Source organism: Cyprinodon tularosa, unplaced genomic scaffold, assembly GCF_016077235.1.
Source record: "Cyprinodon tularosa strain WSP-4 unplaced genomic scaffold, ASM1607723v1 ctg13, whole genome shotgun sequence".
Taxonomy (NCBI): domain Eukaryota; kingdom Metazoa; phylum Chordata; class Actinopteri; order Cyprinodontiformes; family Cyprinodontidae; genus Cyprinodon; species Cyprinodon tularosa.
Genome location: NW_024038114.1, coordinates 2,365,859 through 2,437,947, shown reverse-complemented (window position 1 = coordinate 2,437,947; position 72,089 = coordinate 2,365,859). Strand labels below are relative to the sequence as shown.

The 72,089-nt window shown below is 38.3% G+C and overlaps 4 protein-coding genes across 6 annotated transcripts in view; 1 reads left to right on the top strand and 3 right to left on the bottom strand.

The window, feature by feature from the left end:
- Window positions 1–10,150, top strand: part of LOC119778067 (gastrula zinc finger protein XlCGF57.1-like) — a 19,598-nt gene extending 9,448 nt beyond the window's left edge. The window contains exons 1-2 of one of the 3 annotated variants that reach the window (XM_038277149.1): window positions 4,297–4,528; window positions 8,292–10,150. In XM_038277149.1, coding sequence (XP_038133077.1) covers window positions 4,402–4,528; window positions 8,292–9,505 — 1,341 coding nt within the window. In that variant the 5' untranslated portion in view covers window positions 4,297–4,401 and the 3' untranslated portion in view covers window positions 9,506–10,150. Of the gene's footprint in view, window positions 1,627–4,296; window positions 4,529–8,291 lie in introns of those variants that run through there. The other 2 variants (XM_038277148.1, XM_038277147.1) reach the window with 2 other exon arrangements.
- Window positions 10,151–16,114: 5,964 nt separating this feature from the next.
- Window positions 16,115–32,666, bottom strand: LOC119778065 (gastrula zinc finger protein XlCGF57.1-like). Its single transcript, XM_038277143.1, has 2 exons — window positions 32,427–32,666; window positions 16,115–18,333 (listed from the first exon to the last, which is right to left on the bottom strand). The coding sequence occupies exons 1-2, from the start codon at window positions 32,572–32,574 to the stop codon at window positions 16,535–16,537; spliced, it is 1,947 nt and encodes a 648-aa protein (XP_038133071.1). The 5' UTR covers window positions 32,575–32,666; the 3' UTR covers window positions 16,115–16,534.
- Window positions 32,667–40,652: 7,986 nt separating this feature from the next.
- Window positions 40,653–47,068, bottom strand: LOC119778070 (gastrula zinc finger protein XlCGF57.1-like). The gene is made up of 2 exons (XM_038277153.1): window positions 46,852–47,068; window positions 40,653–42,824 (listed from the first exon to the last, which is right to left on the bottom strand). Exons 1-2 carry the CDS (start codon window positions 46,994–46,996, stop codon window positions 41,581–41,583), a joined length of 1,389 nt encoding a protein of 462 aa, XP_038133081.1. The 5' UTR covers window positions 46,997–47,068; the 3' UTR covers window positions 40,653–41,580.
- Window positions 47,069–63,473: 16,405 nt separating this feature from the next.
- LOC119778071 (oocyte zinc finger protein XlCOF6.1-like) lies at window positions 63,474–69,499 on the bottom strand. Its single transcript, XM_038277155.1, has 2 exons — window positions 69,254–69,499; window positions 63,474–66,366 (listed from the first exon to the last, which is right to left on the bottom strand). Exons 1-2 carry the CDS (start codon window positions 69,396–69,398, stop codon window positions 65,246–65,248), a joined length of 1,266 nt encoding a protein of 421 aa, XP_038133083.1. The 5' UTR covers window positions 69,399–69,499; the 3' UTR covers window positions 63,474–65,245.
- Window positions 69,500–72,089: the final 2,590 nt, after the last annotated feature.

Sequence of the window (72,089 nt, the reverse complement as noted above, 5' to 3'; positions counted from 1 at the left end):
TCTAGAAGCAGTTTCTCTTATCATATTAAAACACACTCAGGTCAGAAGCCTTTCTCATGTGACACCTGTGAAAAAAGGTATACCACTAAAAGCAGTTTAACGTCTCACATGAGAACTCACACGGGCGAAAAACCTTTCTCGTGTGTGACCTGTGGAAAGAGTTATAGTGCAAAAAATGCTTTAACGTATCACATGAGAACTCACACTGAGGACAAACCTTTCCCATGTTCTAAATGTGAGAGAAAGTTTGTCTGTAGAAGCAGTTTAGCTTATCACATGAGAACTCACACAGGTGAAAAACCTTTCTCATGTGAGACCTGTGAAAAAAGGTATACCAGCAGAACCAGTTTAAGATCTCACATGAGAATTCACAGGCGAAAAGTCTTTCTCATGTAAGAACTGTGGAAAAATGTAAGTAGTTGGACTGTTCACATGAGATATCACATATATACAGTGGTGTAATATAAACATCGGTGACTGTGATAAGCAAAGCAACCTGGCTGAGAAGCATGCATGCCACCATTCATTCAGAAGCAACTTATCCTGTAGCTTCTGAATCAGGATGTGATTTCTGCTGTTGTTGACAACTATTGATTACGGCATTGACACTGGTGGCAACAGTGACAAAAACATTGAGAGCGATCATAGTGATGACAGTTGACAATGTATATTCATGCTCTTTAAATTCAGTGTCGTCCTCTTTGAGCTGGAATTTGGGCCGCTAATTTCCCACATAATCTCCCATATGAAATGACACAGGCAAGGATGGTCAGTAGTTAACCCAAACCTAATGCATAAAAAAATAATAATAACTTTAATGTCTTTTCGTCTAGTGACACAAAATGCATGTCAAATGTCAAATCATTTTGCTTGATGGGAGAGATCTTACAGACTTTTTTTTTTATCCAAGTTTTAAAGCATTTCTGTTAGTTTTGAAAGAGTGGTTCAGACATTTATTGATGGTGTGAGTGAACCACTGTGTGCTGAAGGAACAAGAAGTAAAAGAGCAGCTGCCCAGAGTAGAGTTTTTAAGCAAAAACGCAGGATTTAAACAAATGTGGAGTACATTTTCAAAACAATACCTGGGTCTTATTGACAGCATTATAGTGATGCTTCTAGATTGAACCCATTTTGGTTAAATGCATCAACTTGGATGCACATTTGCTTTGAATTCAGATTCAGTACATGGAAGGCATCACTACACTAACTCTCACCCAGGGATTTTTTAAACATTTGTAACCCACCCTGGGAGGGGTAAGGTATATAAGCAAAAGGTCAACTCTGTGGCTGAGACCAGGCTGTTTATTAAGCACCTATACTTGCTTGCTGCTCCACTTATCATTTTTTACTTATCATTTTTGCTCAATTAATGATAATATATTGGCTATTGGATACAAGTTAGAGGTGAATATATTGAGTGGTAGGCTTCTAGTGAATTTTCTGTTTTTCAAGTTGTTTGAAGTTGTATCTAAATGTCACACATATCATTTTTTGACTGTTTTTTGTGATAAAAGTAAATAACAGTGATTATATGATGGCAACAACACAGAAAGAAAGTTTAAAAAGTCATGACAGATAAAACTTTACATGCATTTCTATTTAAATATTTTGATTTACATTTTTGTTTAAGCAACTCCATTTTTTTTAGTTTGTGTTTTACATATGTATTGTTTTTCTCAATGTTTGTTAAAGGTTTAGTGTTCATATTAGAAATGTACTTATGATGCTGATCAAATGTCTGAAGCAAAAGGGACTAATAATAAAACTGTTTTCTTACATCATGTGCTCTGAAGTCTGTCTGCAATAATACTTTCTTTTCTCGAATAGTTTACCAGTTGATTAATAACCCTCTTTTCTTTCAACCTTATTTATATTTCTTCCTGCCAGTTATGTTTTCTATTAATTTATTGTTTTACTCTCATTCGTTTCCTTGGAGATTTCTCTGAGTGATCCAATAAATATTTGGTATTTCTAGGAAAACTTTGTTTTGTTTTATTTGTAATCTTATTTCATGCCATGTAAGGGCACGGTGTGAGATAACCATAACCCCCTGTTTTCTCAGTTATTATCTTCTAACCCCAGGGCAGTACCAACCAAACGCTGCAGCCACATGCACCTGTGCATGCTGATGTATTGTGTCTCTTGGTTGGGTTGTTCTTTTCACAATTATGAATAGAGAAATTCTGATTTTGATATATTTATGCAAGATCAAAAAAGCCCACACATACCTTAGTGTTTTGTGGAAATGGGATCGGGGTACGCCGGATACAATCAATGTGCCTGGATGCATCTCAGCTCGCGGCATAGAAGACATAGACGGTATTTCAACATACAGAGTTGTACAATTTGCTGATAAAGTATTTTCTTTTTTTTTTAATGACAAATCAATTCTTCCAAAAGTAATAAATGTAATTTCTGATTTTTCAGAAGCATTGGGGCTGTATGTTATTTGGAAAAAAAAAAAAAAAATGCAAACTACTTTTTTTGTATTGCTGTAGTGATACAAACTTGGAATAAATTGTTGCCAAGAGTGAAATCTAGTAATTAGGAATCCATCTATATAAGAATATGGATAAAAGACAATCCAAAAATATAGATTTAAAACTGGAAGAAATAAAAAAAGATAAATAAATAAGCCATTGGTTACTAAGAGATTTGACCATTTTGAAGTGTAATCAGAAGATTTTTGAAAATAAGTTTACCCCCTTTGTTTTTTGTATATAAAGCAACAAATCATCAGGAAAGCAAACAGTATGATTTATCAAATCATTTGTTGAAATAAATCACGCTACATTAAAAAATCATAACTTCTGAAGGAATATAATAGGGGACGGTACGATAGATTTTTAAATTATCATTGGAGTTTTAAGAGTTGGTTCTAATGCTAATGATTTTGATTTCTGAAAACCTCTTCAATGACAAATTTATTTTAATGAGGAGAGAAACACATGGTTGTTCATATGTTCTCGTAACATTTCATTGTTTGACTTGGAGAAAAAAAAGTTATTTTCAGAGTTGGATTTAACATAGCCATAGGAATTGCCTTAACTACTGTCAAACTGTTTCTGTGGACAATGTAAATTAAATTTGCTTTTAAAACCTTAGTAAAATATCGCTTTATATACATTAAGTGCACAGTGGCCCAAACCCCCTTTTTCCCATTCCTTATAATATAAGGATTTTTTGTTATGTAGAACTCATCTAACAGATATAAACTCCATTGGATTGTTTTTTTTTAACTTTTTTGGAAAGAACAGATATATTCCACACAATCACATTATGTGGAGTGAAATTATGTTTGTACAGCATTTTTCAATACAGCATGGGCTCTGAGGGGTTATCTGATAACTTAACTGGCAACTTTGAGGGGATCAAGGTCACATCTCAACAGCAGAGGCGTAGTAAGAAAATGTTAATAAGGATGGCCAGGCAATAACTAGTGTACACTAAGGGGTGGCCAAAAGTGGATAGGCGCCAGAACCTTATGGTCAATCTACACTGTTCCAAAAGAAAAATTACCTAGCACAACATCCGTATTTTCTAAATAAAGAAAAACTATTCTTTCCTGCAACCTTTGCTAACAAATGGGGGCATATATTTAAACATCCGCGCTTTCTAGATAAATGGTATAGGGGATAAAATTCTTTCAGGTTTAAGTTCTGGGGCGAACATCTTTTCCTTTGTCATTACTAACCCACCTTTATCAGTAATCATACAATTGATATTTACATGTAGGCTACTAATATCGACATAAATTCATTATTTAATAAGTTTTTTTTCATCAAAATAGTTATTTATCTTTGATTTAACCGAAGACTCCTAGATGACATGCAGAAACACATAATTTTCTCTTTACCACATATACCCAAAATCTAGTTCTGAAAAGAGAATGAATTCTATATTTATCATCATTAATGTTAGTATATTGATGTTGCAGTGTTTTTATTGTCAAGTAATTGTTAATATATGAAAACTTAAAATGTTTCGAACATTCTACTTGAGAGTATTACTGCTGCCATCAGCTGTATTAGAGGGAAAAAATGATAGGGGTGGCCAATGATTGACTAAGGGTGGCCGTGGCCCCCCATCTAAGTCCGCCCCTGCTCAACAGAAATTGAAACCTACCAACTATGAAAAAGCTGGGAAACAATACTAATGATAAAACAGAAAGGATTAAAAAGCATCCGATTTCTCAAAAAGTAAATAATTAAACACCAAATTAATGTCGGTCTTTTATTTAAAGTAAAATCGAGGGGGACCCGGAAGCATTTCTGTCTGCGCGTGCGCAAATAGCTGATTACGCGGATCGTGTTGACGCTACCGGTCCGGGTCGATTAATGAAAACCATATGGAAACGCTCTCTTGTTAGGAGGTCAAACGGTTTAGGTGTTTTTAGGACAAATGTCTTCCGTCCAGCTTCAAGGAGAACCCAGCAACGTGCAATTAGTTCCTGCTAAAGACACAAAATGCAAAGAAGAGAGCAATGATGAGTGCAGCCGGACACACCAGATCATCTCTCACCGCATAGGTACGAAACACCAGCGGTTCCAATCAGACCTGTCAAAAGGAAAATATATGCAGCTTGCTTTTAGTTGTTTGATTTTAGCTACCATAGGAGATATGAGTTATTAAAAGTTAGGGTTGGTGTTGAAATGTTCCCCCAATACCCAAGCAGGACTGTATATATTTACTGCAACATTTTCCCAGATACTTTAACCCAGTGATTCCCAAGCAGGGGTACTAGCACCCCTAGTGGTCTGCCAATGCATGCATTGTAGGGGTATATGAAAACTATTTATCGGTCAATGAGGCATTTTGAAGCGTTTAGACACATTGGCAAACTTCTTGTTAGATTGGCTGATTGCAAACAGCTTTTAGGTGCATGCCGCCACATGAGTGTGTAGATCTGTAGTTCCACCTACTACATTCTATTTTTTATTTTTGTGTTATGTAAAAATTTAAAACAGTGTTTTATTAATAACCAGACTTTCCTCACTATCTCCATCCGTCCCTAAAATCCCTTTAATACTCCATTCTCCCTTTTTCCATAATTACTTTCCTTATCCTCTTTCTTTCAGGTGCATATTTAATGCAATCCATCAAAACATGATCCACATTTTTTTTCTTTTACAACCCTCACATAAATCATTATTTCTCTTCCCTAGTACATAATTCTGTTTTCTTTTTAATTGATATACCTTCCCCTTTCCCAAATGGAATCTGGTGTATATTCCGCTTTCTTAAAGCCTTTTTAGCTATCTTGTCTGCTATTTAATTTCCTCTCACCCCTTTGTGTACTGGAACCCTACAGAACTGAACATTTATTCCATACCTAAATAACCTAAACAAACTCTGATGAATTTCTAATCTAATCCTGAATGAATTCTTTCTATTGCAGCCTTAGGAATCTGTGCAAATCACCACCCTGTCTGGTCTGACCTCCTCCACCCACTGTAAACTAATAATAATTGCTACGATTTCTGCTGTGTATATAGATAAAAGGTCTGTTAATATTTTACATATACATATATTAAACTCTGGAATAAAATCCCTATTCCCACATATACAGTACCTTTGAATTTTTTGAACCATCTGTGTAAATTTTTAAATAACTATAATAAAATTGTCTAATATATAAGCTAGTTTTAACCCCAACTTCATTATGTTTCCATTCTCTTTTCATTTCATGTATTTTTAAGTCAACTTTTGTTTCTGGAAACAACCATGGTGGTATAGCACTGATTGGGTTATTTTTAGAGAATTTCTTATCATCCAACTCATATATTTTTCTTACATTGGTAAACTGTATTGATCCTTCATTGATACTGTCTCACAGAATACTGACACCTGCTGGACCTTTAAAGACACTACAGGCAGCTTATTTGACTGACTAAACTATATTTATTTAATGACCCAGTACAATGATATAATTGAAGTTATTGTAGGTTATTTTGTATTGTTTCATATCTATGTTTAAATTGAAATGCATATTATTAGATGCAGCCAATAAATAATGTGAACATGTATCATAACTTGAAGATTTAGGGGAAACTGTGAATGAGGATGAGTGTGGTCCAGGATTTTAAATCATATTTTTAAAACAATAAGTGCAGTAAAAAAAAAAAAAAAAAAAATAGGAGTCAATTTGAAATTAACTTTAATTCAGATAAGCTGAGTGATAACTGAGAGGAAAAGTATGACACAACAAGAACATTTTAATTAAAACACAACGGCTGAAGCGTTCCTATTCCTTTTAGGCTGCTCCAAAATCTTAATAATTTTAATGATAAACCACAAAAGATGATTTTTTTTAGCGGATGCATCATTGTGACAGATACATTTTTTTAACACAGTTTAGTGTGTCAGCAAATTAGAAACAACTCCTGTATCAGTCACGTGACTTTCTTTAAACAACAGTGTTTTGCTCTATGGCTTCGATGCATGCACCGAAGCATCAGTGTTGGTGGACCCATCATAATGAAAACCTTTGATATTTTACATTCCAGATAAAGAAATGCTGTTAAATGGCGCCGGGATGTGTTTTGCTCTGTAAGGACCAAAGTGTAAAATAGATGAAGATTTTATCAACCAGAAAACAAACAAAAAATGTCCTAATTACATGAAAGTCTAGAGTGAGTATTGTTTATGTGCACCTGAGAGCGGGGAGAGAGGGGCTCAGATAAAGTTCACAAGAGAAGAACCTACCAAAGCAGCTACTGTCAAGGCTAAATGGTAACAAATTCCCATTGCTGTTCCAAAGAAGTTTAAAAAAAGATTTAAAAAACTAAACTTTGGTTTTCCAAGATTAAAGGCGTTTTGCTTCCCATCCAGGAAGCTTTCTCAATTCTAAATCCAATTGCTGGGGATTCAGAAGGTCAGGTGTTTCATTAACACAGTGAATGGTGAAAACAAAGTGAAAATGACAGGGAATCTAAATATTATTTTGTTAATTTTTCTTCCTGATTTGTTAAGTTGAGATGTGTGTATGGGGGACTTATTCAGAAGAACTCAGATTTTTGTAAATAAAAAAGATTTTGTATCTTAATTTTGTATTTATCTCAGGACATGTTAACTATCCAGAATATTTTGTTTTATTATAATTGTAAAGAATGAAATGTGTGACAATTAAATATTCAAATTAAGGAAAGTCAATATTTTTAATTTTATAACTGGCTGTAATTTCTATTTTTGAAAAATAATCAACATGTTTGGTACTCATGACTCAAAAAAGGTTGGGAACCACTTAACCTACAGTTGGAGGACGAAAGGAAGGAATATTGCTTTAAGGAGTTTGAAGGAAAGTTAAAGAAACGGAAAAAGGGAATCCAGTATTTCCAGTCTAAGTTTTGAACAAACTCAATTATTTTTAGAAGCAGTGGGTAGCTATAAACAGCATACAAAATGGTGCTCTGGTCAAGATACAGGAATGATGACATGAGGCTAATGCCTGAAATGATGAATTAATTTGGTTTAATATCCCCTCATTACTCTCTGTTACCAGTAGTCTATAAGGCAGGTTCTGACTCCCAAACTGTCATGAAAAGGAATCTGGCACCAGCATGTGGTTACTAGACTACATGGTGGGCGACACCAGTAAATGCCTTTAAATCCACATCATAATGTACGGTATTTACAATATGAAAATACTCAAAAATGTGGGGAATGTCAGAGAATCTTTTAGAAGTGCCCGGTTTGATCCCCACTGCTGCACTCTGGGTCCCTGAGCAAGACCCTTAGCCCCACCCTGCTCCCTCGGTACAAAGGCAGCGGGCTCGCAAAGCATTCCGGGGTATATCTGCTCGTCTAGTGACCATGGATGATCACAACTTTTCAAGATGCATTGTGGGAAATTTTGAGTCCACTACTTTTTAATCCACTAGATGTTCGGACACTCCTCTAAAATGGCGTAGCCACTATATAGAGCCCTATATAGTGATTGGGACAGACATTCAGACACCTCAGTGTACACATATGTATATAAATGTGAGTACATGTAGCTGTAGTGTAAAGCAATTTAAGCAGTTTATGGGACTTGAGGTAAGCACTTTATAAATTCAGTCCTTTCAACATTTACAGAAAATTTACTTGCTACAGTATTTTTGCTCAAATATTTCCCACATTGTAATATCATATTGTGACTCCACTTTGCCCCTTCTAGTCAGTAGAAGTCTATTTGGGAACTAACTGTTCATTTGTCTTTTTTTCTTCTCATTCAGGGTGTTAAACTGCTCTAAAAGATTGGTATGTGTTTTCACTCTGATTATAAGATTTTGCTGTGTGTTTCTTTACAGATCACCAATATTGTGCATTTAAAGAGGAGGAGGATCTCAATGAGATAAGTTGCCAGGAATGGAAATCCAATGTAATTAAAGAGGAGCCAGAACCTCTTCAGATAAAACAGGAGCATGAAGAAGTAGAACATCAACAGGTCAAAGAGGAAGAGAATCAACACTGTATCAGCCAGGATGAAGAGCATGTTGTAGTGAAAGAGGAGACTGATAACATTTTGATTGTTTCTATCCTGAAAAGTGATTACAATGAAACCGAACCAAACGTAAACCAGCCCATCCTTCAGGAACCCCCTGAAGCTACGAATGAGGATCAGGAAGGAAGCAACTCTGAAGATCAGGCAGAAAAAGACGAGGAGCAGAAACTAGATGGGAAATCTCAGAAAAGCAAACAGAAGAAAGGAACTGCTGACTGTTCAAAGCAAAAAAACAACAACAAGGAAACGCACCTAGATAAAAATAAGTTTTCTTGTCAAACTAATGCAAAGATAATTTTTCAAAGCAGTGACACGTCTCAACACATGGGAACACATGAGAAGCTTTTCACCTGTGCAACCTGTAGAAATAGTTTTTGTTATAAAGATAAACTGAATTTTCACATTGCAAGTCATACTGGTGAGAAACCTTTTATATGCGCTACATGCGGAGAAGGATTTATAACAAAAGCTGATTTATCTGTTCATGAGAGAACTCACAACAAGCCTTTCTTTTGCTTAATTTGTGGAGAAAGTTTTACTGAGAAAGGCACTTTAATTTATCACATGAAAGTTCATACAGGTGAGAAGCCTTTCACATGTGTTTCTTGTGAAAAAGGTTTCAGTTGTAAGAGCCATTTAACCAGACACATCAAAACTCACACAGGAGAGAGGCCTTTCACTTGTATAACCTGTGAAAAAAGTTTCGGTTTCAAAGAGAGTTTAATGAGTCACATGAGAACTCACACGGGAGAGAAGCCTTTCTCATGTGAGATCTGCAAAAACAGTTTTACCACTAAAAGGAGCTTAGCCTCTCACATGAGAACTCACACAGGTGAGAAGCCTTTCTCATGTAAGACCTGTGGAAAAAGTTACGCTGATAGAAGGGGTTTAACTTATCACATAAGAGCTCATACAGGCGAGAAACCTTTCTCATGTACAGCCTGTGGAAAGAGTTATAGGGGAAGATGGGATTTAACTAGTCACATGAGAACTCACACAGGGGAGAAGACACGTATGTGACCTGTGGGGAAACAAATGTTCGAACGCAAAGATAGTTTGACTATTCACATGACTCACAAAGTCAAGGTAAAGTGAAGTTTCAGAAGCACCTTTCCCTCCACAAAAAACATCTTTGCATTTATATTTTTTTAAACAAAGTGCCATGCAAGTGGAAAGCTTTGAGGTGCAGGGATGTTCAGGTGTATTAGCCTAATGATGGATACAGGAAGGGAAAATACCCCCAAACAACCCAACTCAGAACCATGCAGAAGCATGGCCTCCTGTAAGAAGTCATTTGAACGATTCATGGCTCACAGTTTGCCTCTACTACAGCACTACACGTGTTAGGATTTTTTTTTTAATCCATGTATTTTTTTTATTCATGTTATTACCTGCCTGTTAATTGTTAGGTCTAATGTTTTACCAAGCAATTTATCTTTTTAGTACATTTCTTCTGTAAGCATAAAAGGTAATCACTGTATTCTATTGACATGACTGGAGCCAATGATTTCAAATCAAACGTGTTTGATTTAAATAGGTATGTTGGGATGTGACTCTGCAGGTGTATGAAAAGCTTCTTTTAACTGTTATTTGTGACTCTCTGCCTGTTGATAAAAAAAAAGTAACCTGAATAATTAGTCTGGTTTGAATAAAATTACACTTTGTTAAACAGTAATGTTTTCTTGTCATTTTATATGTATATATATATATATATATATATATATATATATATATATATATATATATATATATATATATATATATATATACACACTTTGGAATGTGTTAAAGTATTTTTTCCTCAGTGATCTCTCCTCAGGAAAAAATGGAATGAGAAAGCTTGCTTTTGAATGCTAGTGTGCAGAAAGTTGTGGATCCCCTTTCATCTCCTCCAACCTATATATTGCCACTGGATTTACTCATTTACTTAAAAAGAATTTTTGAATTGGTTTCTAAATATCAAATATTTTCCAGCATTTTGTGTAAGTTTTATAGTTGTTAAAACTACTCTATATTTTTCAACCAATGTATTCTATTTCTTCCATTTGACTTACATTTTGTTCAAGGTGGTTTAGTTTTTATATTAATTGTATTTATGATCATGATCAAATGTGAGATACGAAAGTGACTGACAAAAAAGCTTAATTTACCAGTGGTATGTGTATTATTTTAAAAGGTATATATAAAGACCCCTTTCCAATTATGTTGTCTTTGCAGTAGGTTTTATTTTCACTCTGTTCTTTAAATCCCTGAGTGTCCATTAGTCCTATATCATGGTTCTTTAAGCCTTTAAGTTATCACTAGGCAAAGGTCGGGTTAAATAATGCCTTTAGCACTACAAATTATTCATTAGTAAGGAAATAATAACAACATAGTTGTTTTCTTCCAATCTTGAAGAGAAACACTTGCTTTCAAAGTGAAATCTCCCGTTTGGGTGTCGCCCATTAATTAATTATCGGTACATTGTTGAATCTCACCACTTCTAAAGGCTGAACAATGAGACCTCTCACAACTTAGACATTAGCTGAGAAAGAGAGGTTACTGCTATGTGCAGATTGGTTGCGGAAAAAAAATAAACTTTTACATTTCCTGATTTAAGTTTGGTTTGCAAGGTGTGAAAACATTAAGAAAAAGCCTCTTCATGATAGAGAATCATCCTGCACTGCCTCACATACCCCTCCCTGATTGGAGAAAGTGAGTGCTTGCTTAGTGCTGGCTTGGTGTGGAAGAGTTAAAATATAAACAATAAAGTACTGTAAAGTGTTTTTACAATATAAAACTGCACCCGGAGAATAAATAACCAATATCCAGCTATGGACATTTTTACACTAATGAATATGTCAATATGGCAGCAACATCAGAGATGTGCAAAATGACAGCAGGATGTTATTTAACTGACTAAGGTTTCTATCATTACATTTTCACCCATATTCCACTCTGTATTCTCATGTAGTCTTTGTTCACTTTACAATGAAATAAATAAACACACATTTTCAAACATTTTTGTAAAGTTCTGTATTCATTTTTTTCCTGCTTTTTGTGTCAACTGTCACGGTTGCTAAGTGACAGAGCCTACTGCGGTAAAAGCGACCGAAGGCTAGACCCGTTTGAATTTACAGCCAAACTCTTCCAGCTTCCTTTTCAAGTACCTCAAAGGTTCCAGTCCAGGTAGACCACCTCCTTGGATGACGCAGCCTTAAATTCAAACGCATCCTGTGATTCCAACTGATGGTTTCCAAGAAGCAGCTGCTGACAAATTGAAACCATTGAAGAAACGCGTGGAAAATCTGAAACATAGCTGAAAGATGCTTACAGTTGCCTACTGGTATGACATCTGCGAAGAATAACAGTACAGATAACTGTTCCAATTGACCTTTTCCAGCGAAGTCTAACAAAAATAGGCTGGGAGGACAGCATTCATATGAAGAAAAGAAATACAGTTTAAAAAAAAAGGGGGAAGAGTGGCAGTTATCATGGTAACCACTGTCCAATAGTGCAAGTAGTACAGAGGGAGGTATATAGGAGAAGGAAGCTGCATGCTTCTTATTGATTTCATATAGCATAGGGACCATCCAACATTCCTTTATTGCTCCTCGTTGACTCCCAAACACCATTGCATGTCAGACCCTAAAAACACATCTTGGAATTTAACTAATTTATATTACTGTTTCACATGTACTACGTGTGAAACATGCAACCGTTATGTTTTGGGGTTCAACCTTTCACTACATCTGTGTGATATTTTGTCAGAAAGCTGGAGCCACTATTTGACTACTGACCATGTGCATTTTCACCAGTTAGTGTTATCCACAAGGCAGACATCTCTTCCTATCCACGATAAGTTATTTACAGTTGAGCCCAGGAAAGGTGAAGGAAGAGGAGCTAGGAGGTATAACTTGCAGTATTCAGATTCAGAGAAGGTTTACCAAATTTTAAAGGCCGTTCCTGGAGTGGTCAGCTCTCTAGTTCCTCCAGTTGGTTCTTAGAGACAGGGCTGTTTTGGAAAAAAATATTACTGGTAATGTAATCCCTTAGTTTACACTGCCTAAAGGCCTGTGCAAACTTGCAGATAAAAAAAAAAAAAGGCAGATGATGTCTTTTTATTATCTCTAACAAAAATGTAATATCCTTCTAATACATTTTTTTCCCGATTTCTTCAAATCCAAGGCTATTTTGGAACCTAACATTCTAACATTAACCAACGCTGTCATAATTTGAGACCTGGCATTAACTATTAACCTAACATTCTAACATTAACCAACACAGTCATAATTTGAGACCTAATAAAACAATAAATAAAAACAAGATGAAGATGGGACTATTAACTTGCATTACTGTCAGAGATGGTTCTTGGGTATCCTTGTAGAACAAATGATTGTATAATCTGAACATTTAAATTGTAATGCTTGTGCATGGGATCAGAGTTTTTTTTTTATGACATTATTTATTTGTTTCAAAATTTTTATACATTTTTTTAAATACCAGAATGTGAACATAACCTCACAATAAGTCTTTATTATCTTTTGTTGAATATCAAAACTTATGATTAGTTACCTTTTTTACTAAATATATGTTTTAATATTACTTGAATAATTTGTTGGATAGCTACTTTTTATTCTGAATTAAGTAAAAATATGACGAAGTAGTGTTTTACTTACTTCAGTACAATCACATGATGGGTAGAGAAGGAGAAGGGGATGGAGGTGGACTGAATCGGGGTTATCTGAATTGAAGTCCCACATAGCGCAACCACTGCCTGTGCTTTGGGTATCAGACTGATCTGGATTTGGAGACCTTTTAAGATGAACAATGGATGCTGATTGGCTTTCGTGGAGTCATGGTTCAAAACTGATTGGCCTGTAACGAGGCGTAAGGGTAAATAATCGTGTCTTCAGTTAAACTTCCACCTCCATATTTCACTAACAACAATTGTTAAATGAACAGAAAGAAAAAGTAAACAACAAAAGTCAAACTTCATCTACTTAATCTAGGTGGAGTGGCGGGTACCACTGTAACAGTCTATCAAATAGCACAGCTGGTCAACAGCTCCTCAGGTGAATGAGGAAAAGGCATAACAACTTTGTGTTCCATACATTTTCTTATAGCTTACGGCCCGATGCTCTGATGCGATCTAACTGCTCACCCTATATGTCAAAAAAACACACTTCGGACACAGCGTTAAGAGATGGCGTTAGTCGGACCAATCATTCTGAAAGCCAAACAGATGGCAGAAGAAGAAAATTCCCATGTTTGCACATGCACAGTGCACAAGGTTCGGGTAAATCTGCTCATAGTCGCTCTGCTTTAACAGCAAAATTTGCTCACGAACACCTCACGAGGGCTGACTGAATTTCATACGTTTGATTTTCTATGGAACTTATGATTCCTAATCGGTAGGTGGCCATGAGAGGCTCGCACACCTGGAGAATCCTCCTGTAAAGGGCAGAAACTCATACAGTGTATGCCCACCTTAGGTTAAGCTAGAAGTTCATCCATAGGCGACATAAGTGCTATCTGAATAGTGCTGGCAGTTAGAAAGGATCTAGGACGAGGAAGCAAGATCCTCCCTAGTGCCAGTTCATTTAGCATAGGGACCTCCTGACATTCCTAGCTGCCACTAGCTGTATGGTTGCCCATGATCATTTGGACTACAGACAGCAGAGCCACAGGCCACCTCAGAGTTTAATGACAATGCAATATTTTGTGACATGTACTGTGCGAGATAAAATTAAATGTCCTCATCTTCATATGTTATGGGTTTTATAACGAAGAGCTTTAGCCGTTCCCTACATTTGAATAATTTTTGTTGTTCCTTTAAAGAAGGCTTTAGTCCCAATTTTACTAGCATCATTTATCTGCGTGTCTGCCGTGTAATCACTTCTGAAAGGCTGAAGGATGTCTGGATTCAGCAGAGCAGTGCAGAGCTCCTTTCCTACCCTGGACAGTGATCTTAAAAACCCATTGCATTAGAGCTTGTGTATAGGACAGGAGATAAGATGTAGCTTCCTCTTCAGGAGTATGAGTATGAGGATGAAAGCCAATCAAAGTTATCACCATGGACCTTAATGATGCTCTGTTTTTGGATTTAAAAAACAGGAGTAGAAAGCATCACAGCTGAGCTGCCATTGCCTTTTATTCTGAGCCCAGAAGGAGCCATAAAGACTGCAGATATAGAAACTCACTCTTTTGGCAGATATCAGAGCAAAAAGCAAGGAAAGAGAAATATTTTAATCTCTGCTGAAACTGCTGCCCCTCACTACAGGGTCCGGATGAAGCGGAAGGTGATGAGAAAATATATTCTATATTCATTTCCAGCTTTACAAAAAACAAAAAAAAAACTAATGACACAATCTTTAATCTGAATAAATTTTATTTAACCACATCTTTAATAAGCAATTTATTTTATTGTGGCACTTTTCAACTTCCTTATTACTGGTCAATAATAATTTTCACTAACCTGACATCTTGATTCTGGTTTAATTCTTAAGAAATACAACCATTTGTCATCATTTTATGAGAATTCAGGAGAAATTAAACATGTAGAAAACATTTAAAAAACATTGAAAATTAAGCAAAATGTTTCAACAGCTTTTTTAAGAAATAAAAGAATACAACATCCGTCTACTGCATTTAAAGCAAAAAAGAGAACGTCACAGATTAAAGCTGCAGTGTGTAACTTTTAGCGACATCTAGCGGTCAGACTGCAGACTGCAGCAACATGATCATCTCCCCCCCACCGCTTCTCCCCCCCAACAGTACGGCGAGCATTACGGGACAAAATGTCTTCCACGACGTCCGCATCACCTACCTTCTCAAGTGATGAGGTTTGTTTACATAGATAATTTTACAGATAGTATTTCATTAGTCTGTGTAGGGTATAGATTTCATGTAGACTTAAGATAATAAATATACCCGTTATTTTTTCTACATCGTTGTGACATTTTGGCGATCTCGCAATCACTAGTTTGTTGGCTCTGCGCTGCAGTAGCGCAAAGATGTCTGCCTCCATGGCTGCGAGACCCGCTCCTATGTAATTATAAATAACGAATTCTAAGGCAACGCAAATATTAAGGTTAAGAGGCTGAGCTCGTAGATGATGATAAAATAACATAGTTATGTATAATTTATTACATTTCTGACTGTATATCCCTGTAATTATTACACACTGTAGCTTTAAAGGCAGCAATCTTTTAAAGGACTGCTAGGTTCCTCTAGCCTGACGTAGTCCGACTCAATTCTAGTCAGAATATGAGTCTGATACTGCTCCATAGAGCTGTGATTATGGGGCGTGTTTCGAACGAACCAGGGAAAAAAATGCCTCTGCACTCAATTGGATAGACCTACAACCAATAAGAGCAACGGAGTGCGTGACGTATGTTAAGCGACCAAGGGAGCCAGCTGATAAATTAAACTTTTGCCGAATCCCGTAGGAAGGACGCCAAAAACATCTTTCTTTTCAACAAATGCCTTGATCGTGTTTCTCTGTTCCTCTTTTAAAATTAATTTGCTGTCGATTTCTTCTAGAACAGACCTAATAGCAGAATCTACACACCTTAACTCACCAGCGGCAGCCATTGTTGTTGTCACCCAAGCGCGCTTTGGTGACGTGGTTGATTACGTTACTGTTGATCATCTGTCCATCATCGTATAAAGCCCGCCCTGACAATTTGATTGGCCCGACCAGATATTGGGCGAGCATACTTGCGCTACTATTGAGCAATGCCAGACCGAACTTCCCGACCTCAAACGTTGTGGGCGGGACTAAGTTCGGAATGGCACCCAGGCTAAGGTTCCTCACCCTATTCATTAGAACAATTAATGAACAATAATCAAAAGGGCAAAGTCATGTTAAGTCTATACAAGTAAAAAAACGTATTACATATTTTCAGGATTCAACTTAGATATGAAATACACTGCAGCTTCTAAATGCAGTGCTGTCAAGTGCTTTAACATTTAACCTTGAAAAATTGCATGTGAGGTTTCAAGTGTGTGATTACATTCCCACTTTTAGTGAAATCAAGTTCACAAACCTCCTACTGCTGTTTAATCTCAAGCTTGTGAATCATGCATTTTAATGTGTCTAATATAATTACTTTTAAAATGAAAGGTTTTCTTACAGGTTTTACATGAAAAAAGGCCTACTCCTGTGTGTAGTCTCATGTGAAAATTCAGGCTGCTTTTTAGCCTGAAAGCTTTTTTACACATTTTACACTGATAAGGTTTCTCGTCTGTATGTGCTTTCATGTGAGAAATTAAATGAGGCTTCACATGGAAACTTTTCCCACAGGTTATACACGAAAAAGGCCTCTCATCTGTGTGAGTTCTGATGTGGTTAATCAAGAGTAGTTTTATGGTAAAACCTTTTCCACAGGTCTTACACAAGAAAGGCTTCTCCCCTGTGTGGGTTCTAATGTGATCAGTTAAATGGCTTTTTTGATTGTATCTTTTTCCACATGTCTTACACAAATAAGGCTTCTCACCTGTATGAGTTCGCATATGAAGCATATATGTGTGTCTTTGAATAAAACCCTTTCCGCAAGTCTTACACGAGAAAGGCCTTTCACCAGTATGAATTCTGTTGTGATTTGCCAAATAACTCTTTTGACTGAAGCTTTTTCCACAGGTTGTACAGAGAAAAGGCTTCACACCTGTGTGAATCTTCATGTGTAAATTCAAACTGCTTTTTGATTTGAAGGCTTTTTTACAGTTCTGACATGAAAAAGGCTTTTCACTTGTGTGGGTTCTAAGGTGAGTAACCGCATGATGTTTCTGACTAAAACATTTCCCACAAATCTTACACGAGAAGGGCCTTTCACCTGTGTGAGTCAACATATGATTATCCAACACTCTTTTAATAGTGAATTTTTTTCCACATGTCATGCAAGCAAAAAGGTTCTCTCCTGTGTGAATTCTCATGTGTAAAGTCAGTCGGTTTTGACGCCTATATTCTTTTCCACAGGTTGGACATGAATAAAGCTTCTCCGCCGTGTGAATTTTCATGTGGCTTTTCAATGCTCTTTCCAAAGTGAAACTTTTTCCACATGTCACACACGAGAAAGGCTTCTCACCCGTGTGATTTAGCATGTGTAGCTTGACTTTACTCTGTTCAACAAAAGCCTTCCCACAAATATCACACGAGTAAGGCTTCTCGCCAGTGTGAAGTTTGATGTGATATTTCAGCTGACCTTGCCTGCTGAACTTCTTTTCACAGATCATACATGAGAAAGGCTTCTCTCCTGTGTGCGTTCTCATGTGCTCCTTTAAAGAACATATTTGGATGAATCCTTTATTACAAAGCTCACATGAGTACGGCCTCTCACCTGTGTGAGTTCTCATATGAACAGTCAAGTGGCAATTTTGGGTAAATTTGTTATTACATATCTCACAAGTAAACCGCCTCTTATCATACCCTTTGGTTTTCTGGCTTCTCTTATTTTTTGGCTCTTCAAACATTTTTAAAACAGTGTTTTCTTGATGTTTTCTTTCCTGATTTTTCTTCTCAGTTTTAAGCAAGTCCTGTGAAATGAGCTTGCCTCTATTTGGTGTCGGTTCACTGTAGTCATTACCCTCAAAAGAAGGAGAGACCCTAAAGCCACTGGCTTCTTCCTTTACAGTTTCCTGTTCCTTATTTTGGCTGATGCAGAGGTTAATTTTTTCCTGTTTTATCTGTAGAATCACCGGGTCCTCATGTTCTTCTTTTATCTGTAGATGATCTAATTCATCCTGCTCTTCTTTTATTATAGGAAATTCTGCTTCCTCGAGATCCGAACTTGCATCACTCTTCTGGCTATGCAGCAGCTGTTCAACAGGAATCTTCTCCTCTTTACAGACGTAATGCTGAGGGCAATCTGGATTGAAGACAAAAATAAATCTTATTAAAAAGGCTTCATTGTATCATTGTTGTTATCTATATACAATTTCAAAAGTACAAACACACAGTATACCTTGGAGTGAATTATCTGAATCACCATTAACAACCAAAATGGACTCACACCAATGAATTTTCAGGCTTTGGTAACCTTCAACATTAGACAAAAATGTTGTATGGCTTTTCAAAATCAATCAATAAAGGACCTACTGCTGACCTGAGAACTGTGTAAGTTTCTTGCAAATGCAGATGTTTGCATCACCTGCTCAACACTTCCAGCAGACCTGCCTTTATTCCACACATGGTCTCTTGGCTGAACTGGAAGAAAGATGCGGTCTTCCTTCAGGCTCAGTTCTGTTCTGGCTTGTATGCAAAATTTGGCTAAAACAATGTGTTGAACAGGGGTCCATGATATGATATGAAATTTAAATATATAAAAATATTCCCTTACAGGATAATCCTATCTAGCCAGTTTTTGTTAACCTTCAAATGTAATTTAAGCATTTTCCACCCCCCCCAAATAAGGAAGGTTGCGCTACAGCAGATCTTTATCAGATAATGCAGTAACAAATGTTAAAGAATCTGATAACATTTTCTGATAAATCTTCTCTATATCCCAAAACCAACAATGCATAGGGCAGACATTCCATTAATTCCCTTTCACAATTTCATGATTAGTCAACCGTTTATTCATAGGAAGACAGCTCCAAGGTTTAATTAAGAGCTGCACTTGGAGGCGCCATGCTACATGTTCCCGTTTTAACACATCAATCCAAATAATTTAGAAGTGTAATGTGAGCAAAGTTTCATAATCCTCTGTTAAAGCTGGATTGAAGGAAATTGTTGAAGACAGACTGTATCAGAACTCCTCCCAGACATTTAACTTCACTTCATATGAAATAATTGAGTGTGATTTATGCTGGCACTGTTGCAGACAGTTCATAAAAATAAAAAAAGGTTTATAAGCAGCTTCAGTTTTAAAATTAAGTTAGCATGATATATATAAACATTTCAACAACATCAGTTCCTTCTCCCAGATATCCAACGGGGTGAGCCATACCACAGATCAATGTGTAAACGTAACTGTGCAAATTTAAATATTGTTGAAGAACATATGACAAATGGGGCTTTGACCACTTATAGTAGACGTTTTATTTAACTTCGGTAGAGCTACATTTGCATTTGTTTTTAAATGGTCTCTTTTGGGTTGTGAATTATTAGTTAGTAACTTTAAAAATCTCATTAGGTTTAACTTGTGAGGTCAGCTTCAAATTGTGAGCTTAATGAAAACGGATGAACATTACCTGGTAGAATCAATGTTATAAATTTCCTACTTAGATTGTTATAATTAAGTTAGTCCCTTCCAATATACGTCCCAATGATCCCCCCCACTAACGCAGCTTGCATAAATTAAATCTGGAGTTTAAGAATGGAGGTAGGACCCCCTTATTTTCAGTTATTTCATGCTGCACAATCTAGATTCTTGACAGATGTTCGAGACAGATCCTCCACCTTCTTAAAGAAAGAGTAGATAACAATAAATTTATAGTAAAAAGAGATACAAAAATTAAAAAAGGTAACCAATAATCTTGGAGTTATCCAGTTCATCCAAATTATATAGAACTTGAGTTCATCTCTGCTTAAAGATGAGATAATACACTGATCAACAGAGCTATGATTCAGTGTAAACCTGGACTTAAAGTAAAGTGTGGATTATCCCTGTTTCTGATGAGCAATATGTTTTTTTTCTAGATATTCATTACACAAAGAAGGCAAATTAAGCAGCACCATTTTAAATCCGTAAACCACCATTTTGTCTTTCATTTCCTAGAGGCCTGCTTTAAAGCGCATGACTGTTAACTAAACCAGACAGACAGCCCCCTGTCAATAATTACCTTCTCTTTAGGGGCTACATCGTCTGATACTACATGCACACACTCTGAAATTGTTACACTATCAATGAGACAATCAGTTTGTGAGAGAGAGGAAATTAAATTACTACCCTCAGCCTTGTTACTCAGTGTGAGAGAGAAAATAAAAAATGTAGCTGCTTCTTTCAGGGTCATGCTAACATCACCTGATTGTAATCTGCTGGAATTAGTTTTTTTTCTCAAGGACAGACCGCTCTAAATTCTAAGAGTTTATTAAAAAAAAGGGTCATGGAGCTATTGGATGTCTGTTAATGTTGTTTTTACATACCGTAGTCTATTTCAAATGTTAACACAAGATCAACAGTGAGGAGACAGAATAGTGGGGGAAGGATTAGGCGTAAGAATGATAGGAGCAATCCTTATTATATTTTCCTTGAATGTCCCTTTACCATGACCAATTTTTACATGTGTTTATACTGGTTTTAAGAAATAATTTTTTTGGGATAATTGAATTTCATTGAATCTCGCTCTTTAAAAGATTGTGTTAGTTATTGACTTGATTTGTAATAATGTAACTGAGATCAATTTTCTCTCAATAAAACCAGGTTGAGATTATGTCGGTATAAATGAGTCAGCTAATTTTGAAAAACCAATACTAGGTGAGGAGGAGTAGCAACAATCTTTCAGTCCTGTTTAATAATGAGTCTAAATAATCACTTCTTTTCAATATTTAACCCATGGTTTCCCCTTATTTAAATGCAAAAAAGAAAAACACTTATGTTTGTTATTTTGTACCATCCACAAGGCCTAAATAGTTATTTCTCACAGATTTCTTACCAGTGTGAAATAATAAGTTATTTCCAGTGAAGGATTTTAATGTTTGTGCAAATGGGAAGGTAACGGCCTAAATGCAGCCTTTAATGTCATCTAGACTCAATCAACTTGGTTCAAAATGTGCATAGGCCCAGACATTTTTATCATCATACTTTGGACCCTGTGCTGATTTATGGATTAGACTGTGAGCAAATATTTCTTAACAACCATGTCCTGTCTGAACGTTCAGTTGTCAACTTCAACTGTTTGTTGTTTTGTATTGTAAAATGTGAAAATTGCGAGAACTTTCAAATTCATGTAAATGCGGAAAGTGACACTCTAAATGTACTTGGTAATACAATTTTAGACTCAATAGCCTATGCTCCAAACAAGAGTAGGTCATTTTCTGATGACCTTCAAATTTTCTCATCCCCCAAAACATTTCACTTAAGCAGATCCCTATCAGACAATGAATTAGCAAAGTTTAAAGTATGTGCACCCTTTTTAATTTATCAGTGTAACACAAAAACACAACAGAGGTCATCCATGTAATTTATTTCCCTTCAAAAGTTGATAGTCTAATCACTTTCATTATGTGTCTCATTATCTGTTAAGAAATTCTTGTGCTTTGAGTTATGTAGTTCAGAACTAAACAAAAGCGGCTGCCTTTTTTTTTCCTTTCAAGGGGTTACATTCTTTAATGCAATGAGGAAGTAAACGTTAACTAGAATATCAGTCTTCAAAAGCAAAGAAATTACTGCTGCCCTCTCCAGTGCGATAAGGAAGCAATAAAAATGGAACCTTACTATATCATCTGATAAGGATCTGGTGAAACGAAACCTCCTTATGGGGGAGGATCAGTCAGTTAAATTAAAGGTTGCAAAAAAAAAAAGCTCAGATAGGACAGGGCTGTGGGGAAACAGTGCTTTTAAAACATTGGTGTGTCAGCACATGTTTGCATGTTTGTAGCAAAGGCAATTGTTAGATTTGTATTTAGGCTGTCACTTTCAGCATCAACATGAATGCCTAAATCCCTGACATTAATGACCTTATCTGTATTAAACACTGATAAGAAGTCTTATGCTACATAGAATCAAACATATATTTCAGAGTAAGGGCTTTGTAGGTGATACAAAAGAAACAAAACAAACAAACAAACAAACAAACAAAAAACCCCAAATGGAAGTGGTTTCAGTGCTTAGCAGGTTGGATGAGAAAACCAAAGATTTAATATTCAAGCTATGAGTTGGCCTGGGACTAATCAATAACTGGCTGAAGGATGGCTGCTGCTGTTCCTCCTCCTTCTCACAGTGTGTTCCTGGGAATGTTAAAATTTAAACAGCCAGGAGGACTTGCCTCATTAATGCTAACCATAATCCTCTTGCTGCAGCCAGGCCAATGGAGACTAAATAAATCCATCTAATTACCCCAAAGCAAGTAATTAACAAAAGTCTTTGAAGGGAGCGATCAAAAATTTGATTAAATGTTCCGTTCAGACACGTTCTTATCAAAATTCATGAGATATTTAAGATTGGCTTTCCTGGATGAGGTCATGGCTGAATGAAGATGCCAAGATGCATAATTTCCTATTATGTATTGATCATGTTCAGCAATGTTCCTGAAATTTACCAACAAATCAACTTGCTTTGTCTTACAGAAGCTCAAACTCTTAAAATGTGCAATAAGTTCATAACATAATAATACACAGTGGAAAGAAAATGTTGTTTTTGCCAGGGAATTATATGCATGGCTTGTATGAGGCCTTAACTTTTAACTATTGTTAAAGTGAGAAGGATTTGTCCCCTTCAAAGTAAAGGCTGTAACGCCCCGGGGCCTCCTCACACGGTTCTTTTCCTGGGAGCAAGTTATTTACTACTCTTAACTCAAACTCGGTAAAACCATATGAAAAAGGACTATAAAAACAGGAGTAAAAAAGTAACAGAGTTTATTCCAGATCAGGTCGTTACAAGACAGAGAAAAATGCTTAGAGCTATGCACAGCTGTGGTCTCAAAAATCACGTCCGCAAGCGTCCGGCAAAGTTTGAGCCCCGAACAACGTCATCACCTGCTTCTTATACCTTCTGAGTCTGTGTCACATCACGTGGATGCTTAGCTGTCCGTATCAGAAACTGACACGCCATCCATGTCTTGAACTCCATGCAGGTTGCCTCTCTGTCTCAGGGTTACAGATACAGCCGCTCTCCTATCAGACCGGCTCCAAGATGTGCCCATATCCTTTGTGCTCTTAGAGACACAAAGGCTGTCTTGATTAGATGACCTCCGTACACACCGTGATATCCACAATGTGAAGGAAGGCCTTCTGCTCTGTCTAATCTGACAAATTAACAGTGCACATGATGTATAAATAATAAACCCTAACAACTCCCCCTGATAAGTTACCGTTTTTACAGGTAACTTAAAAAACACAGGAAGCGGCACATCTTCGAAGGACCGGGTGACCCAGAGAGCATCTATAATTAGTCAAGTATCATTAATTAGGAATCAAAAGTAACCACAATCAAAGCTTCACAGACCAAATGTTCTCACCTCAAGACCACAGTTTCAGCATTTAACCTACAATTATGAGAGTGTCATCTAATTAAAGGAAAAACTTTATTTTAGTTGTCCTACGCACACATTATTGTTAAAGTTAACCTTCAGTCAGATAACCTCAAGAATCCATATATCGCAATAAGAGCTAAATTCATCTACTTTCTGCACATCCCACCTGAGGCTCCTAAACGAGACCGCATAGGTCCTCATGAGGATAAACCTTATCTATTCAAACTTTTACCAATCATTTTCGTTCCTCAGGTAGAGGTGACATGAGCACAGGATCAGGGTTTGGGGCCGGTTGCTCAGCACCGGAAAACGGCTACCCTCCTTTCTAAAAGGCAAGTAAAAACCGGGTGAACACCATCTCAGGGAAATCCCCTGCTCTGGACCAATGTTAGTGAAGCAAGAAAAACCTTCCGGTTTTTGAAATCTATATAATTTATACATTACCTTAGTGTTAGAACAGTAAACCTTTTTGAAAGGAAACCTGTATAAGGTCTATCAGGTAGTGCTCTCTACGTCAACGAGAAAAAATGTTGTGCGATAAAAGACTTGAGATCTATGGTGGGGTCTGGTGAGCAAAATCGGTGAATCCGGATGAACTCATCAAAAACAAAATCAAAATAAATCATAACATAAATACATCACAATTTAAGTTTAAATCAAAGAAATATCCAGGTCCTGAGTGTAAAAGACAAATAGGGAAATAACACTGAAGAAGAGATAATATATAACATAGTCATGATGTCCTCCGTATCACACCTCAATTCAAATAAATCAAATCAGAGTCCATCGTAATTGGCCTCCTTGCCTAAACAATTCAATCTTTGGTTCTCCATCAGTACAATTGCAGGATAGAGTGGCTGAATCCTATGGGTGGTGGGTGTCTTCATGGGCAATGTATTATCGCGATACACAGATTCATCAATCCTTTCCGGGATTGCACCTATACTGGAGGGCGTGAGGATCATCACATATATAGGAGGTGGGCAGCACAGAGCTTATATGACACGACACACACAGATCTGCAATGGACTATTCATCTTATTGCACAAATCAAAGCACAAGAGGGGGGGGTGGGCGGGGGGTGGGAGGGGCTGTGCACGCCACACTACACGGCATAGAAGTGCTATATCTTCCAGTAGGGGGTGGGGGGACTGGTGCCATATCTCAAGTGTAACAAAAGTTGGTGGGCGTAGGGCTAAGCGCAGACATTTGATGATCAGATGGCTCTATGGCAGCATATTGACGAAATATGAGGCGCGAACATCGAGATCGATATATTGAGTGTGCATGTTTTCTATGCGTTATATTATCTTTATAATTATGAAATAATGTTTTAATTCTTTCTTAGTAAAAATTTTCTTCAGAGTAAGCCCAAAATCACTGCAACTAATATAATCTAATTCAAGGAACCTGTAAATATTTAGAAAACATTTAACCCTTTTTTACACATTGTAACACTCAATTCATGGATTAAATAAATGAATTTTAAAACCATTTCTACATCATAGCATATTAAGTTTTAGTCTCGTCTAAACTTGTAACTGCATTTTAGTTTACTGCTACACCCTCCCCAGAAAATTATTAGAAGTTCTTTAATCTCTAAGGAAAAAACCCAGCTTGGCGCAGATTCCCCCTATTAAAAACTCCCCCACCAGACCTTGTATCCGTGAATGTTAGTGCATGAAAGAAAACCTCATTCCCATGTGGACCCTTGTGTGTTCTTCCAGTCGTTAACCGTGTGTGGGCGTGTTGTTATGTGACAGTATGTGTGTGTGTCTATGTGAGTGGATCTATACGTGGGAAACTGGTCAGGAGCCATCCCGCTACTGGTTTGGAAGAAAAAGTGTTTCTTGGAGCAGTGATCCTCTCCAACATGCAAAAAAAGTTCGATGTTCGGACAAGTCCATCAGGTTTTCCTCTGTTACCACAGCAGCTTTGAACCATAAGAGTCCTGGGGCCATGTGTCCCCACACCCCCTGAAGGATAAGTCTTTACCTGTGTCATCAGCAGTATCACATAGAGGTAGAAGGAAACAGAGCGTTAAAGATGTTCCTCCCTTCAAGAGGAAATGTCATATTGAATTGTTCATCTGCTCAGAGCACAGGATTGTACTCTGACTCGCTGCTGCGTTCCCAAAACTCAGCAGTACACAGTTCCTGAAGGTGTTGAATTCGACTGCACCCCCTCTATGCAAAGTGTCCAGCTATAGTCCATTTAAAATATTCTCCAAAAAGCAGTGCTCCGATGAGAAAAAACAAACAAAACAAAAACAAAGAACAAAATAAAAACAAACGAAAAAAAATCTGTTCCAACATCCCCAGAACCAGTAAATAGTTGTCATATCTGGACCCCTGACCAGATCCAAAAAATGTGCAGGAAACATAATCTCTTCTTATATGTGTTATCTCAAATAAACTAAACACTAAAGTGTGCATCTCCTCTAAAGTATTAATTGCAGCTCTAGTGAAGTAAAGTCAGGTGTTCTTATTGCTTCATGCATAAAAAGTATGGTTAACCATCCCCCAAATTGTATATAGCCCCTCAAATGCTATTTATAACTCTGCTCGCAGTAAAAAAAACAAAACAAGCAAAAAACATTTAAAATTTATCAAAACAAATAAAAATAAAATAAAAAGATAAAATAAATGGTGAAGTTTTAGTCCCTGGGCCTGATATTGAATCCCCATAAGCTCATTAACTCATTAAGTCTTCATCGTTATTGCTTATTTTGAAAAGAAACCATCATTTGCTTTAAACATTTGCTCCTAAAATGTTATAATTTCCCCTAAATTGCATTCTGTTGATGCAACTTTACCATTCCCAAAAGTTAAAGTTTCAACTTGTTGTCCCTTTAATAATATAATAATAATATTATGCTAATTAACAACTGACCAAACCATTTATCAAAAAACCCAGTCTAATTTATCACATAGTAAAACATCTCTAAATCCTCTTTTTTATTCCTCTATGTAAGAATACCCCACCCCCTGATGATATAAAGAAAAATTTAGCATAGTTTTTCATTGTGAACAAGAAATCTGGTGTGTCAGTTCACTTATCTTTTTTTTTTTTTACATCCGTCTTGTCCGATGATCCCATGACCTTCCATCAACTCATCACTGCCAGTGTTCTTTTCTCGTCCAAAGCAGTGGGCATCCAGTCATTTCCTTAATGTTCCCATCTCAGCAGCTGCAAACCATCCCTCCTTCTGAAGTTTAGGAGCAAAGTTAGTCTCTGTGCCCCTTGTAGGTTAATCCATCCTGCGACTCAAGAAAGAAAGTGTCCAATGTCTCTCCAAACAAAAATCCATTGTTCATTTTGAAACATTCCCATCCGTAGTGTAGTCAAAACTATTCAAAAAATTTAACATGCGTGCCACGTCATTTTTTTTTTTTTTTTTTTTTTCATAAAGGCTAAGATGTTAGTAAACAAACAGAAAACAAACAAACATACAGACACAAACAACGACAAACATGTAAGACAACAAAAACCCCAGTGGTGCCTCCGACTCCTCCAAATAGTTGTTGGTTCATCTTGTCATTCGTTAAATGCCTCTGTCAGCATGACTGCTCTTAATGTTCCACCCCAACAAAAGTCTGTGAGCTTCAAACCACCACATCAATCTGTACCTCATAGCTCATATCAGAACCAGAGAGGAATTAAAACAAACTCAGAGCTCACCAGAATGGCCTTCCGCCGGGAACAAAACATGCAGCCACAATCTCTACACCCTGTCTCTGGCATGCTGCATTCTCACACCACCTCTCTCATGTCCTGATCCATGGTTCCGATCCAGTCCAGTTGCTAACCAAGTCAGTCCAGTCAGTCAGAACCTATTCAAATCCTCCTATCAAAAAGTTTTCAACTATCTGAACCCCCCTCTCTCTCTTGCTCTAGTCACTCTCAGCCAAGTTGTCCATTTCACATGCCAGAACTTCTGCAGCTGTTGGGAAAATAAGGGTTAATGCACATCTTAAACAAAACACAATGAAGGATGAGACTTTTGTCAGCCTGTCCTGGAAGAAAAAATGTTAACATTTAAGGATTGTTACAAACACAGCCTGAAAAAGAAAAATAAAGGAACATGTTTAAGAAAAACGATCTCCTGATCCTCCTTAAATGGGCCTCTGAATAATCCTGCCTGCTCCCTGACAGCCGCACTGTCACTCTCTACAAGCAGGGAAAAAGTAAATTACCCCTCTGGTTTGTTACCAGGAAAAAGCAATCAAAAAGTTCATCAATTAGTCAATAGTTAATCACTTCATTCACAGAAATTTGTAAAGTTAGCGGAATTTAACACGTCATGCAAAGAAAGTAAGGCCCAGATGAACAGTGAAAAGATAAGTGTTAGTAATGATTAGAGATTCAAATTAATCAGTTCGTGCCTAGGCAGTTTCCAAACGGCATTATACACAGATAAAAATAATTATGGAGAAAAACTGAAGGCTGAAAAAACCCAGGGTCAGGTCACACCGAAATTGTTCTTAACTCTCCAGCCTTGTTTGTAAAAGTTGACCCCGCTAATCTGCTGAGCTCCTGCGGGTATCTTGGCCATATGCTGTGTCCAGTTCCAGCTCGAAGTGTGATTTATCCTCTCCCTAATCAATCTCTAATAAAATCCTAATGAGAAAAAAAAATGAAACTAATCAATCTCTAATGCAATTCTAATAATTGAAAATGAAACTACCTTTAAATTAAAATCATGTAATGCCCTCGTCTGAGATTTTAGTTTCCCAAAAAGTAAAAACACCCATTCTGCTTCTTTCTGGATATTTACTTATATATTTAATTATTTTTCTAATCTATAATCTATTAATCTACAGTATCTCAGCTGCACTCCACACCCAAAAATTACCTCACACCTTACAACAGCAACCTGCTCTGGCCTTGTCACGGCCTCTCATAGGTGGGGCCCCTGAGCAACATGTTTGAAACGATTACCCTTCTGTTATGCCCCCAGTGCTCCTTCTCAATCCTGTAAAAATGCAAATCATGTTAATGTCACATCAAAAAATATTCTTAATCATTTCCAACTTCACCACACACATTCTACCTCACATGCATTCCACATTTAGGACAGACAGACAGACATTGGCCACATAAAGTTTGTTTAATCCATCAGTATCAATGTAGATTTATCTTCTTAGAGGATTTTTTCCCAATTTAAACAAAAAGTCATAATCTTTTCACCAGTCCGGTCTTAAGACCTCTGCACCAGTGCTTTTCAGCCTCATTTTAGGATCCTTGTTAAACTATATGTGCACATTTATGGAAACCTAAGATTTATTTGCTCACGTTAGACACCAAAATAAGTTTTCACACCCAATGATTTTTTAATTCTAAGCGTCCCCCAAAAATGACATGTTTGAATTTTCAACTATGAGAACACCTCTAAGGGGTTCTGAAAAAGTGGTATGTTTTGTTTTTCTCCTGAAAATCCCATTACCTGTGTAGTTTTTTGGCAGGGGGCACATAAAGATTCAGGGTGCTGTATCTGGCCCCCGTATCAACGATAAAAGGACAGTTGCTGCCCTCAATCAAAATATCTATCACTGCTGCTGGAAATTTCTCAAAAACTACCTCCATAACTAAACAAATAGTGGGATCCCGGCCTCCCTAGTGTTGCTGCATTGACTTCCTTTCTCTAATTCTTACTGAACCCGCACTTCGATCTTCTTTGCCCATTTCTCTCCTTCTCTATCCAACTCACCCTCCATTTCATCTACTGCTGTCTGCCTCTCTTTTATCCACTGAACTCAACCGTCCTAATTTATCTATTTGATGTAACCCACTCTATTCTGAACAGTTGACTGAGTAAAGATCCATTTAATCCACCTTAGAGTATCCTCAGTGATCAGTGTCTAATTTATATTCACTTTGCTACAGTATGACAAACTTAGCTTGTGTGGTCTAACATTTTCAAATATAAGCTCCTGAATCAGTCACTCTACATGCAGATTACAATACCATTCTAGTGTAGTAATTGGTAGATGTCTTTAAGGTAAAAACTGCTTCTAGACTCCTGGGCCCTGCCTTTGCTGTGACCGGCCCTGTGTGCACTCAGTCTCTCTGTGTCTTCTCTTTTTTTTTTTTTTTTTCTCCTGCCTCTAAGTGAACGGCTGCTCTGTGTGATCCACCTTCTGGAGCTCAATGTTGGGCCGGGGTTGGGGTTTACAGCACTGAAAATTTACTAATTGATCTTCTTACCTTTAAAATGTTAATTTCAAGACATCGTAAATTGTAAATATATCAACCTTTTATATTTTAAGCTTTCCTTTCCAAGGTTCACCTCCAAAAATCACAGAAACATCGACATTTTCATAACAATAGGAACTGAAATGCTGAAATGTTTTATTTACCGCCTCCTCTATTAAATCTTGCATCTGAAACTATTTTCGTACCTCTTGTCCCAATTCTTCCTCTGTAGGCCTTATTTCACAATTTATCTGACCCTCACGCAACTCCATAACAGGCATCTGCACACATGGGTTTGATGGAAACATTGCATCACCAGCCTTACGAAACATTTCTCTGACACCTTGGTGTGGACTGGGGTCCATAATAGGCTCTGTTTCTGCAATATTAGATGTACTCATGAAAGGTTTTTCTTACCCTCTGAAGTGTCGAGTGCCTGCTCACCTCCCTGAGCCCCGTTTTGCTCCTTCTGTTCCTGTTCAGGGTCCTTGTCAGAAAAATAGTTACTAAAATTGAACTTGGTTTGTCTAATCAAATCCAAAAGTTTTGTTTCTTCCTTCTGGTGTTTGTCTCGTCCGAACACACCAGCACCAGCCATTTTTTCACGAGCTTGTGACAATCTAATTTTTAGTGTATCCAAATAAAAACCACGTTGTGAAGTGTTTGGAGGGGGCCCCTCTAATTCCCCAAACATTCCATCTTCTCTCATTTTTTCAACCCATTCATCAAATTTTCTAATGTGGTGTTCTGCATCCTTCAATGGATAACTCGCCATGATCATACTTCTCCCTTTATCCAGACTCGCTTTTAACGAGGTGTTTCTGGATTCAATTTCTAGTCCACATGCATCCATCTTTCACACCTTCCGTTCACACAGTGTATAAAATCAGACCTCGACGTCTTACGTGAGATCCCTCTGGGCTTTAAACCTTTTCCCTACAACCTTCAGTGAGCCGCTCTTCTGCTAAGGAAGCGCGTCCGTCAAAGAAATACGTCCGTCAGTGAAAAGGAAAAAAAAGAAAGGAAAATTTAGAGAAAAAGAAAAGATTTAGATATAGTTCCGCCTAGTTCACTCCACCACTTATGGAATTAGACAAACAAGTTGCCTAATTCGGGCCTCGGCCTAATATGTTTTATGGGGATTATTTTATCGTTTCTCTCTTTCCTTTATAAGAGAAGAGAAGGAAAGAGAAAAAATGCCCCCAACGGTCCGTTTCACCCGGATCCCCCCCACCAGTCTCAGTTTTTCGTAAATGTCCTTATGGGAGGTATACTGGCAAACTCTAGCCGGCTATGTGACTGGGTCTGTGCGTCTGTTTTCAGAAGTGCATCTTTCGTGTCTGCAGGCAGACCGGGAATAAAATCACCGTCCCTTTCTGCATGCAGAAACCGTTGGGCTTCCAACCAACTTTATCCTAGTGAGTAGTATAATTCTTGAAGACGTTTGCGCAGTCGCCTTCAGTCGGACTTTCAACCGCTACCCACAGCAGAACGCACGACTTTTTTCTCTCTCTCTCCTTTTTTTTCTTGTTTTTTTTTTTTTTTATGTGTAGACGTTCGCAATGTAAAAGAAAAAAAAAAAAATCCAACAAATACAACCAAACAAAACCGCAAAAAACAAAAAACTAAAATCACTCTGAGCAATTTCTCTGTCCTCTTTTGCATAAAAAACTTCAGCTCACTTCAGAAAATCACAACACAGCCAAAGTGTTTTAACAGTAAAAACACTGGAGATATTTTGTAATAAGGAATCTCCTCACCTTATCAGTTGTTTCGGCCGCAGGCTGTGGAGCTTTTTCCGTCGGTGGCTCTGTTGTCCTGCTTCCAGGTCACGGGCGGGAACACCAATTTGTTAAAGTGAGAAGGATTTGTCCCCTTCAAAGTAAAGGCTGTAACGCCCCGGGGCCTCCTCACACGGTTCTTTTCCTGGGAGCAAGTTATTTACTACTCTTAACTCAAACTCGGTAAAACCATATGAAAAAGGACTATAAAAACAGGAGTAAAAAAGTAACAGAGTTTATTCCAGATCAGGTCGTTACAAGACAGAGAAAAATGCTTAGAGCTATGCACAGCTGTGGTCTCAAAAATCACGTCCGCAAGCGTCCGGCAAAGTTTGAGCCCCGAACAACGTCATCACCTGCTTCTTATACCTTCTGAGTCTGTGTCACATCACGTGGATGCTTAGCTGTCCGTATCAGAAACTGACACGCCATCCATGTCTTGAACTCCATGCAGGTTGCCTCTCTGTCTCAGGGTTACAGATACAGCCGCTCTCCTATCAGACCGGCTCCAAGATGTGCCCATATCCTTTGTGCTCTTAGAGACACAAAGGCTGTCTTGATTAGATGACCTCCGTACACACCGTGATATCCACAATGTGAAGGAAGGCCTTCTGCTCTGTCTAATCTGACAAATTAACAGTGCACATGATGTATAAATAATAAACCCTAACACTATTTAAAATGTTTTCTAAATGTAGGATGACACAATTAGTGTACAGTAAGGCAGCGATATCTGCTGAGTTTGAATCTGTTGAAATGACAGGTCCTCGCGGGCTAATATTGAGTACAGCCATTCAGTAACCCGACCTGATCCTGTCAATAAACCGTTAGTATCGCTGATTTTTTCGTACCTATCCGGTGTAAGACGATCTGGGGCGTCCGGTTAGAACCCAGGAGCCTGCGCCATCCATCGACCTCCTCCTCGGACTTTACAATGATTTCCAAGCCAGGAGTTAACCCCTCTTTGATTAAGTCTGTCTGAAAATGAGCGGAGGACATCCTTCCGTTAAAAACTCACAGACCATCAGGAAACCTGACAGAGAACCTATCGCTTTTGTTTCTAGTTTCTTCCTCATCGGCTTTGTGTCGCATTATTGGCCATGACCAAACAATGCTTTGGCGCATTACCGCCACCAAGTGGTAACTAGTCTGAACCACATCACAATGACTAAAGAGAGACAGGGCGTTCTGTTTATTAAAAAATATGCCCTATCAACTATCAGTTATACTTATGTTATTTTTCTTTAATCAAAATACTACCAGTCTTACAGGCATTTACGTCCTTCAGCCATTTGTGTACCTTTTTATAACAAAAAACTCCTCCCTGCATCCTATTGCCATGGTTTGTTGTGTGTTTCTGCTGAAGTTATTTTATTTTTGTTTTCCTGTAGTTTCATCGACAGCTCCTAAAATTCCCAATCTTGTTTTGAATTCTGTGCAATTGTCTTTTTGTCTGCTATCCACCACTATCTCTTTATGCCAGGTGTTTTTTTTTATTTAAAAGAAAGAAAGGACACTTTTCCTATTTGACTAAGAAAGCCTAATCTCATTATATCATGTTCTTTCCTATTTCCAAAAAAACTTTTTATGTATGGTTGTTATTTTCATCTACTATGAATTTTAAGTTTAAGTCCTGATTCTTTTTCCTCAAATTTATAAACAGGTATTATAATGCTATTCCTATTTGTCAAGGAATTTTAATGAAGTACATGTACAGCAATGTCTTATTCCTCATCACATATGGATATTCTTTGATGCAGTTGTAGAGTTTAGTTATTAAAACTTTTCTTTAATTTTTTAAGCTACTAGTACTGCTAAAGAGCTCAGCATCTCATGCTAGATTTTAATCAATTATTCATGCATTCATCAAAAATAAATAATACACCCAGTATGTCATCAGATAACTTGGGATACATTCTGCACCTCATTGGTCTGTGCTATTTAATTCACTCAAAGTGAAGTCCACATTAATCACACCATCATCTTCAGTGTCCCTTATTAAAAGATTTATATTATTCCCCAAAGTTTTTTTTTTGTTCAAGCTTGTCTTTCTTCTAAACTCCAATTTTCCCTGCTAGGAACTTTTATAAAGGGCTGAGCTTACAGTTTTTAAACTTTTTACTTTTATTATCTATAATAACTTTCTCAATACTCTTCATTATAGGATAACTATATGCTCTATTATTACCGGTACCTTACATTCTTTTGATAGTTTTCCAAACTTGATTAATGGAAGATTGCCTTCCTAAATTATCGCAGTTTGTTTATATCCATCCATCCATTTTCCTTCACACTTATCCCAGTTGGGGTGCCTATCTCCAGCTGTCTATGGGCAAGAGGCAGGGTACGCCCTGGACAGGTCGCCAGTCCATCGCAGGGCAACACAGAGACAAACAAGACAACCATTCATGTACACACACCTAAGGACAATTTAGAGAAGCCAACTAACCTAACAGTCATGTTTTTGGACTGTGGGAGGAAGCTAGAGTAACTGGAGAGAACTCATGCATGCACAGGGAGAACATACAAACTACATACAAAAAGACCCTGTGCCGGGTATCAAACCCGGAACACGGAACCACTGTGCAGCCCACCTTTTTTAGTTTATAGTCAATAAAATTCTAGAAACAAAGTTTTCTTTTCAATACTATAAAAGCTTTATTGCTGATCCTTACAGCTTTAGTACAGTCCTCTGTCCACCAAGGAACAATCTTAAATATCTGCTTATCTTTTCTTTCTGATTGTCTTCTCTGCTGCTTTATAAATAGCACTGCACAAAGAAAATTTTAAATTAACATTTTCTACCATATTTATCTTTTCTCATTTCTTTCAAAAAGTAATTGACATATATCCTACTTATCTCCATTAAAAACACCACTTTCCAACACCATCTATACATTGTTCCTCATATAAACTCCTATTTTAATTAATATTGGATAGTGATTGCTACCTAATGTGGTTTCTTTGTCAACTTTCCAAGAGAAGACTCCTGCAAATGACTCCGATACAAGTGTTTAATCAATAGCTGAAATTTTGCACATTAAACCATTCAGACACACAAGCTTCTTCATCTCTAATACATCTTCAGTGTAATCCCCGTTTATATAATTAAAGTTATCCCACAATGGATTATGAGGTTTTAAGTGTGCACATAATGTTGTGTTTGATCAAAAATATCTGTGATCTCCTTCATACTTTCCAATGATAATCTAGTAGGGATATAAAAGTTCAGCACTCTAACCATAACGTTCTTTATCCACACTTTAATCACAGTAAATTTAAGTCAACCATTGTCAGGACTCAGTCTCTGCTGGCCTGCTTTTTCCCTCTGCTCTCTCCACAGCTGACGGCAATTGACTGATGGGCGGGGTGCGCGCCCTCGGCGTGTGTTCAGCGGTGCTGGGCTGCACTATAAGATCTGCACTCTGACAGCAGGAGGACGCCAGAGTATTATCCGTTGTTGGTTCTGCTTGCCTTTTTCCCCCCCGAGGCTCAGGCGAAGCAGAGCAGCCTTCCGCCTCAGCTCGTTTCTGGCCCAGCTGATCCCTCGTCTCTGGCTCCTGGAAACCCACTCGGCTTCGTGGACCGCCGAACCGGGCCGTGGAAGGACCACCCCCGGATCCGTCTGGTTCCCCTGCTGTCTCAGGATTTGGCCAGCGCCGCTCGGACCCCGCCTGCGCCCTCCTCCACCGGTCAGCTGTCGGAACCTCTCCGCCTGCAGAGCTAAGTTCACTCAGCCCCCCCCCCCGGTCGTTCCCAAGCCTAAGTGGTAAGCCGGCGCGTCTCACCTTCTTCTTCTCCCTCTGCCCTTGCCTTCCTCCGCTAATTGTTTCCTCCCCTTAATCCCTAGATTGTTCGTGTTCCGCTCGAGAGATTCGCCTCGCGAACTCCTCTTCTGGTGGTCGTTTCCTAGAGGAGTTACGGATTATTATTTCCTTTAAGAATAAAACGTTAATCTGTGACCTGTTTTTCCTGAGTGTTCTGCATGTGGGTCAGACATATCAGACCAACCATGACAGATGAATACTCTGGCCAAACAGACCCAGCAGGCACTTTAGGCAGGGCGTTAGACGCCCAACAGGATAAGATTCGGGGGTTAGAAACGGTAGTTCGTTCGATGCAGGATCAGTTTCAGGGCATCTCTGCTCAGCCTAATCTGCTGACGGCCGCGCTCACCGCCGGTCCTGAACCTGCCGCTCCTGATCCAGCCGCTCCCGTCATGCTTAACCCCGCTTCCGACTCAGCGTCAGCTGATGCCCCTCCACTGATCCCTGAATCTTTCTCTCCCAGCCCCGACAAATTCTCGGGGGACAGTGGGGATTGTGGAGGTTTTCTTTTTCAGTGCTCTCTTGTTTTCAACCAGTCGCCTCGACGTTATGCTCAGGATTATGCCAAGATAGCTTTTATTTTACGTTTATTGACCGGGCGAGCATTAAGATGGGCTGAGTCCCGCTTTCCCGACTGTCAGAGTTTTGGTTATACCTTCTCTGAGTTTCTTTCTGAATTTAAAATGGTTTTCGCTGCTGATTCCGATGAGGTGCAGGATTCTCGTCGGCTTCTCGCCCTCAGGCAGCGAGGGAGGCGTGTAGCTGATTTTGCCATTGAGTTTCGCACGCTCGCGGCCGCCGCGGGCTGGGAACAGCGTGCTTTAAAAACAGTGTTTTTTCAGTCTTTGGACGATCCGTTAAAGGACGAACTCGCTCGCCTGGAGGAACCGGCGACCCTTAATGACATGATAACTTTGGCCATACGCTTAGACAACCGTATTAGGGGTAGCAGCCGGGGCAGAGCGGATAGGCCGCTTCCACCCAGGCCATTAATCCCGGATCGCCCTCCAACCCGATCCGCGACCGCCCCACCCTCTCCTCCGGAACCAATGCAGTTGGGCCGTTTAAGGCTCTCCCCTCAGGAGAGACAGAAACGTATGGATGCCAGATTGTGTCTCTATTGCGCCTCCTCAGACCACTTTATTAGCACCTGTCCTGAACGGCCAAAAGATCAGGTCCGCCGGCAGTAGCGGAGAACCCGGCGGGCCGATCCAAGATCTCTACCTCCCCGCGGCTTAGTCTCCCCGCCTTGGTTGTTACTCCGCAAGAAACTTTTAAGTTATCCGCCCTGCTCGACTCGGGGTGCGACTTTAATTTGATTGATCAATCCTTTGTGCACCAGGCTCGACTCGAGACTGTTCCTTTGAGTTCCTCTCTCAGGGTCTCCGCGTTAAATGGCGGAGCTCTCCCACAAATTACACACCAAACGAAGCCTCTTGAGCTAGTTGTTTCAGGTAATCACCGTGAACGGATTTCTTTTCTCGTGTTCCCCGTTCAGCATTCTCCGTTGGTTCTGGGCTTCTCTTGGTTGCAGTCGCATAACCCGCAGATTAACTGGGCCGACCGTCGTGTCGAATCTTGGTCACCTAACTGTTTATCGCGTTGTTTGCATGCAGCCGTGCCGACCAGCCCGGCCTCCGGTTTTTCCTCTGCCGAGATCGGCCCTGAGGATCTGGAACTGGTGCCAGTCCAGTATCAGGACCTTCGGAGGGTTTTCAGCAAATCACAGGCTTGCTTGTTACCTCCCCATCGCCCCTATGACTGCGCTATCGAGCTGTTACCCGGCGCTCCTCTACCGACCAGTAGGCTCTATAATATCTCCCAAACCGAGAGGCAGGCCATGGAGAAATATATTAACGAGTCGTTAGCCGCCGGCCTCATACGCCCCTCGTCTTCTCCCCTAGGAGCAGGGTTTTTCTTTGTCGGAAAGAAGGACGGGTCCCTACGTCCGTGCATTGATTACCATGGGTTAAACGCCATTACCGTTAAGAATAAGTATCCCCTACCGCTCCTCTCCTCAGCCCTCGAACCGGTACAATCGGCCACTATCTTTACGAAGTTAGATCTTCGCAACGCTTACCACTTGGTACGGGTCCGCCAGGGGGATGAGTGGAAAACGGCCTTCAAGACCCCCATAGGTCATTTCGAGTACCTCGTGATGCCTTTCGGCCTGTGCAATGCTCCCTCAGTTTTTCAGGCCCTCGTGAACGATGTCCTCAGAGACTTCTTGAATGTTTTTGTTTTTGTTTATCTGGATGATATCTTGATCTATTCCCGTGATTTGGCTGAGCATCAACACCACGTTCGTTTTGTCCTCCAGCGCCTCCTGGAGAACAAACTGTTTGTCAAAGCAGAGAAATGTGAGTTCCACAAGTCCTCAATTACCTTCCTTGGGCTCATCCTTGAAGGGGGACGTGTTCGACCCGACCCTGATAAGATTAAGGCTGTCCGTGACTGGCCCGTTCCTCAAAGCAGAAAGGAGCTGCAGCGTTTTCTTGGCTTCGCCAACTTCTATAGACGTTTTATCCGCAGCTACAGCCAGGTTGCCGCCCCCCTTCATGCTCTTACCTCTGTAAAGGTCCCCTTCCAGTGGAATCCTGAAGCTGAAGCAGCCTTCAGTTCTCTTAGGGCTAGGTTCTCCCAGGCACCCATACTTATTCACCCCGATCCCAAGAAACAGTTCACAGTTGAGATTGATGCCTCTGACACTGGTGTTGGCGCTGTGTTATCTCAACGGTCTGATCTGGACCAAAAGCTTCACCCCTGTGCTTTCTTTTCCCGACGTTTGTCTCCAGCAGAAAGAAACTACGACGTGGGGGACAGAGAGCTCCTGGCAATTAAACTCGCTCTTGAGGAGTGGCGCCATTGGCTGGAGGGTTCCGAGCAACCTGTGCAGATCTTGACTGACCACAAGAACCTGGCCTACCTACAATCAGCTAAGCGCCTCAACCCCAGGCAAGCACGTTGGTCACTTTTTTTTTCTCGGTTCAATCTAACCATCTCTTACCGCCCCGGGTCCAAGAACCAGAAGGCAGATGCATTGTCACACCTGCACTCCCCACCGGACTCTGAAGAGGAACCAGCCCCCATTCTGCCATCCTCCTGCACCTTCGGCGCGCTCAAGTGGGAGATCGAGAATCTAATCTCTCAAGCCCAACAGTCGGACCCGGACCCAGGTGACGGCCCACCTGACCGTGTCTATGTTCCTGCCTCCGTTCGTCCCCAGGTCTTACTATGGGCCCATTCAGAGAAGTTTTCTGGCCATCCCGGGGTGCACCGCACCTACTCCTTCCTCTCCCGTCACTTCTGGTGGCCCCACATGTCCCGCGACACTAGAGACTTTGTGCGCTCCTGTCCTGTTTGCTCCCAAAACAAGGATTCTAACAGACCCCCTGCCGGTCTCCTACAGCCACTTCCTGTTCCAGGACGCCCCTGGTCCCATATCGCTCTAGATTTCGTTACTGGTCTTCCCTCCTCCAACGGTTTCACGACTATCCTCACGATCATTGATCGCTTTTCTAAGGCTTGTCACCTCGTCGCCCTACGTAAGCTCCCTTCCGCCCTGCAAACGGCCCAGCTCCTGGTTCGACATGTTTTCCGCCTCCATGGGATCCCCCAGGACATCCTGTCTGACCGTGGTCCACAGTTTGTTTCCAAGGTCTGGAAGGAGTTTGCCTCAGCCCTGGGGGCCAGGTATACCCTCACTTCTGGTTACCACCCGCAAACTAACGGTCAGACGGAGCGCATGAACCAGGAGCTGGAGGCCGCTCTCCGCTGCCTCACCTCATCTAATCCTTCAGATTGGAGCAAATACCTATCCTGGGTTGAGTACGCCCACAACACCCAAGTTTCCTCTGCCACCGGAGTCTCGCCTTTTGAAGCCTCCCTAGGCTACCAGCCTCCCCTGTTCCCCTCTGAAGAGAAACAAGTTGCGGTCCCCTCCGTCCACCACCACATTCTCCGTTGTAGACACTTCTGGGCTCAGACCATTCGGGCCCTCCAAGGAACGGCGGAGCGGAACCGCCGATTCGCCGACCGGAAACGTGTCCCGGCGCCCCATTACCAACCCGGTCAGCGGGTCTGGCTCTCTACTAGGGATCTCCCCTCCCGTTCCTCCCACAGGAAACTATCCCCCCGTTTTTCTGGACCTTACGAGATAACCTCCATCGTCAGTCCCACTGCAGTCCGTCTCCGTCTCCCATCCCACTCTAGAGTTCACCCCACGTTCCACGTTTCCCGAATTAAGCCCGTCGTCTCTAGTCCCTTGTGCCCTCCGGCCGAACCCCCCCCAACCACCCCGGACCTCCAGGGACGCCGGATCCGTGGGATCGTGGACTCCTGTCGCCGGGGTAGAGGTTTTCAATACCTCGTCGACTGGGAGGGCTGCGGTCCCGAGGACCGGTCATGGGTTCCCGGTTCCTGGATCACTGACCAGTCACTCCTTGAGTCCTTCCGGTCTTCCCGTCCCTCCACGTCTTCCTCTCGGTCCCCTGGTGGTGACCGTTGAGGGGGGGGTGGTGTCAGGACTCAGTCTCTGCTGGCCTGCTTTTTCCCTCTGCTCTCTCCACAGCTGACGGCAATTGACTGATGGGCGGGGTGCGCGCCCTCGGCGTGTGTTCAGCGGCGCTGGGCTGCACTATAAGATCTGCACTCTGACAGCAGGAGGACGCCAGAGTATTATCCGTTGTTGGTTCTGCTTGCCTTTTTCCCCCCCGAGGCTCAGGCGAAGCAGAGCAGCCTTCCGCCTCAGCTCGTTTCTGGCCCAGCTGATCCCTCGTCTCTGGCTCCTGGAAACCCACTCGGCTTCGTGGACCGCCGAACCGGGCCGTGGAAGGACCACCCCCGGATCCGTCTGGTTCCCCTGCTGTCTCAGGATTTGGCCAGCGCCGCTCGGACCCCGCCTGCGCCCTCCTCCACCGGTCAGCTGTCGGAACCTCTCCGCCTGCAGAGCTAAGTTCACTCAGCCCCCCCCCCCCGGTCGTTCCCAAGCCTAAGTGGTAAGCCGGCGCGTCTCACCTTCTTCTTCTCCCTCTGCCCTTGCCTTCCTCCGCTAATTGTTTCCTCCCCTTAATCCCTAGATTGTTCGTGTTCCGCTCGAGAGATTCGCCTCGCGAACTCCTCTTCTGGTGGTCGTTTCCTAGAGGAGTTACGGATTATTATTTCCTTTAAAAATAAAACGTTAATCTGTGACCTGTTTTTCCTGAGTGTTCTGCATGTGGGTCAGACATATCAGACCAACCATGACAACCATAAATTCACAATAAACAAAAATTATACATCCTCCACAATTTTCTTCCTGTCTATCTCTACGAATACAATCATATGCCCTGATAACAAAATCCAAAGTTGGTTTATTCCATGTTTCCTGCACACAGAGTTCATCAGGTTTGTTCCTATTATTTTGCACATATTTCCTGACCAATAGCAAGTTTATAGAAACCCTTATGACCAATCATTTCAGCAGCTGAACTATAGTAATAAACCATATAAAAAAAAAAAGCTAAAATCCCCTTTCAAACAAAAGGCAGTTTTTAAAGTAGTTTTTAAAGTCACAGTGTCCTTGTTTTTTTTTTAAAGCAATAACACTGTGCCTCCGCTTCTAAGGGTAGCGTTCCCACTTTGGGAATTAGTCATGTAACCTGTTAAGCCTCAGAACTAATTTCCAACAAAATATTAAAACATTACTCCAAATCTTATTGCAAACTTTGGTACATGTGTAAGGTAACAAAATAGCAATAGCAGTTCCTATGTTTTAGAGAAACATCTGTACTAACAATTTAGCCTAAGTTTTGTCTCTATTCTTTTATTAAACTGAGATTGTGATGCGGAAACAGAGATCTTCCACATCCATCTAATTTGATTTCAGATTGACTTTGAAGCAAACTGATCTTGTCTGAATTTCAGTGGTCTAAAATTCAGTGAGTGGTTGAATTCAGTTTTTTCCTCAAAACAATACTTCTGCTTCTCCAGACTTCAATTTGTTAAATAATCAACTTAAAACACCCCAGTATGGGAAAATTTATCAAAACTCACATTCCACATTCTCATCTGTGTAATTTTTCAAGTCGACAGCAAAACCACTGAAAGTCTTCCCCACGAAACCGACAAGCAAACTTGAGTTTTCATAGTAAAAAGCTGCTACCGCTTGGTTCTGACGCATCACACAGAGCAGATGCTTCTAGCTAATATGAGTCTTCATATGTTTAGTCAAACTACTCTTCAGGCTGTATGTTTTCGTACACGCGTTGCATGTAAAAGGTTTCTCCCCCGTGTGGGATCTCATATGTCTGTTCAGACGGCTCTTTAGACCAAACGTTCTCTGACAAGTGTGACATGAAAAGGGCTTCTCTCCTGTATGAATTCTCATGTGGTTATTCAGACTACTTCTGAGGCTGAAGGCCTTTTTACACATATCGCACAGAAAAGGCTTTTCCCCCGTGTGAGTTCTCATGTGATCCGTTAAACAGCTCTTCTGAGAAAACCTTTTTGCACAGATCGCGCAGGAGAAAGGTCTCTCCCCTGTGTGGATTCTCAGGTGCTTGTTTAAATGATTTTTGGAGTTAAAACTTTTTTCACAGGCCAAACACTGAAATGGTTTCTCACCAGTGTGAGTCCTCATGTGTTCGGTTAAATTACACTTTAGACTGAACCTTTTTTCACAGGTCAGGCAGGAGAAAGGCCTTTCGCCTGTGTGGATTCGCATATGCTTATTCAAATGGTTCTTTGAGGGAAAACATTTCTCACAGGCCGGACATGGAAAAGGCTTCTCCCCCGTGTGGGTTCTGATGTGTTCGGTTAAAATACATTTAAGGCTGAAGCTTTTCCCACAGGTCGCACATGGAAAAGGCTTCTCACCAGTGTGTGTTCTCAAGTGAAGAGTTAAATTTGATTTTGTTGTAAAACCTTTGCCGCAAGTGTCACATGAGAAAGGCCTCTCCCCTGTGTGACTTCTCATGTGTATAGTCAAGTTGCTGTTTTGAGAAAAGCTTTTATCACACAGGTTACATGAATATTGCTTCTTGTCTTTGTGAGTGCTGTGCTCCTCCTGCTGTGACGCCACAGAATACCGACGATCCAGCCGGGTATTCTCATCCCACACATTCAGCATTTGCTCTTCATCACTCTTTGACCCTGACTCTTCTGAATCGCTTCCTCCCTGATCCTGGTTATCCACTTCAGGAGAGTCCTGGGAGACGAGTTGGAACCAGTTTGGTTCTGGTTCCTCATCAGTAGGAGTCACTGTAAAGGCATCCGAATCCTCCTTCAGCACAAGCTGCTCTTCATCTCTGCAGATGCAGAGCTCCATCTCTTCCTCTTTTATCTGCAGTTCTGGCTCCTCCTGGTCCAAACTGAGGTTCCTCTTGTGGCTGTGGAGAGGATCAGCCAGAGCATCCTCTTTCCAAACGCCATGCTGTTGGAGATCTGGACAGCAGAAGAGAAAAAAATACTTAAATCCAAGGGTTAAAGTACACAGCATAGGTCAGCTACTAGTCTGAAGGTGTGTTAATGTCCATCCCATCAATCCTACAGCTGCATTTGATTGAATGGCAGACAAAGCTTTTGATTGTATTGAATTTGGTGCAGCGTCACTCCTACTTTCCCAGTTTGAAAAATAAAAATCACAAAACTCATTCCTTTTTACTTAAAAATAATGAGTTTCTTGCATAGTTGGGGGCTGGAAATGTATGAATGCCACCTATGACTGTAATTAAGACAACGGTATTTAGAAAGTTAACTTTACAGCTAAAACAGGACGACATCAGTGGAAAAGAGAACAGGCTAGCTAGTCGAATTCAGCTAACTAGCTAGCTAACATTAGCCTTATTAAATGGGAAGATTAGCACTTAGATCAAATTTTACGTTTTATTTTTCTATCCAAATTTTGCCAATTTTTTACAATTTACTGGAAAAATACTTAAAAATCATCTTTAGCTTTAAAATACCCTGAACTAGATTTATCTAACAACTTCTTAATTAAGTAGCTTATAAGTTTTGATTTATCTCAATATCTTTAGTTAAAAATCCTCACAGCTAATACGCTCACCTGTGTTCTTTAATTAAAAAAGAAAGAAAAGTCCTAGCTTTATAAAATCACTAATAATCAACATGATGCTAGCTATAACAGTGTATTAACTGTTGTATTTTTTCAAAAACAAAAATTGAAAGGTATAATATATCTAAACGCTAAACAAACACAGATAGGGCAGACAAGTAAATGGGGTAAAATGTCAGCTTGAAGTGTTTGTTTTTTGAGCACATAAAATGATTTGAGCAAATCTCAATTTTCAACAGTAGCTATAAGCAGGAGCTTAGCTAGAAACTTGGGGTTACACGTATTTTTTTTCTCCCTCTCCTTATTTGAAGATAATTAGCTACTTTTCTAGATGCGTTTTATGAACCATTTAGGGCTGCAAATAAAGATTAAATTGATTCTGTGCCTGCTCAACACCTTACAATGAGCAGAGCTGTCGATCGCTCCAAGATGGCGCCACTAAATCTCGTCATCAACCTTAGGAGAAAGCAGTTGATGCAGGCTCTACTCTTCTTTCTATGTCTATGGTTGTTGGCATAGACGCACATATAAGAATATACTTTTCTACAAGTATAAATAAATCTGCACGAAAGCCATTTCCATTAAGATGTTCCATTTGCCCTCAGATCTTAATAAAAAGAATAAGAAGCACTGAGACTTTTTGTGTCACCTTGTTAAATGGCAAAGCTCAGTCTGTCTTAGAAGGAAGTACTTTCCTTCAACACTGAGAATGATTGTTTTCTACTTTCAGCTACTTTAGATCGCCAATAAAAAATAAAATCATAGCAAATACAGGTAAAATGTTGAGACTCCAGAAGATATATTATCCTTAAGAAACGGGTGCAATACAGTTTGTGTGATGACGTCATAAGAAGGTGCAGGGCCCCGAGTAGATTGGGTACCTACACCATCTTTTTTTTTGTTTTACCTCCAATGCAGCAGTGAACTATGACACTTAAGAGCAGCATATACTATTGCAGTGATGATGACTCACATGGATACATTCATTATCCAAACGTTTAACTTATTTGAAAAAATAATAAAACATTTTATCATATATTTCAGTTATATTAAATATGAAATATATACTAAATATGACAAGATATTCTGATAATCATTCCAACTTACAACACTCCCTCTATGAGAAAAAATTCTTGTTAAACTGTTTGTCTTTTCTGCCAAAAACAAACAAAATATACATACTTTCACATGGTAAACTTATGAGTCATGTAGAGAGGGTGTTTTCTCAGAAAGTCATTCTTATGAATCCTAATGGGCAAAATGTTCCTATTATACTTTTAACGCTGTCAGCTCGAGTTTATGTTGGAGCATAACATGATGTGTCTGACAGACAGATGTTTGATTTTTCATATTTATCCAAAGCATGATTGACTGTGTTAATGTTAAATTTATTAATGAAACTACAGTTCTTAGCAAAAAAATACATTTTTATACAGCATTTTCCAGATTACACAAAAGCACATTTATAAAGGTGAAGGAAAAGGAGGAAAACAACTGGGATTTCTCTGAGAAAAAGCAAAGAATGGTTCTCCTTATAATGAGCCTTCTTTTATAGATCTTACAAAATCATATTACTTCATAGTTTGATCATCTGCTGTCAAAAGGCAAAAAGTGCTGGGTTTACTCTGAGACAGTTGCTGCTGTTTTCAACCGGGGGGATTTACCATTAGTCAATACTAGGCAGTTAAATAGGGCCCCAAGTTCCTGGGGGCCCCATAAAACTCTGTTTACATGTAAAGTTAATACAACTATTCCTTATTTGTGAACATTAATTGTGTTTTTGATAGAAATCCTTTCACCAAAATGCCATCAGAACGCTTGAATATTAAGTGTATCATTTGCATTGAAAGATCGTGTTCAGAAAGGTCCAAACAGACAGCAGCAAATCAAAAAACGGTGCCTATCTGGTGGCATTTTTCTGCTACTGGAGGCTTTGGAAACCATATATAAAAGCAGCAAACTCTGCTCTCCAGAGCAAGTAGATTCATAACCCCGCCTCCTGTCAGCTGAATACAAAACATAGAGAGGCTCCTCAATACATCACTGATCTCCTCCAGATTTATTCTACGGCACGTTCTCTGAGGTCTGAGGGCCATCTTCAGTTAATAGTGCCTAAGATGAGGCTTAAAACCAGAGGGGGCAGAGCCTTTTCTGTAGTTGGCCCCAGACTTTGGAATATTTTGCCCTTCCATATACGGACTGCCTCTACTGTGTTGTGTTTTAAGTCTCGTCTTAAGACCCACTTTTACTCTTTAGCTTTTAACAACGTGTAGTTTGTGTGGTCCTCTGTGTCCTTTTTAGTTTATTTATTGATGTATTGTGTTTATGTGTTGTTGTGTTGTTGTTTATTATTAGTTATGTCCAGCACATTGGAAACTTTTTCTGTAATTAAATGTGCTATATAAATAAAGTGGATTGGATTGGATAGGAAAAGAACAGGAAAAGGGACAAGAAAAGAGGGACAAAACATAGAACAAATCATGTATATCTATTTTATTAAAATTTCTGTATATCTGTATATTTGGTCTGTTTAATGTGTTGTCTTCTCAATTCAGAGGGCCCCCTGCCTGTCTTTGCCTAGGGCCCCAAAGTTCCTAAATCCGCCCCTGATTTCAACTCAAAGTGAACTTTGATACCAATCTCTCCTGTAAAAAAAAACAAAAAAAAACACTCTTTTTGTTCTTGTAGCCTGATAAAATGAAATGTTTTCTACCTTTCACTCCTCATTGAAAGATCACAGGATTTGTTAATGTGGCGATACATCTCTATAATCATCAAATAAAAAATAAAAAACTGTTTGTCTATAGCTCTTTATTTATGGACCCTCCCTAAGATAGGTAAAGTTTTATTTTAACTAAATCACAATCTGTAAACCATCAACTCTTCATTCTTTCCAGTTGGCAGATTTAGCTTGCTATAATCTAACAAACTGTACACTGATAGTGAAGTATTTAAAGCTTAAATGTTGGCATAAAGCACTTTCTTTCAGGACTTTTGCCAAAGCCACATATCAGATGCTGTAAATACATGGAGATGCATGAAAATATTATATATAAATAGAATATTTTTATGGGAGAACAGTGGGATTTACTTTTTTTTATTATTATGTTAGCTATGATTAGCAAAACAGGGTTAGGATTCATTACAAAATAGACATTTTCACAAGTAGATATTGTGAAATAATTTGTGGGTCACTGAGATTGAACATGAAACATCCCATTCAGAGGGAACCTGATATTTTTATCTGTTATATCAGCGGGCAGCCATATTGGATGCTGATCTCTGTTAAACCTCAAGGAGCCGAGATTTCAGTTTCTATGTGACCACGTCTTCGCCTAAGGAAAATGAACGAACATTTGAACAATTTTACCGACGTTAGTATCGCTTATTTAATACCTCGCCGGTTGACATCCAACGGAGTTGGTGGATCATCGATTTCGTCCTCTGATTTTACGATAACTTCCTCAAAATCTGGCAACGTTTCTTCATCAGATGTTAAATTCTCTTGTGCAAAGTCACTCTGAGACCGAATAAACGCCATCCTTAAAATAAACACTCACATTTTCAGATAATCTGCTATTTCTGAAATGACTCTTCTTCTTGGTGCTTACTGTAGTTGGCAAACAAGAGATTTCTGCAATAGCGCCATCAACTGGTATGGAGTAGAAGATCAGAAGGTTCTTTTCCCCCAGAATGATTCAAAGCAGAAGTTAATATTTTTGAAACATTTAGATATTTTCACAGCAAAATTACAGTTTTTAAAAATAGTTTTAAATAGTTTTCACTGCATATTAGTTTAATTTGTTTTATTCTATAATAGTGACAGCCTTTCAAATCTTTTATATATTTTTTTCATAATATTAACAAAAATGTTCCCGTTCAGGATCACTGCATCATTTCATTGAATCTGTTGAATTTTTAGCCCAAACACATTATAAAACCCTTTAAGGGATTTATCTGTAAAATCAAGAATTAAATTTTCTGTTTATCAGAATTTAATTCTAAACAATTAATCACCGTAATAAAGGAATATGTAATAAAAAGAAGATGTTATAAATTATTTCAGTCTCAAAATTATCCTATGGCAATAAAAAAATGCTTTTAAAAGCTTAAACAATGCAAGAGGAACTATGCCGTTTCTGTAAAATAAAAACAGTTTAAAGAGTATAATAAATGTCCCTATTAAATGAAAGACAAAGTTTAAGTCACCAAACTACTGAATAGAAGGAAAGAATAAACAATAGTTTTAAGATTGGTTGGTAGCTAATTTCACTCATTTTAATGTGTTTAAGGGACCAGAAATATTGTCTAAACCTTAAAAATTATTTGGCAAATTTTTTAAAAAATTTTTCCATAAAAATTTAAGCTGGTGTTTTAAGACTTCTGTTTTACACTGATCTACATACTCTTAACTATTTAAAAACGCAGCCATCTACAAAATGTTTATGAAGAACGTACAGCAAGAAACATTCAGTCAATTTTTATTCTTTTTCTATTACGCAGGAAATACCTTAAAAACATTGAGATATAAGCTATGCCAGCATTTTATGGAAAAATGAAAACAACCACCTTTGCACATTTTGTTCTTACAAATTCTAATGATTTTACACAATTTGTCTCATTTTTCCAATGGGATATAAATGGTTTACATTTAAAGAAACGGCATTTGTGTACATAAAATTTTACCAATAAAAGTAAAATATTTCCACCAACTTCATTACCTCTCCAATTTTCTTAACTATACCAGATAACACTTCTCTTAAATGCTCATAGTGGTCTCTCTAATGTTCAGGTCCGTTGCCGCCTCTCACTTGGATTCTCACTTGGATGTTACTGCCACCTACTGGACAGGATGTAAACCGCAGGATGAATTGAATTACATCATCATATTCCATATAGCCTACCTTTATTTCCCCCTTAAAGTATTACTATTACAAGCAGTATTATTTCTTGGACATTAATATTTTTACTGTTCCTGCTCTTTTTGAATATCTGAACTGCCTAATGATCAACATTTCCACACTATCAACACATCAAAGGTTCCCAAAGTGATTATATACTGAAACATTTTCAGCCATATCACAGCCATGCAAAGGAAATACTAAGGATAAGTGATACCCAAATCTACCAAATTATTATGAGGTTATAAGAAATCAAAAACTAATTACTTAACTGCAATCTGTATCCAGCAGTTTCACTTCAAATGTGTAATTGGTGAAAAAAAATCAGCTCAGTTGGTTTGAGACTTTGTCAGGCCTACAGTTTTCAATCAGGCGGTCTGTGCTGATTGAGTTCTTCCTTTAATATGACAATTTCTTTAAATTCTGCGACTGTTTCTTGTATTATAAATCTCAAGTTATTTGGTTGTTGACAAAATTTCCCATTCTAAACTACATATATTCTTTCAGGAAACTCCATACATTTTAATCCACAGAAAACCACTATTTCCCAAATAACTCCAAGCAGAGGGAAAACACTCTGAATCATCTTTCTTATTTCTGACTGAGATCGGAGCCATCGTTGTGGTGCTTTTCTCCCAATGGCTGTTGCCACCGTAGAAAGCAGATTACTATCCAAGAACAGAAATAAGCTTTATTGGTGAAATTTGTGCTAACAAACAAGGGATTTATATCTGGTTACACTTTACTCTCAATGTAGAGACTTTTTGTATATAAATATACACATATGGTGGTATATAAAACAGTATTTTTTTTTATAAATCAAACGTAAACGTTTCAGTTAAAAAACAAATTGGATTACAGCAACAGGATAAGTCAAGTCAAGTCAGCTTTTATTGTCACTTTCTTCATATGTACAAGACATACAAGGGAAATGAAATTACGTTTACTCTCTAGAAATATACAAATATACAAGAAATATACAAGACTGACATTTAAAAACTGACATAAAGTGCGGGACATGACAGGTAACAGTGATAAGATAAATATGAAGTATAGACATTACAATAAAATCAATAAATTGTTATTACAGGCTGAGGTAGTGCAGGTAAGGTGAAGTCTCTGGTACAGTGTATGTGTGTGTGTGTGTGAGAGGTGTGTGGGTGTGTGTGTGTGTGTGTATGAGAGGCAGGGGCGGATCTAGAAAAATATTGAGCTGACTGAGCTGTGCTAAAGTGATCATTATTGAATTGAGTTTTTGAAATAAATAAACTTTCAGTTATGATTCTAAAAAGAAAAGAACCTGCAATTCTATGTATTTTTATTATATTTGTTGAATCTTTTAGGATAACCTGAGGGACACATTAAAAAGATGTTTCCGTACTTATTCTAGAATGTTCTGTTATGGGCATCATAAGCGTCGTTAGACCTATTTAAGGGTGGCTTCAGTCACCCTTTCTTTGGCATTAGCCACCCTATAATTATTTTGCGATTAAAAAAAATATATATTTTTTTTCTGTATTTATTTTTTCCTCATATTTTCCAAAAACAAATGCAGTAAAGCACCGAATAAAAGCCATAAAGAAGACAAGTTAATCTGAACAATCATAGGCGTAACTTCTTTAAGGACTGGTGTGGACATGTCCCCACCAATATTTTGTACACGTATTTTGCTTTCGGTGCTGTGTTTATCTGATTAAAACCCCATTCATGCCGCTCCTCAGAAAGAAAATAAAAAAAAGTTCTCCCCGCTGCTCACCGTCCACAAACCCCGACAAAAAACTCAGAAAAAAGAATCTGTTGGCTCTCGCTTTCTCCCCATCACCCCCCTCCAACCTCTCCCCATAACATTTGAATTGAAGATATCCGCGGGTAACGGGTCGGGTTCGGTAGTCATCCTAACGGGTTCGGGCGGGTGCGGGTTGGTAAAACTCGACCCGTGCAGGTCTCTAAGCTACACTACATTCAGTATCGTTGCCATAGAAACAGACAACAGCGCCAATATATCAGAACTATACTAAAACACACGCAAATAATTTCCCACATAAAAAACAGGACTTTCAGTCCATTACAGTTTTCCGTTTTTAGAGGGTTGTTTATTTTGCGTTTATTAAGTGATGGCTGTGGTATATTAGCTTTCACTGCTATAAGCTTTCGCAGCAGTGATTGATTAATTTAAACACCTGCTCTACTGATGGTCTATCGGAGTTGGTGTTTAGGTTGAACATAAAGAACACCTTTTATTTGAAGCTTCTTGTAGCTACTGTTTTAATCCCGGCTTTACTTAAAACTTTTTCCTGACTTTGATAGTGTTGCCATTCAGTAGCAAGCACTGCGCCCCTTTTTCTTTTATATGTACACGTACATTTAAGATTTAGCGTGTTATGTTGACAACTCATGAGCAAGCTGCTTTGCAGGTATGAAGCCAGCAACAGGACGGCAGATAGGCAGCTGACAGATAACCCAGCTGACAGGCGAACAACGCAGGCGAACAGTCGTAACCTAGCAGGAAGGTAAGGATAGGATCTTGCAGGTGTGACGTCACTCTGCAGGGGGTCCAAAGATAAAAGATTTAAACAATTTTGGCATTGGAATTTCAGATTTAAGGGAGTTAGAAAGTTCACTTAGTAAAAGTGCAAATAATAAATCTGATTACCGATTACTTTTAAGCTGGTTGAACATACTGCGACAGACTGGTGACCTGTCCAGGGTGATCCCACCTCTCACCCAGAACGTGGCTAGAGATATGCACCAGCACCTCCTGATCCCACTGAGGGATAAGGTTAAAGAAAATGGATGGTTGAACATAGTCCGCTCTCCCAGATTCTATCAAATCAGTATTGATACCCTCAGGGGCGGATTTAGGAAATTTGGGGCCCTAGGCAAAGACAGGCAGGGGGCCCCCTGAGAAGAAAACCCATAAAACAGACCCATTCTACAGATAGAGAAATGTTAATAGAATAGACATCCATTATTTGTTCTAGGTTTTGTCCCTCTCTTCTTGTCCCTTTTTCCTCTCTATTTATCAGCGTTCTGATGGCATTTTAGCCAAAGGATTTTTATCAAAAACATAATTAATGTGCACAAATAAGGATTAGTTGTATTAACCATACATGGAAACAGAGTTTTATGGGGCCCCCAGGAACTTGGGGCCCTAGGCAACTGCCTAGTATTGCTGGTGGATGTTCCAGAAAGACAGAGTTGCTTAATCATATTCTGCTTAAGGTCCCATAAGATCTTGTCCGAGTCCTGGTTTAAAAGTAAATTAATTTTAAAAAGTGACCTAAAATTGACTGTCAATAAATGTTCTACAAAATTGATATATTTCTTTGATTTGTACTGTCTGTTTAGATTTATGTGATATTTTTTGCACAAAATATATAAGTGAATATTGTAACAGTTATGTTTTCAACTGTAAGCATTAAATTGATAAATGTTATTCGCATTTTTTTGGCTTTATCCTTTCCAACAAAAAAAAAAGGCGTCGCGCAGGTAGCTCCCTTTCCTTATGAGCCGTCCCCACCAACTTTCAACACAAAGTTACACCCTTGTCTTAGACAACGCCTTAGCAGGTGCACTGAAAAAATTCGGCGCGCGCATTATCTTCTAGGGGCTGAGCCACCCATGTCTCTTAAACCTAGAGATGCCCCTGATGGGCATTGTCATTTTAAAAAAAATCCTCTATGTTTGATATTATGCTTGAGTATTTTCTCAAACAAGATAGAAAAAATTATAGCTATCCTTGGAAACCGTTTTAAGATCTCTTCTGTCTTCTTCCTCCATAAATCTATTCATGCTCTGTTTTTTTGTTGTTGTTGTTGACTATGTTCTTCATTGGTGGGTAGGAAGGGAAAGAGTCTGTTATAATCAGCTGATTTCTTCAAAAGCACTTTCTGTGGCACATAGCTTTATAAAAAGCACTAATAAGCAGAGATGGCAAAAGTACTCACTTTCCGTACTTGAGTAAAAGTACAGATACTTGTGTTAAAAAATACTCTGGTAAAAGTGGAAGTACTGATTAAACTTCTTTACTCAAGTAAAAGTAACAAAGTACAGGCTTGTAAATTTACTTAAAGTATAAAAGTAAAAGTAGAAACCACTTTTTTCATGTCGTTGCCTACATTTTAAATGGATGTCTGCCAATAGGACTAGATCTCCGTTGTGTTCATATTCAATCATCTCGTCGTCCATACTACTATGCTAACGCCACCGCCACCAAGCTGCAATGATTTGCCGCGAATGAATACCGCCGAATCTGTCGATTCATCTTGTAGTGGTGTGTCAAATGCAACGTAGATTCCCATCCAATTAGATTGAATTTGGTATTGATGATGTGAAAAATAATAACGTTAACTCCATTGAAATGATTCAAAACTAAAGTAACGAACCAATTTTTTAAAATGTAAGGAGTAGAAAGTACAGATATTTGTGTAAAAATATAAGGAGTAGAAGTAAAAAGTCGCCATAAAAATAAGTAGTAAAGTAAAGTAAAAATATCAGAAAAATCTACTTGAGTACAGTAACGAAGTATTTGTACTTCGTTACTTCCCTTCTCTGCTAATAAGCCCTATTAAGCTAAATCGACCAGAGTTTGTTTGTTTCTTTTGTGCAGGTCTGATTTAGGCCCAGCAAAATCTGGTCCAGACCAAATAACTGGATCGAGTCTAACATGCGGAAATGGTCTTGATCCACTTCCTATTGGACTCTGGTGCAGGTTGCTTCAGGAATCATTACAAACTGGCCTCAGTCTCACCCATATTCAAAAAGTTCAGAGGTTTTGGGCTTAGCAAGCTACTGTTGTAGTAAATGTAATACGGAAACTATACCTGATCCACCTTATGTTGCCTAGCAACATCGCTACCAGCATGTGTTGAATCTTCTTGTGTGGTATAAGGTAGGTAATGAGGTCTTTGAAGACAGTAATACTTTAGTTAAATACTGTTTATAAATGTCTGTGTTTGATTGTAAAACTGAAATACATAACTATGAGAAATCTTAAAAAAAATTCTAGGACAATTACATGTCAAAGCATATATTTTTCTTTGAATAACTTTTTATATGATCATTAAAAGAAAACCAAAAATAACCCAAACTGAACAAAGAAGAAAGTTATTGTTTAAAAAACAGCTAATCTATTTTAAAAAATGCATTCCGTGTTCAGCAGTTGGGATTAGAATGTTCGATAACACCTGGCATGTGATGTCACAAAGAGACTGCTGATGACATCACAGACTTTGGAAGGGATCGGAGCATAAACCCACCCAGTGTTCTTATCTGTTCCCGACGTTTATCACGACAGATCCCTTTTGAGATAGCACGTTCGAACCTTAGCGAAACAAGCCAGACATCGTTCTCAGATATCACACGCCTTTTAGGTAGATATTCTGATTGATAGAAAGTTAGCCATGGAGCAAAAACAGTTTGTTTTTGGAAATGAAACCTCTCCAGCTAAACTTTCATGGGAAGACATGGTAGACCTCCCCATCCAGGTCGACTATGATGCCATTATTTTCCCAACTGAAGATGGCAGCTCTGTCACCAGCGAGCTGCATCTCAGCAAAGCAGAAGATGGTCCAGAGATCCAAGGGGAAGCGGTTTCTTCTGCTACCATTGAGGCTCCCCCCTTAGCGGAGGTTCAGCTGAAATCATCTATCGATTCAGATGAGGTCCAGCAAGCATGTCAGCCATCTCTGAGGTTAGAAGAACTAAAGACTCACCCCAGTTCGGGTCTTTCTTCTGAAGCACCGTACTCACACCATCATGGTAAGTGTTTTATAGGTCAATACAAACATGCAGTTTGGCCACATTTTGATAACCCAGTTCATTATGTGTCTTCCAAACCAGATAAAAACAAGAGAAAGCCATGGCACACCGGGACCAACAGAAAAACTGATGTTGACCGCCCCAAGTTCTATCAAAGCAACAGGATGCCACGCCATGCGTCAGCGGTTACGATGATCCCTCGCTCGATGTGCATCGAAGAGGCTATCAAACATATCAACGATCTCACTCAGCAGGTTACTGCTCTAAAACAAGAGCTGCACCAGAGGACTTGTGATCTGCATGAGGAAAGAGAACAAAGAATCGAGTTTCAGGTTGACTGCAAAACTCAGATGAAACAAATCGCAGAACTGGAAAAAAGTTTAGAAAGTGAACGTCGCATGAGACTCAAAAGTGAAGAGAAAGAGGAGAAGCAGGAAACATTCACTGTAACCCAGCCTAAAGGTGCGTCAAAGTTACCATGCATTCCCACAGTTACAGTGTGCGTCAGTGTCCTGCATGAGCTTGCCTTCCTTAAGAGGCAGGCTGAGAAAAACGCCAGTAGAGAAGGGAGGATGGCAGAGGCTTTTGTAGTAGAACGAGAGCTGAGGCTAAAATACGAGGAACAGCTGAAGACTAAAACTGAAAATGACTCCAGACTCAAGGAACAGGAGGAACTGATCAAATCTCTGAAGAGTCAAGTCTCACAATTGACAGCAGAGTTGAAACTTCCTTTGAAAAAAGAACATCATGAAGCTTCCTCACAAACAGAGGAGTCCATGAAAACAGAAGCTTCCAGTCAAAAAGAGGCGCCCATGCAAAACAGGCCCCAAAGAAACAGATGTGGTTCCACAGTTAGAGGCCCCCACCATGAAAACAGGAGACAGAATCCAAACGGAGGCTTCAACGCAAACCCAAGCGTCTACATAAAGGCTGGCCATCATCTGCATACAAGCCACCATCGAGACGCAGGGCTTTACATGAACCAAGGCCCCCCCACACATGGAAACCACCATCCGACCAGAGGCCTGCAGGCAAACAGAAGATTTCCTCCCTACAGAGGCTATTAGACAAACACAGGCCTCCAGCTTGAAAGTGTTTTCTGGCCTAAATAAAGGCCACAGCTTTTAATTTGCACATTAAAAAGACAAAAAAAAAAAAACAATAAAAAAAAAAAAAAATGTATCCCCCTCCTTGTGTCAATTCATATATATATTTATTTATTGTGTGCTTGTATCTATGTGCGTGTGTGTGCTTGTGTGTGTGCATGCCCAAAATAAAAATAATTTAGATCAGGGGTCACCAACATGGTGCCCGCGGGCACCAAGGGGCCCTCAAGGGGTGCCCTTAGAGACTTCTGAAAATAGAACAACTCAACAGTGAGCTACGTTTGAAATTTCACTGTATTCTGTTGCTCTTCTTTTTTTAATTGGGTTATAGGACATTTCATCATTTAATCATATATGGCATTTAAGCATTTATAGAGATTTCAAAATGAAAATGTCTAAAAGAAAATTATGAATTTAAAGAAACGATAAAGATATGTTTAGGATGTATGAAGTTTAGGTGAACGTTGACCCTTGAAATTCATGGGTCAGTATTGGTAGCCCTTCCTGTGACTCAGTACCCCTGAATTAGCCCTCAACTGTAAAAAGGTTGGTGACCGCTGATTTAGATCTACAGTGCCACAGTAACCGTGGCTGGTCACATGATGAACTTAACGTGCCCTCCCTCACTCTGCCTTCACTGCAATGATTTGCCCTTCTGCAAATAACCAAGCACTGCTTCAGAAAAACACCATGACTCCCGATTCCAGAAAAAGTAAACATCTGGTCCGGTGACTAGGTTCTGCGGCGGTGTTAGTTTGTGCATGGTGTATTGCTGCAAGATGAGTAGAGTAGACTGACCAAGTAAAGTGAGCAATGAGTGTTGGGTTATAATCCAGAAAAATGTGAGTTTAAAAGATTAAAAGGAAACGATCAACACAGAGACAGGGTTTTGTGACGTCAGCGTCTGCCGAGTAGAGAGAAAATGCTGGCTCGGAAAACCAGCACCTTCTCACACAGATCCCTTCATAGCAAAGCCTTCAATTAACAGTTTACAACATCAAACAGGCGGGCCTAAAACAGAAGACCCAGTAATGATTGTCTGGGAGGATGCAGGTAACAAGATAGTGTGAATTGACCAACTGGCTGGATGGAAGTCACACAACCCTGTGAGGAAAACCAGCACCTTCTCACACAGATCCCTTCATAGCCAAGCCTTTTATTAACAGTTTACAACATCAAACAGGCGGGGCTAAAACAGAAGACCCAGTCATGATTGTCTGGGAGGATGCAGGTAACAAGATAGTGTGAATTGACCAACTGGCTGGATGGAAGTCACACAACCGTGTGATTCTGCCTCATGACCTACTAGGGGTCATAAAAGTTTATGACCCTTCTGGTTGAATCACAGGATAGTTATCACTCTAACAATGAGCATCCTCTGTGCTTTCCAAATTTGCACACACTGCCTCTCTCAAGTTATAGCAGCTTGTCAGCGGCGCAAAAGTGGGTATGCACTATAATACGCCGGCCTGGCTGAATTGGAGAGAGCGCAGATCCAATCGCAGTAAAATCATTTATATTACAGTTGTCACATCCCTGCCACTAGCAGGTTGACCACACATGCAAAGCGTGTTATGGGGAAGAATAACGTCACGTTTTTACTGTCTGTTTCTCCTGCCATGAGCAAAGTGCATTAGCACTAGAAATCCTGGAGAATTCCAATTTTCCTGCAAGCCCCCCTCCCTTCTTCAAGTTTGTGTATTCACTCTACCTTGCTAACTGTCCTTGTTGTAATGCAAATAAGTTGTGATATAACCAGCCCTTCTACATGAGACTGGATAAAGGCTGAAACAAACTGGCATCAGAACAAGAGCATGTTCCAAACACCTTTCATTACCTGCCACTGAAACATCAGACCTTTTTGCAGGAATATCTTGATAAGTCATATCTAAATCTTTTATTTAGGCAAACCTATTGAACAACCAGATATCATACGGGTCCTAGTTCCTGAGCTGAGAACAGGTCATAACCATGCTTTTCCAACAAGGCAGAGCCTATTTATATTGTCCATTCAGCTCAATATGTGAAACAAAGAACAACTTAGAGAATAATTTATTTTGTCTGGTCTCGCCTTTTCACGTCATTCAACATTTCAGCTTAGATAATGGCAAACAGTATGATTTCAGTTTAGCAGTAACATTTATTCCACCCAAGGAAAAGCACTATATATGAAGCAACCATTTAGCAGTTTTTTAAACCCAAGGTGAGTCCTTCCAGTTGCAGAGATTGCGCAACTGGCTTACTTATAAAAACAATTAAGAAATCTAAAAAAATAGAGTTTAGCACATATTCCAAAAGTAAGTGTTGTAGTCTGAACTAGATGAGGTTATCTATGTGTGCTACAAGTTTGGTGGCACTACAATGATCTATAGCGCAATTATTGGCTATTATATGCTTATAATAACAATGAATAACTCTCCAAAAATACAGTTTGGCCTATCTTCCCAAAGTAAGAAAAAAAAAGAATGTTAGAACTGTAAATATACAGTCATATGTGTATATTACTATTTTTTTTTAACTGTATTATTGTTTCAAAGCTGCACTTTAAAATATGAAATTCTCTAGAGCTGATCTAAATGAAATTTCTTTTTATTTATACTTGTGTATACAAAATGACAAAATAAATCTAAGTCATAAGTAATTATTGGCTTTTATATGCTTATAATAACAGTGAAAAATCAGAAACAAATTGAGTTTAGCAAATTTTCCAAAAGTAAGAGTTGTAGTCTGAACTAGATGATGTTATCTATGTGTGCTACAAGTTTTGTGGAACTACAATGATATATATTGTAATTATTGGCTATTACATGCTTATAATAACAATGAAATAAATCTCCATAAATACAGTTTGGCCAATCTTCCCAAAGTAATAGTTGTAGTATGATCCAGATGAAGTTATCTGTGTATCCTGGAGGCACTACAGTGATCTAGAGTGTAATTATTGCTTATTTTTTATTTATTCTGATAATAAAATAGAGGTGCCATTTGTCATCTAGGCTTTGGAAAATCTTCAGAAAAGCATTATTTTCTAATCCAATTAATGTGATATGAATGACATGAGATGAGATACACATGAAATGAATTTGATAATAATCCACCTCTCCTTGGTGTCGCTTTGTTTATTAGAATAAGTATAAAATGAGCAATGACTTCACTATAGATCATTGTAGTGCCTCCAAACTTCTAGGATACATAGGTAACCTCATTTAGTTCAGACTACAACTACAACTCTTACTTTGGGAAAATATGCTAAACTGTATTTTTTTTTTACATTTTTCATTGTTATTAAGCAAAAAAAAAGCCAATTTTTACACTTTAGATCATTGTAGTGCCACCAAACTTGTAGCACACATAGATAACCCCATCTAGTTCAGACTAAAACTCATACTTTGGGAAAATGTGCTAAACTCTATTTTTTTTTTTTTTTTTTAGATTTTTCATTTTCATTATAAGCATAAAAAAGCCAATAGGGCTCGAGATCCGCATTGCATTGTGGGACGTGGCCTGTTGTAGTCAGTGCAGCTCCCGCCCCATACAGTGATACAGCTGGTGATGATGCTTTCAATAACCTCATAAACTGAGACAAGCTGTTTTTAAATGATTGCTATTGAGAGAAGAAAACTCTCAATAACAATAAGGTTAATCCCGTATGAATAGTTCAAGTCATCTTACAATATCTGTATTGGATTTAAAGGGGAACGACATTTTTTTTTTTACATTGGCTTTTTGATTTTACGTTATTACATCATGTTCTACTCACCCATATTGGTTTAGTGTCATTTGGAGCCGTTCTGAAGATATTCCGTTAGGTTATATCCAAGTAACGTCTTCCTATGGGTGACGACTTGAAGGCACAAACTAAACTCTTCATAATTTATCATTTATGGTACGCTAACATTCATAACATGTAGGCTAATCACTGTCCCCCAGACATCCGTGGTTATAATTTTTATATTTATAATTTTTAAAAACAAAGCGGATTATACAGATTTATTAGAGGTCTACGTGTGTATCTGATCTAGCAGAGATAAATTAAAATAGTAATTCAACTTGACCTTAACAAAACTAAAAAATTTGTTAGAATTCATTCAATAACATTTCTTATTAAACACACCCAAAATATTAATATAACTGTCTCATAAAAGTAGTTCTTTTATCAGGAAGGTTCTATGGCCTAGCTTGGGTTGAATTTAACTAAAAACATAAAATTAAAAGTGACATAAAGACAACTGCCATCACTGCATATTAGATGTAATTAAATTCTAAAGTAGAAGAATTTGAAGAAAAACATATGCAAAGCATTCAATAGGATGTAACAAAGAAAAATTAGACAAAAATAAAAATAAATTTATAAAAATATAAACTGATATAAAACATTGAAGAAGACACACAAGATTGTTTTTTTTTCTAATAAGTGTCTATTTATTTATCTGGAAACACCATACATAGAACTGTGATGGTTATGGTCTGTATATTAAATATTAAATAAAACATATTAAAGCCATGTTACACACATTTAGGGATGATGTCACACACATCTCACTTATGTTCGAGAAGCAGGTTCCAGTTGGAATTTGCACTCGGCGAGTCTTGTGCTCGGTGACAAGGCTGTCTCACTGCTGCACTGCAAATTATCACCTTCTACATATCTGCATTTAATAAATTTTAATAGAATCTTGAATTGATGGGGGTCCCAGTGGATCAGGCTGCATGTTGCTCTTCTAAATGGTGGTTGTCAAACAATTTATACGATGTAATCCTTAGTATTTGCAGCTGCTGGAGGCTTTTTTGTTGTGTTTTTGTTTGTGTTTTTACTCCTCTGCGTTAATCCTGTAAAGAAGGGCTAAACTTCGAAAACTGGGGAAAAAGCCTAGAACTTAACGGGAGTCCCTAAACCGACTCCATCCCAACTGAAATGCAGTTGTTCACCAAATCTTTAAACATCCTACATTTTGTGCATATATTTATTTTCTATTTTAACGCTTATTCTTGTAAGCCGACTAGTTTTAACATAGTCTGGATGGAGATGGATGTCCTGAGTAAACCTATTTTACCATGTGATATTCAAGATTAATGGTTTCAGAACAGGTGATATCAACCAGGTAACTCAACACTGAGTTTAAGTCAGCCAATATATCTGGATAAGCATAACCAAGGGCGTAGGTTTGATTTGAACTTTGGTAGGGACACAATTGGTCAGGTGCAGAGATGGCAAAAGTACTCACTTTCCGTACTTGAGTAAAAGTACAGATACTTGTGTTAAAAAATACTCTGGTAAAAGTGGAAGTACTGATTAAACTTCTTCACTCAAGTAAAAGTAACAAAGTACAGGCTTGTAAATTTACTTAAAGTATAAAAGTAAAAGTAGAAATCACTTTTTTCATGCCGTTGCCTACATTTTAAATGGATGTCTGCCAATAGGACTAGATCTCCGCTGTGTTCATTTTCAATCATCTCGTCGTCCATGCTACTATGCTAACGCCACCGCCACCAAGCTGCAATGATTTGCAGCGAATGAATACCGCCGAATCTGTCAATTCATCTTGTAGTGGTGCGTCAAATGCAACGTAGATTCCCATCCAATTAGATTGAATTTGGTATTGATGACGTGAAAAATAATAACGGTAACTCCATTGAAATGATTCAAAACTAAAGTAACGAGCCAATTTTTAAAATGTAAGGAGTAGAAAGTACAGATATTTGTGTAAAAATGTAAGGAGTAGAAGTAAAAAGTCACCATAAAAATAAGTAGTAAAGTAAAGTAAAAATATCAGAAAAATCTACTTGAGTACAGTAACAAAGTATTTGTACTTCGTTACTTCCCATCTCTGGTCAGGTGTCATTGGTGCTATGCAATATGCATTCCCTTTTTTATGCTCGATGTGAGCATCCATGCTGATAAGAGCAATTCATTGTTAAAAGAGAAAAGCATAATTTTGCTCCATTAATAAAAATGTTAAAAGCTCGACACTCATTAGATGCTGTTTATCAATGTTTGAAGTGTCACCAGCTCTGATGAATGTGGAATTAGGACTGTTTTCCACTTTGAAATGGTTTCATTTGAATGACTAAGAGAGAAGGTAAATACAGTATTTTCTTTTGAAGATATAGAATTATGCAGAGGTAAACCCCACTCTTATATTTTTACCTACTATGCTCTTTTTATATCAAGCAAAATAATACATTCATTAAAATATTAACTTCACTATAAAAGTTGAACATCTGGGCTGTAGTTACTCTGTGTCGCCCAATTCATGTATTTTATCTGGGGCTGAAAAAATGAATGATATTAATTGATTATTTCAATAATTGACAACTAATTTAGTAAGTGATTCATCATTAACTGAAGAATAGAGACTATAAAACATAATCTAAATGTAAAATGTGCCTTTCCCCGACAGAGCAACACACTTAAACCAGTAATTATACCAAAATTGTAATTATACCAAAATTGTAAAAATACTATATATATAAAATATTTAAAAAAATGTTTTTATCTGTCAATATTCTCCATCCAGAACTCCTCATGTGGAAATATTTTAGTTTCACCTGATTTATTTAGAGATGCACTGAAGGGCAGCTGCTTCACCTACAAGCTGCCCTGCATCATTATTACTGGATATCTGTGTTTCCTATAATCATATAATATATACGTGCATTTTTAATAGTAAAGGATTAAATGTAACACAACCTTTTATCATCATCCTATATTGCTTACTGTCTGACTGTTTAAATAGCTCCTTATGTATATTTTCTTTTTTAGTGGCATCATCTACAAACACAACACTAAGAATGAGCCGTAGAATGAGTGTATTCAAATATAAAATCACTTTTAACAATTATAAAAGACGATATAACACTATCTTATCTGTAATTTAATAATATCAAAAATAAACAGCCATATTCAAGCATTTTTACCAGACATTAATGTTTGTACTAATTTACTTATAGACTGTGTGGTAATCTATGTAAGATAAAATGAATGTTGATATTCTTCATCTGTTTGTTCTTGTCTTTATCCTATTTCTAGAAGTATAAATAGTCAATTAAATTACTATTATTATGTGGAACCCTAATTATGCTTTTTAAACGATAAACAGCAGATGTTTAGCCACCATTTCTTGTTGTTATACTCTATAAAGAGAAATAACACCTGCTAATAATTATACCTGAACTTCCTCAAAGAGTCATCAAAAAATGAAACCAGTAATAGCAACTAAATATCGGTAAAAAGGAAACCCTCACATTTTCTTTCTTAATTGGCTGTGGCTAAGAATCAGAAATGTTGATGGCTTACAGCCTTTATTTGCCCATTTTTCCAGCAGTCTTCAGAACTCCTGGCTGACTCAGAATATTTCGTTTTATAAAAGAAAAAAAAAAGGTTTTTGTTTTTTAGTGTACATGATATTAATTTTCTTTTTTATTGGGACTTGTTTTGTAGCCTAATAATAACCGCAGCATTCTAATGTGAATGCATTTTCAATTTTGTGCTCCAAGCACACACGGACTAGAAAACAGCCAATCAGAGGGAGAGTAGGTAAAAATATAAGAGTGGGGGTTTACCTCTGCATAATTCTATATCTTCAAAAGAAAATACTGTATTTACCTTCTCTCTTAGTCATTCAAATGAAACCATTTTCAAAGTGGAAAACAGTCCTAATTCCACATTCATCAGAGCTGGTGACACTTCAAACATTGATAAACAGCATCTAATGAGTGTCGAGCTTTTAACATTTTTATTAATGGAGCAAAATTATGCTTTTCTCTTTTAACAATTAATTGCTCTTATCAGCACGGATGCTCACATCGAGCATAAAAAAGGGCATGCATATTGCATAGCACCAATGACACCTGACCAATTGTGTCCCTACCAAAGTTCAAATCAAACCTACGCCCTTGATGGAAATAAATACATGCTCCTCACATATAGCACCAAGTCCTGTAGGCTGGATGCAGCCACTCTCCTCTTTGCTAAGAGAGAAAGATGAAAAATCAACATCAATCCTAGGCAAGCCATAAATTATTATAAAACTTATGGACAACTGTGCTGTACATTAAAAGCTTAATGCAACATTTCTAACAGTTTGCCACTTCTGCAAAAATGTGTGAGGCACATGGAACTTGACAACACTGTGTCACATGAGGGATGAGGGGCTAAAGTTTTGAGATTAAATGGTAAAAAAAAAAAAAAAAAAAAAAAGCTTATTCAGAAGAATCTTTAAATAAAAAATCCAATCAGGAGAAGTATTTTCTCTCCAACATCTGCAAGCTCCTCCAGTGGAGGAAAGCCACATCTAACACAGATTTCAGATTTCATGTCAAATGTGGAACAGTCCCAGTTTAATAAATCCTGCTATCAACCAGAGTAGGTTCACAGAGTAAGTAGTACCTTCAAGTTAACAGCTTCCTAGTTTTCTGCCACCAAAAACCCAGCAGAGGTAGGTATTTATCTCAGAACTTATTTTGAATAATCTTTTATTTCACTTTTAGAATCAGGATCTTGAGGAAAGATTCAAACATTAAAAAGACTTTGGTAATGTTAAGGAAGAAAATATTCTAAAATAGTTAACTTTGGAAAATGTTTGGCTCTCTCTCTTCCTTTGGATCCCAGGCCCTCCCGGCGAGCCGCGTGTGGCCACAAGGAAACCAACAATGCGTGTGGACGTCACAGAATCACAGAATTTAATCCAACAAGAAACAGCTTCTGAATTAACAACAAAACTGCAGAACAACAGAAACATACATTTAATTACCTGAGGTAAAGAAAATAGAAAAGAAAGGCAAAGATTCGTCTTTGGAGAGAGCTGGTGCAAAAAAGGCAAAATAGTGGCAGCTATTTGAATTATAACTCGTGTGCACGAACTTTTATAATGTAGGTGTGTCTTTCCTTTTAGTATATTCAGTTAAGGCGTCCCTCCGCTTGACCAATTGGAAGCTACCTTGGACACTCAGAAAAACTTAGAACTTCCCCTAATTTACGGCAAAAATCAAAGGCCATTTGCTTCTTTGTTTAACAAAAAGAGTGGAGAGCTTGTCCTGGCCTCCAGGATTCTAAGGTCATCTGGCTGAGGAAAACATAAGATAGCTGTGGAATCCGGAGCCTCTCCTGCTATCTCTTCTTACATAAATTCTCAGGAACAAACTTAAATTCAGTAATTTGGTTCAAGGAAAGGTTATCTTCACAAACCCAATTTTGCTCTTCTGCACCATCTCACCCCAAAAGATTGAATCCTGCCTTAAACCAAAAATAACATAGAATCAACAGAACATGAGGTACAATTCCTTTTTCTAACCTATGAAACATAACATTCAATCCTAAGTATACAAGCTAACACATTTTCCAAAACCCCATTTAGCATAGATCCTGAGCAATTTTCTAATATTAAACAAAACATTTTCATTCAAACAATTTCCATTTGATTCTGATATTGTCACAGATAGTACAATTTTCAAATACATTCATCATCTACTAAACTAGTTAATTCTAAAATTAGATAATACAATTTTCATTTAAAAACATGCTATTAGTACTTAGAAAAATGTCTTAAAAACTAAATGTAATTTTTTTAACATTCTATGTTGTATTCAGTTTTACACCATCCCAGATGTTAGTTCTGGAAGACTTTTGATCTTCTGTGAACCAAGCAGACTTCTCTCCTCGAGGCTCAAATGATGCTGCCCTCCAGGAGATACTCATTTTATGGCCTCCTGTCCTCCCTGATAAACAACAGGAGCCTCATTGCGAGATCCCCTTTGATCTACATTTTCCTTCCTGCACTTTGAATACTTACCCATCAATAGTTTAGTTTTAAATCATTAACACAAACTTGTTCAAAATTAAGAAATATGTTCAAAATGAGAGTGTTCAACATACCTTTTACACATGCCATAAGATTAACTGTATTAAAAACTAAAAATAATCATTTTTCTTTAACAGTAACCAGAATAAACATTACTGGTTAGTTTGTGAGGCACTATGAGCAGATTTAAATCCAGACCTCCAATGGTTCACATTAAAGGTTTCTAGCCGGTGTGAATTCTCACGTGTTGCTGGAAACGATATCTTTGACTGAAGGCTTTTCCACATGTACTGCACAGAAAAGGTCTCTCACCTGTATGGATTCTTATGTGAACTGTCAAATGTCCTTTTTGACTGTAACTTTTCCCACAGGTTGCACACGAGAAAGGTTTCTCACCTGAGTGAGTTCTCATGTGGACAATTAAACGGGAATTGCTGGCGAAAGTTTTTCCACAGGTCATGCATGAAAAAGGCCGGTCACCCATGTGATTTTTCATGTGAAGTGTTAATTGGCTTCTCTGGTTGAAACTTTTACCACACGTCGCACACGAGAAAGGCTTCTCACATTTGTGAATTCTCATGTGTTGATTCAAACCGCTTTTTAGCTTAAAAGACTTCTCACAAGCACTGCATGGAAACGGTTTCTCACCTGTGTGAATTCTCACGTGATCCGTCAGCTGGTGTTTGAGAGTGAAGCTTTTTCCACAGGTCATACATGAGAAGGGTTTTTCGCCTGTGTGAATTCTCAGGTGATTATTCATGATACTTTCTCGACTAAAACATTTTCCGCAAAACTTACATGAGAACGGCTTCTCGCCTGTGTGAGTTCTTGTGTGATAGATCATGTTAGTCTTTTTCGAGAACACTTTATCGCACATTGTGCATGCATACAGATGTTTATCCTTACGAGTTTCCTTCTGCCCTTTTAGTTTTAAACTGTCTGAATTATTAACATACCCTCTAGCTTTCTGGCATTTCTTATTTTGCTGCGGATCTTCATCGCTACTTAATTCTGTGTCTTCATCAATACTTTGAACCTGATCTTGGTTCACAGTAGCACAGCCATCCTGAGAAAGAAGTTTGTCCCTGATTAGTTTGGATTCTTTGCTGTACTTTTCTTCATTAGTAGAAAGCGCTACAGAGGTCTCTGCCTCCTGCTTCAACACAAGCTGTTCTTCATCGTGAGTTATACAGAGTTCATAGTCTTCCTCTTTTATCTGCAGCTGTTGAAGATCATCCTGTTCCTCCTTTATTGCTGGACAGTCCCATTCTTCCTGATCACAGCTGGAGTTTCTCACCGGGTCAGATAGTTCCTCCTCTTCCTTAAAACAATGCGGTAGGTCATCTGAGCAGGCAAACAGAAAAATTATAAATATTATATATATAATTATTATATATATTATAATTATTTATATCACAAATGAACTCTCTTTTAACCATAAAACTTAAAAAGCTGATGCAGATCAACATCGAGCAATGTCAGCGCTCATCATGGCTCAAAAAGGTCAGATAAATCTCACTGAACACATTGTCGTAGCCACAGATAATAACTACCGGTACCCAAACTTGTCCTGTTAGATCCTTGGCTTGCTTCTAATAACTCATTATAACCTTTAATTGACCCAGTTGTAGGGCTCAAGGAAACAGAGACTGACTAGTCTACATTCCTTTAATGATTCCCTGTTTTCCAAACAAAGTTAACCTATTCCATTGATAAATATTCATCATTGGCAGAACCATTAAGGGGGTACCACAGGACAAAGGCTACGTTCACACTGCAGCCTAAAGTGACCCAAATCCGATTTTTTTGCCCATATGCGACCTGGATCTGATCCGCCGGCACTACCATCCATGTTTACTTCCATAAACACAGAGCACGCGGGCCTGTGACATCATTGCGTCGTCTACTGCGCATGCAGGGCACTTGCGTTGTATTACTGCAGTTCACACAGGAGATCGCATACTAGTCGGATATATTTGGAAATATGAACGGCAACGTAAAAAAAATTGGATTTCGAAAAAAAATCGGAATTGAGCATCAAGGCCTGGAGTGTGAACGTAGCCAAAATAACTTGGTAAAGCATGATTACTAGATAATAAAAGCAGAATCAGATAAAATAGATTCTATTGTTATGCTAACACTCAGCACAGCAGTAACAAAAATTCTGAGATATTAAAGGAAGGATTACTTTTAACATAAAAAAATCTCAAAGAAAAACAAAATTACATCTAACAAAGTCAAAGGGAGATTTTAAATCTGTTCACATTATTGTGACAAAAGAGAAAACAATTAAAAATGTGACCATGGTTTGGAACGACATCCAAACCTGGTTATGTTGTTTAGCAAGCTTCCCATAAACTGTTATACAGCTGACGTGTATGGTCTCCACATGCTTAGCAGAAATAAATAGTAATCTCAGAGTTTCTGTGTAAAGTTAATTAGTGTTTGTCTTTCGTTATAGAGAAAGTAACATGCGAACCAGGTTTCTTAAACATAGACATAACCTTAGAGAAATGCCTTCACTCTTTGTGCAAATATTGTAAAAGAAAAATTGCAGCGGGGAAAGTGAAATAATGCCCTTAGTATGCAGATTTTTGGATTGTTTAATTTAAATTAAGTTCAGAAAATGCTTAATTGTACAAATATAATGCAATACTGCAGTTATTGTGACAGTATAGAAACTGCAGTTCATTAGATTGCTCACAAACCCCTCAGTTAACATTTGCTATTTCTGTCTTTATCCCTGTTGGAATCCAATCTTTTTGACCTTGGACTTCTCTTCCTTTGCACATTTCCACCTCCTGTCATGTGGTTTTGTTATGGTTTACACAGAATGCTTGTTTTTTTTTTTGTTTGTTTGTTTCTTTTATTTTATCTTTAACAAATATGACAAAAAACACACACACACACACACAAGAAATATAATATAATAAACTATCAGGGCATAAAAATTGAATCCAAAGACCTTGGTATGAAACCAGATTGAGCTACTGCGTCAGAAATTTGTAAATTCATAGTATGAGACTAGGGCTCTTTAACACAAACACACAAATTGATTTATCTCACGAGCAAGAGTGATTTACAACATCCTCATCCCTGCCACAGTCAGACTAAAGATACCCTGAACACTGTATAGTAGCAATTAAGCCCAGGAAGACACAATTTGTATTCCTCTATTCCCCTATTTACTATGATTAAAATAGAAGATCCATGATCCAATATTAATGACAGGTCTGGGTGCATATCCAGTTATTTATTCCAGGGCCCAGAAATGGCTGTCAGCTGGCCTGCTTACTAGCACAAGAGAACTCAACTGATAGAACAGAGTTGTATTTAAAGGGGATCTTTTTATACATTTTAAATATTTATTAATATTTATTTATCAGTAAAATGTATGCACACCTGCCACTTCTCGGGAAGTGGCCATGACTAACAGGTAGAGAAGCATTTTATACTCCAGTCTGCCACATCATCACATCATTAAATCATACACTTTTGCAGATGAGGTGACATCCATGGCTCCAGCCTTCTCAAAACATTACACTTTTTTCTTAGCTTAAGGATACCGCTCTCATTCCATCCCCAAATATTTGCCACGTACAGAATGGAGATTTTAATAGTAAATATACAGTAGTCCAGACCGAGGAACTGGCCTAATTAAATGAACTACTGGGGAAAACATCAGTTTTGACCTGCAACAGATAGCTAATATTAAGGTTTAATAAACTCTCATCATCATGATATTTATCCTAACAGTATGGTACATTTTTAAATGCAACATCAGCATAAAAAGGAAATAGAGTACTTTCTTCCTGATGATTGAGCATATCTCATATGCAAAATTTCGTTATAGTTTTCCTTCCAAAAAAGTAAAAAAAAACGAAAAAAAAAAAAAACAATCCACTGGACTCTGCTTTCCAAGTCCAGGTTGATTGTTTTGTAACTTTTTTACTATGACCTGGATGACTGAGAATATTCAACAGGTATAGTTTTCCAGATATTCTAGATTCATTCTTTTTTCTTAAAATCTGCTGATTTTTATGCAATACAATTAAAACACCAGATATAACCAGATTACTAGAATAGAATATAAGCCATGAACAGCAGTATACCGTAATACATAACGTATAGGAGCAACTGGTTTATAGAGACCAAAAATTAAAGCTAGCACGTTGTCACATCGACAAAAAACAGTTTATACATACATAAAAAAAACACGTTAGCTTCATACCTGAATGGTGAACAGTTATTTGTGTTTCGCTGCCTTCGACCTCTTCTTCTGACTTGACGAGAATGTCTTTAATGTCTGTAAATGTTTCTTCAGGCTGAGTTAATTGCTCGCTGATAAACTCTTTCCGAGACGAAAATGAAGACATGGTTGCTGCAGATTAGCATATATTCACCTTGAAGAGAAGGTAAAACAAAGTTGCGAGCAGTCTCATTTATTCTCTGGGACGCAGTTTATGACACACCGGAAGTATACGTCATTACATATTCTTCCTGTTCATTTTCCCAGCAGCTGAATGTTAATAAATTGCAATGCTGCCATCTTCTGGATATAATCCGCATTACATGACATCCGTTGCCCAAACGCTGATGCTTATGTTCCAAATTTCTTTATCGATTTTCTTCTTTTTATGCTTCAGTTTACATTCCATTTTTTTTTTTTGTATATTTGCATAGGAAAAATGAACTTATGTGGGAAGCTAACTATAAAGGCTCTAAAATAGGAGTCCCAGAAAACAAGAATATAGAATTATATTTTTTCAGGATATAAGTCATGAAAAGAAAGCATGCAGTCCATACAGTCTTCTTTGCAGAAATTAGTCCATGACATAAAGTAAAACAATTGCAATAGACAGTCATACATATTAGGAGGATAACTTTAGGCATATAATGCTTTATTAACTAAAATGTATGTTACATGTGTATAAGAAAAAAAAGCTGTGCCAGTTCACAGTTAAAAAGAGCAAGCTCAGTTCACATAGATGACAATGAACTAGCTCACATTCACACTTCACTTTTTTTAATGAACCAAGTCACAAACCTATAAATTAACTAGTTGAAGTTCAATGGAGGGCCGTTTATAAAGTTAAGCAGTCAAAATTTATGAGCAATATTTATAGTTATTAAGTGTGTTCTAAGAGGAAAAATAAGGGGGTCATTTTTTTCACTATGTCATTCATTAATTCAATCATTTATAATAAATATTTAGTTTGGAGCTAATTATTTGAGCTAATTATATAGCTCCAAACTAATTGTTTGCTAGTTCATTTGGTAAATCAAGCCACAATTGTACACAATAGAACCTCATATTTCACCCTTTAAATGTGTGATTATAATGTATAAAGAAATGGAAAATACTCAATGTAGTCAAGGCATACTCTATGTGCACTGAAGCCTTTATTTATCCAAATTACACAGAACTTCAGAAACATAGAGGTACATCCAGTTTTTACTGTAAAGAACTGCATAAAAAAAGATTTCTTACGTTCCTCATTCAGTAGCAGATATTTCCCAAACATAGGTAGCAAATAGCCATGTGCAGTCTACATTTCATATCAGGTGAGTTTTAATAGATCAAGAGAGCTAGCTTTGGCTGTTTTCTGCTGTGGTATCTTTGGGTCAATAACACAGCCAGCTGTGAAATTGTTAGAGTGATAACTATCCTGTGATTCAACCAGAAGGGTCATAAACTTTTATGACCCCTAGTAGGTCATGAGGCAGAATCACACGGTTGTGTGACTTCCATCTAGCCAGTTGGTCAATTCACACTATCTTATTACCTGCATCCTCCCAGACAATCATCACTGGGTCTTCTGTTTTAGGCCCGCCTGTTTGATGTTGTAAACTGTTAATAAAAGGCTTGGCCATGAAGGGATCTGTGTGAGAAGGTGCTGGTTTTCCAAGTCAGCAGCTTCTCTCCACTCGGCAGACGCTGACGTCACAAAACCCTGTCTCTGTGTTGATCATTTCCTATTAATCTTTTAAACTCACATTTTTCTGGATTATAACCCAAAATTTTTTGGTGGAGGATGCGGGCAACAAGATAGTGTGAATTGACCAACTGGCTGGATGGAAGTCACACAACCGCGTGATTCTGCCTCATGACCTACTAGGGGTCATAAAAGTTTATGACCCTTCTGGTTGAATCACAGGATAGTTATCACTCTAACAGAAATACTGACAAGCATCTTTGCTTTTAAAAGCTTTCAGACTTTCTCTGCTATATGAGAACAGGGTTTGTATAAGATGTATGTATAAGTCGTGAAAGGAAAAATCTGGAAGCCTGTCAGCTTAAGAGAGGTGTTAAAAAAAGTCTGCAGGGACTCTATAATGAAGTTGAATCTTAGCATCAGTAAACTACAAGTTTGAGAAACAGAAATCTAATTATTTAGTGTGCAAAATGTGGGGCTGCTGAGATTTAGGTAGTTATCTATGATTATGTAGAAAATGTTATATCACCCATAACTTGCTATTCTTTCAAGTTAAGGGCATGCATTTATTAGCAAGGATGATTCTGAGGCTGCACTCTGCATTGTTCATAAACATGTTACTAGTTTATTCTTATCCTGCTCACAAAGCACCATGTCATACTGTATGGTAAAAAGTCAAAGTAAATTAATCATTTTAGGACATAAAACACTTGTTTTATGTCCTAATTGTTACATGCTGAATTATATTGATTTATGAATAACTGGCCAAAGCTACATGTTGAAGAATTTTAGACATTCATCAGATTATGTCTTTAGATCTAAGTGGGTTCTCATGTGATAGATTAAATGAGCCCTTAGCCTAAAAGTATTTTCACAGGATGAACATGAAAAAGGCTTCTCACCTGTATGTGTGCGAGTTCTCATGTGAACTGTTAAAAAACTTTTTAGAGTGAAACAATTTTTACAATTTACACACGTAAAAGGCTTCTCACCAGTGTGAATCCTTAGATGAACTGTTAAAAAACTTTTGCAGGTAAACTTTTTTCCCCAAGTGTTACACAAGAAAAGCTCCTTACCCGTGTGGCTTTTTAGGTGACAGGCAAAAATATCTTTTTTACTGAAACATTTCCA

Bases quoted from the DNA above. Each gene is read 5' to 3' on its own strand.
- LOC119778071 (XM_038277155.1), bottom strand. From the start codon at position 69,398: ATGTCTTCATTTTCGTCTCGGAAAGAGTTTATCAGCGAGCAATTAACT. The intron at 66,367-69,253 runs GTATGAAGCTAA...TTGCCTGCTCAG, and splicing joins AATAACTGTTCACCATTCAG to ATGACCTACCGCATTGTTTT.
- LOC119778065 (XM_038277143.1), bottom strand. From the start codon at position 32,574: ATGTCCTCCGCTCATTTTCAGACAGACTTAATCAAAGAGGGGTTAACT. The intron at 18,334-32,426 runs GTACGAAAAAAT...TCTTCAATCCAG, and splicing joins GATCGTCTTACACCGGATAG to ATTGCCCTCAGCATTACGTC.
- LOC119778070 (XM_038277153.1), bottom strand. From the start codon at position 46,996: ATGGCGTTTATTCGGTCTCAGAGTGACTTTGCACAAGAGAATTTAACA. The intron at 42,825-46,851 runs GTATTAAATAAG...TCTGCTGTCCAG, and splicing joins GTTGGATGTCAACCGGCGAG to ATCTCCAACAGCATGGCGTT.